The sequence below is a fragment of the Phacochoerus africanus genome, chromosome 4 (assembly GCF_016906955.1).
Source record: "Phacochoerus africanus isolate WHEZ1 chromosome 4, ROS_Pafr_v1, whole genome shotgun sequence".
Lineage (NCBI taxonomy): Eukaryota > Metazoa > Chordata > Mammalia > Artiodactyla > Suidae > Phacochoerus > Phacochoerus africanus.
The window spans coordinates 119,524,688-119,596,776 of record NC_062547.1 but is presented as its reverse complement, the minus strand read 5'-3'; the positions used below and the strand labels follow the sequence as shown (position 1 = coordinate 119,596,776).

The window sequence follows — 72,089 nt, the reverse complement described above, 5'->3', positions numbered from 1 at the left end:
CCAAAAGTTTAGAAAAAAAGTTAACTTTTCCAGTAAGCCTGCTGAAACAGGACTGTATGATTTCATCTTTGACACCAACCTAATCTTACATGTTATGCACATTATGCATAATACATTATATAGTAAATTCTGATTATTCAACATCCTGAAAATCTCTGCTAGCCAAATAAATATCAGATCCCCACATCAGGCTGGAATTTTGTTATTATATTAGGTTATGGGGAGGGACGTTGCTGTCATGCACACATTTATGTTTCACTGCCTCACCAGACAAATAATTCCTTCAAGACAGAAGGATAGGGAGTTCCCATTGTGGCGCAGTGGTTAATGAATCCAATGAGGAACCATGAGGTTGCGGGTTCGATCCCTGCTCCTTGCTCAGTGGGTTAAGGATCTGGTGTTGCCATGAGCTGTGGTGTAGGTTGCAGACATGGCTGAGATCCCATGTTGCTGTGGCTCTGGCGTAGACCGGCGGCTACAACTCCAATTCGACGACTAGCCTGGGAAACTCCATGTGCTGCAGGAGCAGCCCTAGAAAAGACAAAAAGACAAAAAAAAAAAAAAGACAGAAGGATATAGCAGGTATGATGATATGATGATAATGTGGCTAATTAAGGAGAAATTATTTGAACTTATGTCCTTGGTGCTGATGATTGTGTGTATATTGATGGAATGGGTGTATGGAGTCTATTGGAAATGACAATTTTGTTTTTTTTTTTTTTAAAAAAAACAATCATTATAGGTGATTTACAATGTTCTGTTAATTTCTGCTGTACAGAAAAGTGACCCAGTTATACATGTACACATTCTTTTTCTCACATTATCCTCCATCATGTTCCATCACAAGTTATTGGATATAGTACCTTGTGCTCTAGCAGGATCTCATTGCTTATCCATTCTAAATGCAATAGTTTGCATCAACTAACACTCAAATGCCAGTGCTTCCCACTCCCTCCCCCGCCGCCATATCCATGAGTTTGTTTCTTTTTTTGTAGATAGGTTCATATGTGCCATATATTAGATTCCAGATACAAAAGATATCATATGTTATTTGTCTTTCTCTTTCTTTTTTTTTTTTTGTCTTTTTGCCTTTTCTAGGGCTGCTCCTGCAGCATATGGAGGTTCCCAGGCTAGGGGTCAAATTGGAGCTGAAGCCACCAGCCTATGCCAGAGCCACAGCAACATGGGATCTGAGCCGAGTCTGCAACCTACACCACAGCTTAGGGCAACACCAGATCCTTAACCCACTGAGCAGGCCAGGGATTGAACCCACAACCTCGTGGTTCTTAGTCGGATTTGTTAACCACTGATCCACAATGGGAACTCCTGTTTTTCTCTTTCTGACTTACTTCACTTAGCATAGGAATCTCTAATTCCATCCATGTTGCTGCAAATGGTATTATTTTGTTCTTTTTTAGGGCTGAGTAGTATTCCATTATGTATATGTACCATATCTCATAATCCATTTATCTTTTGATGGACGTGTAGGTGTTTCCGTGTCTCGGCTACTGTGGATAGTGCTGCAGTGAACATGGGAGTGAATATATCTTTTTCAATGAAAGTGTTGTGCAGATATGTGTCCAGGAGTGGGATTTCTGGGTCATATGGTAGTTCTATATTTAGTTTTCTGAGGCACCTTTATACTCTTTTCCAGAGTGATTGTACAAATTTACATCCCCACCAACAGTGTAGGAGTGTTCCCTTCTCTCCACACAGCATTTGTTATTTGTAGACTTAGTAGTGATGGTAATTCTGACTGGTGAGAGGTGGTACTTCATTGTAGTTTTAATTTGCATTTCTCTAGTAATTAGTGATGTTGAGCATTTTTTCATGTGCCTGTTGGCCATCTGTATGTCTTCTTTGGAGAAATGTCTTTTCAGCTCTTCTGCACATTTTTTAATTGGATTGATTGGTTTTGCTGTTGAGTTGTATGAGTTGTTTGTGCATTTTGCAGATTAAGCCTTTGACAGTTGCATCATTTGAAACTATTTTCTTCCATTCCATAGTTTGTCTTTTTGTTTTATTTATGGTTTCCTTTGCTGTGCGAAAGCTTATAAGTTTGACTAGGTTCCATTGGTTTACTTTTGCTTTTCTATTGCCTTGGGAGACTGACCTAAGAAAACATGTGTACAGTTGCTGTCAGAGAATGTTTTGCCTATGTTCTCTTCTAGGAGTTTGATGGTGTCTTATCTTACATTTAAGTCTTTAAGCTGTCTTGTGTTTTTTTTGTACATGGTGTGAGGGTGTGTTTTAGTTTCATTGATTTATATTGATTTGTCCAGTTTTGCTAGGACCACTTGATGAAGAGACTATCTCTTTCCTATTTCATATTCTTGCCTCTTTTGTCAAAGAGTAATTGATCATAAGTGTCTGGGTTTATTTCTGGGTTCTCTATTCTGTTCCATTGGTCTGTATGTCTGTTTTTGTACCAGTACCACACTGTCTTGATTACTGTGGCTTTGTCATATTGTCTGAGGTCTGGGAGAGTTATGCCTCCTGCTTGATTTTTTGTTTTTCCCCTTGGGATTGCTTGGCAATTCTGGGTCTTTTGTGGTTCCATGTAAATTTTTGGATTTTTTGTTCTAGTTCTGTGTAAAATGTCGATGGTAATTTGATAGGGATTGCATTGAATCTGTAGATTGCTTTCAGTAGTATGGCCATTTTAGCAATATTAATTCTTCCAATCCAGGAGCATGGAATATCTTTCCATTTCTTTGAATCCTTTTTAATTTCCTTGATTAATGTTTTATAGTTCTCAGCATGTAAATCTTTCACCTCCTTGGTCAGGTTTATTCCTAGGTATTTAATTTTTTGGGGTATGATTTTAAAAGGTATTGTATTTTTGTATTCCTTTTCTAATATTTCATTTTCAGTATACAGAAATGTAACCCAATTTTGAGTGTTAATCGTACATCCTTCTACTTTGTTGAATTCGTTGGTCAGTTCGTGTGGTTTCTGTGTGGAGTCCTTAGGGTTTTATATATGTGGTACCATGTTATCTTCATAAAGTGACAGTTTTACTCTTCTCTTCCAATTTGGATACATTTTATTCCTTTTGTTAGTCTGATTTCTTTGGCTAGGACTTCCAAAACTATGCTGAATAAAAGTGATGAGAGTGGGCATCTTTGTCTTGTTCCAGATTTTAGTGGGGAAGCTTTCAGCTTTTCTCCATTGAATATTATATTTGCTGTGGATTTGTCATAAATGTCTTTTATTACGTTAAGGAATGTTCCCTCTATAGCCACTTTGGTAAGAGTTTTTTTTAATCATGATTGGATATAGGATTTTGTCAAATGCTTTTTCTGCATCTATTGAGATGATCATGTGTTTTTGACTTTTCTTTTGTTAACATGTTGTAGGATGATGATTGATTTGCATATGTTGAACCATCTTTGTGAACTTGAGATGAATCACACTTGGTTGTGGAGTACAATATATTTATATGTTGTTGGATTCAGTTGGCTCATGTTTTGTTGAGAATTGTATCAGTATTCATTGAAGCTATTGGTCTATGATTTTCTTTTTCTTTTTTTAGTATCTTCATATGGTTTTGGTATTAGGGTGATGGTGGCTTCATAGAATATCTTTGGGAGTATTATTTCTTCTTCAACTTTTTGGAAAAATTTAAGAAAGATGGATATAAGTTCTTTTTTGTATGTTTGGTATAATTTGCCTGTGATGCCCTCTGGTCATGGACTTTTGTTTGTAAAGAGTGTTTTTGTTACATATTCAATTTCATTTCTAGTGATTGATCTGTTCAGTTCATCTATTTCTTCTTGATTCAGTTTTGGTGGGTATATGCCTCTAGAAAGTTGTCCATTTCTTCTACGTTGTCAAATTTTTTGGCATGTAATTGTTCATAGTAGTCTCTTAGGTTTTTTTGTATTTATGCAGTATCTGTTGTGATTTCTCCTTTTTAATTTCTTGTTTTGTTTGAGATCTTTCTCTGCTCTTCTTGATGAGTATTGTCAGAGGTATGTTAATTTTGTTTACCCTTCCGAAGAACCAGCTATTAGCTTTATTGATTTTTCTATTGTTTTTTGAATTTCTATTTTAATGATTTCTTCTCTGATTTTTATGATTTCCTTCCTTCTGATGGCTTTAGGTTTTGTTTGTTCTTGTTTTTCTAATTCTTTTAGGTGGTAGGTTAAGTTGTAGATTTGAGATATTTCTTTTTTGAGGAAGACCTGTATCACTATGTTCTTCTCTCTAAGAACTGCTTTTGTGGCTTCCCATAGATTTTGAATAGTTTTGTTTTCATTATCATTTGTCTGGAGGTATTTTTTAATTTTTCTTTTGATTTCCTTGTTGACTCACTGTTTTTTTTTAGTAGCATGCTGTTTAGTCTCCATATTGTCAGTTTTTTCTCATTTCTTTTCCTGTGGTTGATTTCTAGTTTCATGCCCCTGAGGTCAGAGAAGATACTTGAAATAATTTCTATACTCTTAAATTTGTTGAGGTTAGTTTTCTGCCCCAGTATGTGGTCAGTACTTGAGAATGTTCCATATGCACTTGAAAAGAATGTATATTCTGATTTTTTTGGATGCAATATCCTGAAATTGTCCATTAGGTCTAAGTTTTCTATTGTGTCATTTAGAATCTCTGTTGCCTTTATTGATTTTTTTATCTAGAGGATCTGTGCACTGATGTAAGTGAGGTGTTAAAGCCTCCTATTTTTATTGTATTCCCATCAGTTTCTCCTTTCATGTCTGTTAGTATTTCTTGTATGTATTTGTGTGCTCCTATATTAGGGCCATATATATTGACCAGCATAATACATTCTTCTTGAATTGATCCTTTTATCATTAAATAGTGTCCTTCTTTGTCTTTCTTTATGGCTTTGTTTTAAAGTCTATTTTGCCTGATATGACTATTGCAACTCCTGCTTTCTTGTCTTTTCCATTCTCATGAAATATCTTTTTCTTCACCTCACTTTCAATTTATATGTGTTGTTTGCCCTAAGGTGAGTCTCTTGTAGGCAGCAGATTGTAGGCTCTTATTTTTTTTTTATCCAGTCTGCCACTCAATTATGTCTTTTGATTGAACATTCAGTCCATTGACATTTGAGGTAATTATCGTTAAATATGTATTTATAGCCATTTAAAAACTTGTTTTCTAATTGAGTCTATGTTTCTCCTTTGTTCATTTTTTTTTTGTCTTTTCTTAGGGCCACACCTGTGGCATATGGCAGTTGCCAGGCTAGCGGTTGAATCAGAGCTGTAGCCATTGGCCTACACCACAACCACAGTAACATCAGATCCAAGCTGTGTCTGCGACCTACACTACAGCCCATGGCAACGCCAGGTCCTTAACCTACTGAGCAAGGCCAGGAATTAAACCTGTGTTCTCATGGATGCTAGTCAGATTCATTCTGCCAGGACAGGAACTCCCTTTGTTCCTTTCTTTTTGTGGTTGGAAGCTTCCCCTTTATTTTATGCTTGTGTCCTCTTCTTTTTAGTTTTTGTGGATATAATGTTTGATTTTGATTTGTGGTTGCCCTCTTTTTCAAGTATATTAAGCTTCCTGTATTTGCTTGCTTTAGCCTGATAATCTTATAGGCTCAAACACATTCTTTATAAAAGAGTCTAGATTTTCTTACTTTCCTTCCCCACATTTTAAGATTTTCAGGTCCTTTTTTAAACATCTTCATGTTTATCTTTTTCTGTTCCTTGTGTTTGTTATTGCTTTTACAATAGGTTTCTTTTTTTTTTTTCTTTTAAATCTGTATACTGGCGTATTTAAGTTATTACTTTTCAGTTGTGGTTTCCTCCATCCTATTTCTTCTTACCTCTTTTTTATTTAGAGGCGACCTTTCAGTATTTCTTTTAGAATGGGTTTAGTATTACTGTACTCTTTTAGTTTTTATTTGTTGGAGACATTTTATTGCTGCTTCTCTTTTAAATGATATTCTTGCTGGGTAGAGTACTCTAGGCTGCAAGTTTTTCCCTTTTAGAACTTTGAATATGTCTTGCCACTCTCTTCTGGCCTGTGCTGTTTCTGTAGAGAAATAAGCTGATAGCCTTATAGGGGTTTCCTTATAATTAACTTTTTGTTTTTCTCTTGTTGCCTTTAGAATCCTTTCTTTATCTTAAACTCTTGCCATTTTTATTATAATATTTCTTGGTGTGGACCTGTTTGGGTTCAACCTGTCTGGGGCCTTCTGTGCTTCCTGTATCTTGATATTTGTTTCCTTTAGATTTGGAAATTTTTCAGCCATAATTTCTACAAATATATTTTGAATGCCCTTTTCTTTTTCTTTTCCTTCTGGAATCCCTACTATGCCTAGATTGGCCCATTTTATATTACCCCATGTATCTCTTATATTGCTTTCATGTTTTTTCATTTGGATTTCTATCTGCTGTCCTGACTGGGTGATTTCCATTATTCTCCCTTCTAAGTCACTAATTCCTTCCTCTGCATTATCCATTCTGCTGTTCAGTGCCTTGAACTTAGCTTGCATCTCTGAAAATGAATTTTCTATTTTTTCTTGGCTCCTCCTTATATTTTCTAGTTCGTTTCTAAAGCAATCTGCATTGCTGTTCATATCCACTCTTAATCCCTTCATATTCACTCTTAATTCCTTCAGTATTTTCACTACCTCCTTTTTGAATCTGATGTCTGTTAGACTGCAGAGGTCTATTTCATTTTTTGCTCCTTCAGGAGAATTCTCCTGTTCTTTTAACTTGGAATGGTTTTTGAACTTCTTCATTTTGCTTATATTTTTCTTATTCTGTGAGTTTAGGAAAAACAATTACTGTAGCCTTGGAGGGCTATTTATTTGTGTGAGTACTCCTGGGTATTTAGTGAGGACTTATTATTATTGTTTGTTATGAGGATTGCTTTTGGTTTGGATGCTTGCTGTATCCTTTCTCACTGTGTGCAGGCTGTTATCCCTGTGCTGGTGTATGGCCTGTGGTTGCTTCCAGAGAGATAAAGGCAGTGGGCAGAGCTAGTAGCCAGTGCCTGGTTGCTGGGCACTTGACAGTGGCAAGGACATGTGGGGAGATGGTGCAGGCTGCTCCTGTTTTCCGGACCTGGAAAGTGGCAGTGACCTTCAGTCAGGTGTAGGTGGTGGCCAGAGCATTTGGCAGTGGTAGCAGCAAGCATGTGTGTTCCCAGGGAAATGAGAGCAACAACAGGTGGTACTCAGTTACAGTGCCCTCATCTGTGCCATCCTCTGAGGTGACGGGGGCTGTAGGTGGTGCCTGTTTGGGGACCCCTAGTGTTGATGGGCCACACCTACCTCTGGAGTCTGAGATGGCTGTAGTGGTTTGCCCCCACTGAACTTAGCCTGTGTAGAAGGTACCTAGCTGCCTATAGCCTGCCCAAGAGGAGCCCAGCCACCCATAGCCTGCGTAAGAGGTGCCCGGCTGCCTGAGAGCCTGCACATGCACAGAGAAAGATATTCCTATGGCTGTCTGCCCCTCCTCCCCTGGCCCTCCCAGCAATGGTGCCTTGCTTCTCCTGCAGGCCGTAGCCTCCTCCCACACTCCCTTGGCTGTGGTACTCCACTCCCTAGCCTGTGGCATACTATTCCCTAGCCCCTCAGGCTGTCTCCACACAGCCAACCCTAGTCCTTTCTCTGGAACTGACTTCCAGAGCCCAAGTCTCAGTGCCCAGCCACCTTCTAAACATGTCAGGCTGTGGTGTCCAGGGATGGTGGTACCGATGGTTTGTGTGGCTCTCTGCTTTGCCCTCACCAGTCCAGTTTCTGTGCTTTTCTCCAAGGCTTTGAGGTCACACCATCTGGGCTGATCTCCCCATAAGTTAGGTGGCTTCCCATGGTATGGAGTCCTTTCCTCTTTCACTGCTTCCTCTCAGGATTGCTGGTCCCATCCTGATTCCTTTTTTTTTTTTTTCTTCTTCTATCTCTTTTTCCCCCCTTTTTGTTCTACCCAATTATGTAGAGGGTTTCTTGCCCTTTTTGGAGGTTTAAAGTCTTCTACCAGCATTCAGTAGATGTTTGTTCTACATGTAGATGGGTTTTTTTTTAATGTGTTCATGGGAGAAGGTTAGTGCCTTATCTTACTCCTCTGCCATCTTGATCCTGCCTCTCAAGTTATCAGAAATGTCAATTTTGAAACAGGGTAGTTTCCAAGCTGGGAAGGAGAGAGCCAAGCTGGGAATCTAGGAATGGAGGTAAAACTAGTTGAAGGTTTTCCATAAGGCAGGTTGAAAGCAGGGACACTGAGGTATATAGGCAGGGAAATATCCAGAAGGCAGAAACCAAATCAGGAAAGGGCAGTCCTATAGCAGGAAAGGATGGAGAATGTGAAGCAGGAAACTGGGCTTCAGTAAGACCCAGAACATTCCTGAAGTCCCAAGGCAGGAAAGAGAGTACATGTACCAGGGCCCAGACCCATTCCATCTGAGATCTAGGTAGGGGATTCTGTCACCCAAGTATTTCAATGCACCACTTAATATCTGATATTATATGTATTCAGGTAAGCACCCAACATTTTTGGAGGACACATTCTGGAAATTGCTTTCAGATAGAAGTTTTTGAACAATGCAAGAAAATAAATCTGAAGTTCCCACTGTGGTGCAATGGGACTGGTGGCATCTTGGGAGCCCTGGGATACAGGTTTGATCCCTAGTTCAGCACAGTGGGTTAAGGATCTGGTGTTGCCACAGGAGCAGCTTAGGTCACAACTGCAGCTCAGATTTGATCCCTGGCCTGGGAACTCCATGTGTCATGGGGTAGCCAAAATAAATGAATAAGTAAAAGAAAATAAATCTCATAAGTTCCTTGTCAATGATTTTATTATTGAACTCTTTAAGCAAAGGGGTGCTACAAAGCAAAATTTGTGCTGGGGGAAGATGGATGGGTGCCTGAGAATGCTCTTGGGAAGCCATTGCAGTGGTCCATGAAGAAGTGATGGTGGCCCAGACCAGGGTGGGTGGCTGGGGTGGGATATGGTGGTTGCAGGTGCAGAAAAGGGGACAGATTTGAATACTCCTTAGACCACGGGCTGCTAATTGAAATGCATACAGGCTTTTATATTTAAAATTTCCATAATAAAGTTATTTTAATTGTAAGAAAACAAGAGATGGAAAACTCCAGTAATTATGCTGGAAACCTCCAAGTTAAAAGAGATTTAAACATAACTACTGATTGCAGTGCAGGGACCTTATTTGGATTCTTTGTTCAAGCCAATCGTTAAGAAGTTTATGGGACTTGGAAAGTTGAACACTGACTTTATGTATTTAGGAGTTGTTATTTTTACATGTGATAATGGCATTGTGGTATTTTTTTTTATAAAGAGTCTATCTTTTCGAGATATATACTAAGATATTTGTAGATGAAATCATATGACTGGAGTTTTCTCCAAAAAATATGGAGGAGTGGGCAGGAGTTAGATGAAACAAGATTGTCTCTGAGTTTGTTAGAGCTATATGCTGGATGCATGGGTGCTCATTCTACAAGGAGCCAAGGCATCCCTTGTTATGACAGCTGCTAAAGTCACGTGCCAGAAACTTTTCAGAGCTCCATATCTGCTCTCATCTATGCACGTTCCTATTGCTCCAGGATGAAGACATCCAAATGCCCACTTTAATAGAGATGCAACAGAGCCACAAGGAGGTGGGAGTTGTAGTGGAGCTTTTCTGTTTGTTTTAAATGTATGCATCTAGCTCTTCATGCTAAAAATTGAAGAGAAGAAGCATTTTGGAATTCATCAAGATGAGTAATGCTGTGTGGGATGAGCTAGTTGCCCCTCTTCTCTTTTCCTTCCTTAGAAGTGGAACTCTAATTGTTTGGCAGGCTTCAGTACTGCCCGAACATTTCTCAACCTCCTTATTATGAGGTGTGGCTATGTGATTTAGTTCTGGCCAACAAGATGTAAGCTAAAATGTTATATGGGACTTTTTGGAAGGATCCTTAAAGGAAGATGACTCATCTAGGAGGTGCGTCCCTCTTTTCTTCCCTCTCTGATTCCTGTACCTGGAATGCAGGTGTGAACTCTAGAGCTCAGTCACCAGGCTGGACCACTGAGGATGGAAGTCACATGCCTTGTGAGCTAGAGCAGAGAGAAAAAAAGAGTCTAGGTCTCTGATGACTCTGAACTGCCTGTCTCTGGACTTATTTCAAAAGTGAAAATAAACCTTTATGTGGTTAAGCCAGAATTACTCTAGGTTTTTAATTAGATGCAAAGAGCCTAAATGCTAATTAATACAGGTATCTGATTGTTTATTGTTAATAAATAAAGCACTAATAAAAAATAAAAGTGTATAGAGTCATAGACTCAGCAGTTCCAGTCAGGATTTCACCCTGTAGATATTCACCAAGAAATAGTATTATTTGCAAGACCTAACACTACAAGAAGCCTAGGCATTCATGCATGGGGACTTGCGGCATATATAAGCCCTCATCGAAATATCAGACAGCCTGTTGAACAATGAGACCTCTTTGTGTTGTTAGGAAAGAGCCTCATGTGAAGGCTTATCATTCAGTGGAGATGAGTAAGTTATGAAAAAAGCACATCTGGGAGTTCCCATCATGGCGCAGCAGAAATGAATCCAACTAGTGAACCATGAGGTTGCGGGTTCAATCCCTGGCCTCGCTCAGTGGGTTAAGGATCTGGCATTGCCATGAGCTGTGGTGTAGGTCACAGACGTGGCTTGGATCTGGCGTTGCTGTGGCTGTGGTATAGGCCAGCAGCTGTAGCTCTGATTAGACCCCTAGCCTGGGAACCTCCATATGCCGCGGGTGCAACCCTAGAAAGACTCCCCCAAAAAAAACACGTCTAGTTTGATCTTTTTTGTAGAAATTATGCCATGTAAGTATAAATTGTATATAATATACTGTATATTATGTTTATATTTTTATACCATGTATGTACCATTTATTATATATAATTATATATACACGTTATTATGTATGTTTATTCTATTCTATTCTACAATCTATATGGATTATATATGCAAATTTAATTGAAAAAATGAATTATATACTATTTATAATTTTTACATATGATATATACATAAAAAATACACAGACACATACATATATATGTTCCCCCACCCCAGGGGGGAATAGAAGTGTGCTAACTGAAGAGAAAGCCAGGGAGTTGGTGTGAAGACCGGTTCTGATTTTTCACTTTATAGTTTTGTACAGATTGGATTTTCTCTCTGCAATTTTTTTTGTGTGTGTGTATCTATTTAGGGCCACACCCATGGCATATGTAAGTTCCCTGGCTAGGGGTCAAATTGGAGTTGTAGCTGCCAGCCTACACCACAGCCACAGCAATGCAGGATCTGAGCTGCACCTGTGACCTACATCGCAGCTCATGGCAACGCTTGATCCTTAACCCACTGAGGCAGGCCAGGGGTTGACCCCACATCCTCACGGATGCTGATCAGGTTTGTTACCACTGGGCCACAATGGGAACTCCTCTCCACAATTTTATATTAAGAAAAGAATTACTCCCAATAGCACAATTCTCTCCAAGCCTGATTTTATAAATTAATAGCACAAAGAGTTTACACTCGTTAAATTTTCTTCAGTATCATTATCTTAATATTTAAGGTACATACTGATTTCGGCCTAATTTAAGTGGTTACAGTAAAGGTATTGTTGTCCCCCTCCCATCTTCCTGTCACTGTCCTCCTCTCCCTCTTCCTCCCCCTCTCTTTCACTCTCCCTCCTTGTCCTTTTCTCCTTCCCCTACCCTCTTCCTTCCATAAATACGTAATGTTACTGACTCTCTAAGGACCTAGTCTTCCCGGGGCCCCTGTAGGGGGTCAGGGGAGACCAGCATAAAAGAAAGCATCTCCCCAGGAATGGACCAGCTGACTAGGGATGCGATCTCCCAGTGCTGGGGTAGAAACTGATCCTCTGTGCCAACACAGAGTCCTGGGAGCACTCAGTGGCCTCCAGGTGGTTTTCACCGGATTGTTTTTTTGCAGGTCAATGAGGACACATGTACACCAACAGGAGTTGGCATATGTCCAGGAGTGTATTTCCTTAGGCTTCAGATGAACACAAAGGTTTATTTTGACTCTTTCCCACACATTAGATCTCCACTTATGAGAGCGTGATGGAAACACAGCAGGAAGACAGATAGCAGCCAGATAGCTGTGGGCCATGAGGCAGATGGCAGGAGAGGTGACATTGGTCTCCAGAGGATCTCAAGGCCCTGTGAAGCCCACAAGAGCAGCTCAATTGGTGTTTCAATTTTAGGACAGTTATTTATATGGGAAATAACCTTAGTTCCTGACCATATCCTTTAGTGATAACATCTGAACCTTGGCAACCCTGTGAACCAGAAAGGCTTACTGTAGGATGATCTAGAAAACTCATGACTGGCAGGTTGCAGCGTTGCTTCCGGGATGGATTCTCACATAGATTAATACCAGTTGATAAAAATCTGAGGGACGAAGGGAGGAACATGTAGGAAATAAGGAATATAGGAATCTGTCTCTGGACTGATGTGTGGGTCCCCACAATTTTGGGTTTGAAATATATGCCCAACTTAAACTGACTTAAGGAAAAATCGAGGTTCACTGGTCCATGTAACTGGAAAGTTTGGTGAGTGATTTCAGGCACAGTCAGACCCAGGGCTTTAGACGGTGTATGAAGGACCTTGTCACTGCCTCTCTCCTTTCAGCCCTGCATTCCTCTGTGTTAGTTTCATTCATAGTCAGGCATTCCCTACAAGGTGGTACAAAAGGTGACCAAGGGGTCCAGCTACAAATTTAGCAATCCCACGTTAGACACTTTTTTTCTCTCTAGTTCCAATGATGTCAGGGCTGATTTTCATTGGCCTAGTGTGGGGCACATGTCCATCTTTGAACCAGTGTCGTCCCTTGTGATCTTCCAGACCCAGACCTGGTACCCAGGCCTGGAGCCAGAGTCACATCCGACTGGGGAGTGGAAGGGGTGAGGTACAAGGGGAATTTCAAAGGAAAATTAGTGTGTTGATATCACAGGCAGGGAGACACAGTCAGAGGACAATGAAATATCTGCTACGCCTTTGTAGCCTTCCGTGCTTGAAGTTTTTTTGTTTATTTTTCGAATTTTAGATTATTTATTAATCAGTGTAACCCCCAACACAATATACCAACATGATTTTGTGCATTTAGAGGGGAAATATTTCCTGGTTAAGTGGAAAATTGTGCAGATGGCTTCTGGAAGACCTTCATTCCAAGCAGCTCTATAGGGAAACATTTCATTTAGAAGTCCAGATCTTCTTTCTTCAGTTTGCTGTAATCTCCATGCACTGCTAAGAACTTGTATTGATCACTGGGAGCCAGTTTATTCTAGGGTTCTGGGTTATTCTTCCTGTCCCAACTGATATCTGGATTGAACAGTGCTAGGCCCATGACATACAGTGCTGCTGCAGTACCTCCTGCACCAATAAATATGAAGAGGGGGATCAAGCTAGGATGCTTCTTAGCCTGACTGATGATCTGGTGGAGTATGGTAGCAACAGAGGCCTTGAGCTCAGACTGAAAAGAAGATTAATGTACAAGGCCTTGGACTAAGCAGTGTCTGTCTGAACTGTTTTTAGTGGTAAATGAAAGGGGGAAGGGGGACTACCAATATACCCCAATGTATGATCCTTCTTTGAAATATTAGCCACTAGAGGCTCCAAACTACAGCTCTGGACTTGAGACTTACTCTAAAGTTTTTGGGTTTCTTGTGGTTATCCCAAGTATTGGGGTTGAAAACAGATTGGGACTAGAAAATATATACATGCTCTTAGAAGTATTCTCCAGGCCTAGATGGATTCCTGGTTTAGGATTTCCCTCAGACAGGTAAAATAATTCATGACTTTTCCTAGGGGTTTTATAATTCCTCCTCCAAACCTAAGGACCCAGCTTATTTTATTTTTTTGTTCATTATTACCTTTATTTTCAGAGCAATGAGTACATGGAGGGCTAGACTCAAAACACTTGGGAGTTTTGCCCCCAAATCAGGGGGCCCTTCTGCACTCTGCTGTGGGTGCATAGAAATAGCAGTAAAGACCAATGGGGCCACCTTCCAGAAATGGGATGTTTGAAAATAATTTTTTTAATTTTAATTTTTAAGTTTTTGAAGTTTTATTGACGTATAGTTGATTTACAAAGTTGTGACAAATTCAAAGTGATTTAGTTATACATGTATACACGTCCATTCTCATTTAGATTTTTTTCCCATGTAGATTATTGGAGATGAAAATAAATCTTTGTTAAGACTGAGAAATACATAGATAATACTTCATAATACATAGATTGAATGGATTCTGTGGAAAGTTGGAAGACGCTGGATCAGAATGCAAATGATGTGGTCAGACAAAAGAAGCAGAGGAAAATCAGCACTGCCAGCCCTTAACACCATTTCCAAACATGAAAACTCCGTGAAGACCATAAACTCATCTCTGAAACCGACAACTTCTAATTTTTTTTCTTACTGAGAAGAGAATATTCTGGAATTCTTCCTACAGGCGGGCCGTCAAGCATAGACCTATTTCCAAACAAACATCATTAGTAAAGAGAAGTGGTATAATTTGGTGAAGTAAAAAAAAAAAAAAAGTCAATCTTGGCCACAGAAAAAGCTCAGGTGATGGCTCATATTCATCTCTCTTCTCAAAAATGGACTGAAAATTAACCTCTGGAGAAGCACCAGCCGCTGTCCTGTCAGAGTTAGAATCCACCCCTAAGTGTGCTGAAGGTTTTCACTCTTCACCACTCATTCCTTTTACTGAGGAAAATTCAGAAAGTTCAGTTTAGACGAATCCTCTGCTTCCCTCTCAGTTCAATAGCATCATCCAAAGAGGAAACAAAATCTGGAAGTGTCAACAAAGGTTACTCAGTTTACCTACTTCCTTACCTACAACTTCTGGAAAGGGCCATCCTACCTACCATGTGACTAGATCAGGAATGGCCCCTTACCAAGCCGGGAACCAACTAAATTACTCTTTCTGAACTTGAAGACATAGACTTGCCAACATGATTGAGGGCAGGAGGAAATAGATATGTGGAAAGTAAGCTCAGGTGCCAGGACAACCATCTGCTACACTCTGGACCCTGAGCCTGAGTGACAACCACCTTTTTGTTTTTGACCCACTGTTTCAGGTTTGTAAACCCCCATAGGCCTTGAAGTCTGTGACCTCTGCACTGATGGAGCTCAGCTCTGAAGGGCTTCTGAGGGATCCCAGTTCTTGCCCCTACTGAAGTCTAATTTGCTAGTCATTCTGAATTCCCAAGACTTTTTCTTTTCTTTTCTTTTTCTTTCTAGGGCTGCCCCTACAGCACATGGAGGTTCCCAGGCTAGTGGTTGAATCAGAGCTGCAGCCGCAAGCCTACACCACAGCCGCAGCAACTTGGGATCTGAGCCTCGCTTACAACCTATGCCACAGCTCACAGCAGCGCTGGATCCTTAACTCACTGAGAGAGGCCACTTTAGACATTGTGAGTTCTTAACCCGCTTAGCCACAATGGGTACCCCACCAAGATCTTTTCATACCTAGAATCAATGCTCTTCCTTCTCTGTGCCACCTTCTGCCTCCCTTCCCCTCTCCCCCGCCACCACAACACACAACTCTTGAGCACATCTGAGTGGTTTAAGACCTGGATGCCAAAACAAGCTTTCAGTAAAACAACTTCTGAGGGTTAACCTAGCAAAGGAACAATGCCACAGAAAAGAGAACTTGACTGCATACTATTTCATTCCCATGCCATTACCTGGAGCCATTGGCTCCTCTACAAAGGACTTCCATGCACCTCCTTGGAAGCCTCAGAACCCCGTTAACTTGGATTCTTTCAAGCTTCATCCCACCCACAGCATCTGGGCATAACTAACTATATCATAGAAGACGTCAAGCTGTAGACGACTTTTTTTTTTTTTTTTTGCCCCCACATTCTTGCTCCAGTTGTCAACATGCATGTTTGGGAGGTAGTTTTAAATGTTTGCTTGCATTTTGCTGAATTTTGGTGACCTCACTCATTGGGTCTGTTCACAGATGCCAGGAGAGGAGAGGGTCCTCACTTTTGGCACCCAGAGACCTGGGTGTTTTCGGGCCCTTGTCCAAGGGAGTGGGTGTGTAACAAGTTTGAGAGCCTTCATGCAGTGCTTTGCTCTTTTCCCATGAGTCAGAGTCATGTGCTATCTAAAATAGGTGGCGAGTGTGGGCAGGGCAGTCCAAACACAACTCACTGAGTTTATCCCCAGGGAGCATGTGACCCCTCATGCAAAGCCTCAGTGAGGCTCCTTTTGCCTGTTATAAGGGTCAGATTGAGCATGCAAACCTGCTGAGTTGACTGGTTTGGGTTGGCCCTGGTGATCCGTACATACGGCTGCGTGCTCTATCTTTAGGGAGGTGGGTACAAGTGGGTATTACTAGATGCCTGGCCATGAGGCAGACACATACAGGTGGCTGGGCTTTTCTTCTTCCTTTTTTCTTTCTTTCTTTCTTTCTTTCTTTCTTTCTTTCTTTCTTTCTTTCTTTCTTTCTTTCTTTCTTTCTTTCTTTCTTTCTTTCTTTCTTTCTGCCTTGCCTTGCCTTGCCTTGCCTTGCCTTGCCTTGCCTTGCCTTGCCTTGCCTTGCCTTGCCTTCCTTACCTTCCTTCCTCCCTTCCTCCCTTCTTCCCTCCCTTCCTCCCTCCCTCCCTTCCTTCCTTCCTTTGTGTTTTTTGTTTGTTTTTAGGGCTGCAACCGAGGCATATGGAAATTCCCAGGCTAGGCGTCGAATCAGAGCTGCAGCTGCCAGCCTATGCCACAGCCACAGCAATACAAGATCGAAGCCGTGTCTGTGACCTACACCACAGCTCATGGCAACGCCAGATCCTTTAACCCAATGAGCAAGACCAGGGATCGAACCTGCATCCTCATGGATACTAGGGGATTTGTTGCCGCTGAGCCACAATGGGAACTCCCTGGCTGGTCTTTTCTCGTGAACTGTACCGAGCATGTGCTTCTCTGAGAAGGCACGAGCTCACTGAGGTAGCTCAAGGCTGAGGCACTTGAGGGATTTTCACCCTTCTAGAAAATGTGTTTGGAGGTGAGTGACCTCCTGCTGCCCCCCCACACTTGTATGAACCTGTTCTTGTGATGGTCACATGGACGTTTACCTAGCAGCTCATGCTGATCTAGGACAAATGGCTAAGTACTGACTCTACCCTTGATGCTCCGCTGGTTGTTCAGTTTTAGGTCATTGGAATGATCAGCATGTGACAATCAGCCTTTGAAACCTGAGGGAGGGCTCCTTCTGACTTGAAAATGTCCTGTGGTGATGAGCAGACTGCAGGCAATCAGCAGGTATAATGCATCAGAGCACAGAATGGACCGCTTTACTGCAGCACAAGGAGGCAAAGTAGTTATTTAGAAAAGTTGCAACATACTGGTACAAGAAAAGCTAGGCCTTTTCCAGGGATTACCTAGGGGAAGTGCCTGCTGTATCAGAGAAAACTTTTAGAGATCTCTGTAGGGGGCAGGGAGGAAGGTTTGCTGACTAACAAATACTTAACACCCAGCCTTGCCTTAGGCAGATATGCAGCAGGTTATCCCTCTGTACCTTCCCTTCCTGACCATTTTCTTGACTTCCTTTCTGGCTTTCATATCCCACCTTACCACCATCCATGCTACAGGTAACCATCACTCTCTCTGGCCTCTCATATCCCTGACTTTTATTCTAGGAGTGTTGGTTGCTGTGTTGTCTGCTGAAGCCATTCTAAGCATTACTGTTAACTGTGAAATATAAAAATGTGTCCCCTTTTTTAGTGACCATCATCAGAAGAGGAAGGGCCTGTGGGAAAAGGGAGAGTTTTTGGACTTTCTTAAAACCACAACTCATGGTGTAAAGCAAGCTCTGCTTAAGGCAAAGGAAATAGCGTATCCAACAGCAGACCATGAAGCCTAAAGTCATCCGGAGGGAAGGACAGTGTCTCTAAAGGAGACTCAAATTGTTCTTTTGTGTTGCTCCTATTTTGGTTGTTAGTTTGGGGTTTGTTTTGTTTTGGTGGTTGTTTTATTTTTATTATCATTATTTTTAAGAACTTGACATCTCCCCTCTTCCGGTGTCTACAACAGAAGCAGCATTGGGTGGCACATGGGATCTCTTTGAGACTCAGGAGTCACTTTGGCTCCCAGGTAAGATTTCAGCCCCTGACAGTCCCTGCCTACTGCATTTTGGGAAGAGATTTTAAGTGACAAGAGAGTTACTAAGAAACTACAATTTAGTTGAAAACTTCGCTGTCAGACTGTAGTTGTTATAGCCTGAATCCTACCTTGTCATCACTTGTAGAGCCCAAGCTCCAAATACATAGAGAAATGTCATCTGGTTGCCTTATTGCTTCAATTTATTAACTTTTGAGAGCAATGCGGGAACCAAGAAAAGGAAGATTCTATGATTGTTAAACTTGCTAAAGATCACATTCACACTGTTTCTACCTCTTAGAGCCCCTTGAAATGGTCATTCTCCATGATGATGACCCCAGGAAGTGAGGCATATTCTTCCTAGATGAAAATCCCATTAAGACTTCATTTGCTTCAAAGTTAATTATCTAGACCTTGCCTGTACCTTTTGACTTACTTGAATTAATCATTTGCATCAATGTCCAGTGCTCAGGGTCTATAGTAGGCATTCTTTTTTCTTTTTTTAATATGGAGAAATAAAAATATTGAAAAGGCAGAATTAGAGCTCATTTCCTGTGAGTGTGGGTCTGTTCCTTTCTGTCTTATCACAGTTCTATCAATCTCTTGCCAATATTTTCTAATTTCTTGCTTAGTTCTAAAGATTTTCTTCTAATGTATTCCACCCCAAATCCAATGTCCTGCCAAGTAGCCAATTCCCCGTTCTCCTCCCACAATCTTTCCAGTCAGCATCTAACCCTTACTTCCTCCTCGTTTCTTTAGTCTCATGACTTCTTCCTTTACCCATAATCATAACTGAGTGGGTGATGACCATCCATGCAACAGTGAATCAGTGGGCTATCTGATAATTTCCCAGAGACTTGCGGTTTGACTGTAGCCAAATTCCGTATGGATGTGGCTGGACCTCCACTTCACTAAACACACATTCTGACTCCCTAGAAATAATCCTATCACTTTGGAGTCCTCCTCCACCGTCCACCAGTTTTGAGTATTTCTTCCAATCTCCTGACATTATGCAAAATTTCTCAGCTTCCTGAGAGTAGTGCTCCTGTGTCATGATATTCAAAGCTCTCTTACACGCATCCCCAATCTTTTTTCCTTCTTCCCAACACCTCCTCCCTGAGACAGAATATTAACTCAGGTGGTCAGTGTAGGAACATGGGCTCCTTACACATTCTTTTGGTATGGATATTGATTAACAATTGTGGCTTAAGGGCTCCAGGGAGTAGCACCTTCACAGGCCTTCTTTTATTATAGGAAATGCTCATTCCCCACAGACTTTGTTTGCTATAGGAAATGCAAATCTCTAGCCCACTCCTCAACTGATAGAAAAGGAATGTGAGGAGTGGTAACTTAATCTAAGGAAAAAAAAAAGGGCAAAGAAACCATAAAACCCCTATTGGACAAGGACTGATAAAGGTAATTGAGCAAGGCCAATGGGAGAAAACCACATCTTTCTGGACCCCACACTGGTACCCTCCCCACCTTTAAGGGATAAAAAAAATCCCTATAGGACAATAAAGAAGGGGGCTCTTCTCCCCTCTCCCAGCAGCCCTGGGAGCTATCTGCTTTCCTTTAATAAAGACTTTGCTTGCTTGCTGCCTGTGTGTTCACGGAGTTCATTCTTTGACTGCTGTGAACAAGAACCTGGATTCTGGCATCATCTTTCTGGTATCATCCCCACCTACAGTCTCTTCAAACTCATTTTCTTTCCACAGACTTGGTGTTTTCCTACCCCTTGCTGGAGAAGGCACCATGGTAAAGCTGTCGTGATGGTCACCCACCAAAAGTCTGTAAGGACCTCGCAAAACCATTATCACGTGCCTAATTGGAGAATAAGGATATCCCACAATTGCATGCAGACATGTTCCCATTTCAGTTTGTATAAGTTTATGTCAGTGACTAATAGAAAATTCAGCTGCTTTTCTGGAGAAATGCATTGTGTTTTGGGTTACTTTATCTTCAGAATCCATTTATTTGGCTCCCCACTCCCCCCAGATTTTTAGTTAGAACTAAAGCTATTGTGGACTGGAAAACATCAAACAAATATATCATGGTTTCTTTGCAAGTTCATTTTACAACCTGCATACTTGAAAATGTGCATCGTTAGCTGAATTTAAATACAATAGCGACAACAGAGAGCTTGACCAACTGGCCACACAGGAAAAGGTATTTATTTAAGCAAGCTTTCAAAAATCAGTAACTAGGGTAACAGTTGATGTGACATTCGATAAGCAACACACATAAAATGAAAAGTGTTAATTATCCATAGCAATGACTAATGATAAAATAATGATAAATTATCCATTGCTTAAATATCTCTATGTGTGGGAGAAAATAGTATGACTCCAAGGGCAGAACCTTTCGTGATGAACGTTCTGGCTTATAAGTCTGCCAGGGGGTTCTGAGACTCTGATGAAAACTGTTTGCAAAGCTGGCCCTCTCAGAGGAAGGAAGTCAGCTCTGCTGCTTTAAGGTAGTGGTTTACAAAAGCAAGGAGGTTTTAAAATACAACAGATATAGCAGTGACCATGGCCCCCACCTGTGATAACTAAAACAAAATACCCAGGGGGGTCAGGGTTCTCTCCTCAAGCTTCCAGCTGATTCTAACATGTGGCCAGAGTTGAAAGCCGTAGCTCTAGACTTGATGACTTATGTTTTTTAAGAGTGGACAAGGAAATCAGGTTCCATTTTGGGGTGGCGGCTTAAATATATCCTCTAGCTTCTTCATGCCTGGAGCAAGGGCCTTCACTGATGATCCTAAATAAGAAGTGAAACTTGCAGTGAACCAGAAACCGGGATAAATCCTCAAGTCTGGGTTGTAGACCGGATTGATACAAAAACAGAAAGCCCAGCCTAAAATTGCACAGATGACTTGTGCTAAAGAGACAGAGGAGCACCAGACAGACTGCTCTGTCTCCAAAGATGGCAGACCCCAGAAGCAGGAAGCTATCAAGGACCATCCACCTGTCAGTCCTTGGGGCCCCGCTGCTGTAGGAGGCAACAGTGATTCATCCTGCACTGATGCCCTTCCATCTGTGCTTGAGCCAAACAGCAGTAACACAGTGTCAGCCTCCACATAGGAATCAAGGCCAGAGAGCCCAAGTTAGACAGGTATGTCATGAGGAGGGGAACAGGTGCTAGACATGAACACCCCAGAGAAATCTCCCCTAGTGGCTTTTCCTTCTTCACTCTCCCTGAGAATAGATCAGAGGAAAATGAAGACCAGCAATCTCCCCCTGAAGATGACACTCATTGACAGAGACTACAATCTAATGGAGAATGTCAACCCTATAGAAGATTCCAGAGTCAAGATTAGTACACAGATGAGGAAGACCAACACTCCAAAAGATAGCAAACTCAATCAAGTGGATGAACTATCACCCAAGCAAGATAAATAGAGCAAGCAAAGCAGGAATTAAGAATATGCATAAGTAGATTTTTCCAATAGATGGGTGGGGATAGAACAGTCACAAACCAACCAACTAGACGTCATGGAGATTTAAACTTGGTCCTTGTAATAAAAAACTGAATAAGCAGATGAAACAGATTTTTTTCTGAAATTTAATTTTACTGTAAAAAGACTAATGTATGCCTTATAACCTAGGGACTAGTGATTGTTCATAAGTTTAGTAGTTCACTTTTTTTGGAAAGCACATAACAATATTCACATAAGACATTATAGAAAGTATTTTGAAGAATGAAAAGTTTTCTATAATCCTTTTCAAAAGGCTTGGTCTATTTTGAAAAGTTGATAATGGAAAGCAAAATTGAAAGAAAGAAAAATGTTTTTACCCCTGAATACATAAGAAACACTTGCCGCTATTTGTATTTTAAGTATCTGGAGCAAAATGGGCCGAATTGTTTAAAGGCAGCCAGTAATAGTTTGTATAAGGACTTGCTTTATTTAATTTAGCACCATCTCAAATTAGAGTAATAAGATTTAGTCTGGTTTCTACCAGCCTCTCATATTGCCCCACTCCTACAGCATGTAAGCACACATCTTCCTAATCCTACCTAAGGAATCTAAAATGATTATTTAAAAATGGCTGCTCGCATTATTCACACTGGCAAGATTTTTTTCCCCTTAAGCTAGAATGTGGATGATCGCCGATAGGTAGGAGCTTCTTTGATCAGGAATAAAGAACATCATCTTTAGCAAACTCAATTTCCTGGTCCTTGCTAACCTGTTATACAGGTTTATTGCTACATCCATTTACTAATTATGACTGCTATTTTTGTCAAGGAGATTTCCCACTAGGCCTGACTGATCTATTTCTAAATCCTAATGGCAAAGAATATGTATTTTATGTAGTGTCATAAGTTTTCTGTTTTACTTATTCTTCTTATTGTGATACTTTGTTACTCATCAAAACATAGTGATCAACAAGAGAACTGGTAGGTAGATCCTAAAGCATACATTTCTTAACCTGAATAATATCTGCAAACATAAGACATCAACTATGTTTTCCATGAAAGAAAATGCATTCAGGTTTGGTGCTTATACAAGAATTTATATTCCAATGTGATTTCTAACAAATCATAACTCTTGTGAACATGTCTTTTCAGAAGAAAATACGTCCTATGAAAGTAATATTTTCCTAAACGTTGATACATTTTTTTATAGTGAATGGAAAATTTTGAGTAAACTGAAGTTATGTTTAACAACAAAATTAACATAGCCTGACTGGTTTCTTCATTTAAAGGCAGAGGTACATTTGCATTCTTCAGTGGATCTGTAAATCCAGTTATTTTTTTCTGGAATTTTATACAGATAGATAGCATCTCACACAACCATGTCCCCTGTGTTAAAAATGTCTTTTTTGTCATTGGGTTATGCAGAAGTTTCTGATGTGATACTTTCTCCAAATTGTTATAATGTAATTTTTTACTTTTCCAGAAAACTGCGAAACCTTAGCAGTCACTTATTCTTACTGAACAAAAGTTAGATTACTACTAATTGCTCTTTTTACTTTTGGTCTCAAAGAATTTTTTAAAGTTTAGACATCTCTGATGTTTTTGAATTGTACACCCATAGAAGACAGCTAGAGAAAACACACTAGACAATTTCAAAAGAGAATTCTTAGTATCAGACATCCTTAATGTCCAGAATAAAATCCATAAAAATGCAACTAATATAATTTTCAAAAAATTGATGATACATGGTGGATTCTTAGAACAAGGACTTCCTAAATGAACGAAGGAAGAGTTTTGCTCATCTTGCTCATCACACGCATTTTTCCTAATGGTGTGCTTGACTTTTGTGGTGTATCTGTGGGAATTTTGTTTCCAGGAGAGCACATATATAGAGCCAGATCTTGTTGGTGTCTGTCCCAGAAAATGTTTCTAATGCTCCCTTTTTCTGGTAATAATCCAGGACCGGTTTTGTTTGGTCTTCGTAGGCCTTCAATCTTTTGATAAGTGTCTCTGGTTTATCATCCTGTCACATTGCTCACACCAGTCGTTTTGGGAGGGTTAAATTCCAGGTTGTAGAAGCGGCCACTGGCTTGATGAATCCAGCGAGCAGTGAGGCATTGCTGGAAGACCTCAGAGGGCACGTTCGGGTTCATCACCAGGTGTATCTGATAAACGCTATCCAGAGCTTCAGCCTGTGGAAGCGTCCTGGGGAAACCACACAACAGCCAGCTATACTAGGTGAAAATTTTCAGCTCTTGGAGGAGCAACTGAATTATGAGGTCAGCGGGGATGATCTTCCCCTGGTCCATGAAAACATTGGTCAGCACACCAATTTCTGTATCCCTCAGCATGTTGTCTCCGAGCAGTTCCCTGCTGGAGACTTCTTCAGCTGGAAGTTTTTGATGATGCGCAATGCCAGGGTGCACTTGCCTGAACCAGGGGCGCCTAAGATCACAGAGCGCAGGAGCCCTCACGCCGGCAGCCCTGACGCCGCCCTGACTGCTTAGCCGGGCAAAGGCTGCGGGTCCGGTGGGCTCGGTTGGCCCCCCCCTCTGCGCTTGCGCTCTTGCTCTTGGTGCGCACAGGGAGCACGCGCCAAGGGGGCGCAACGAGGGAAGAAAAGGATGGACGCTGTGGAGGCGCACACGAGTGAGCTGAAATAATGAGCCAAGGAATATGCGGTATAAAGGGTGGAAGAGATGGTAAGTGTGACGGGGAACTTAAGAAATAAGGTGTAGATTTACAAGTTACACCATCACAGGAGGAAAAAGAGAATGTAGGAATGCAATATTCAGAGAAACGTTTTCCAGTGTTAAAGAGTGATACCAGTCCCAGGAATCAACGTGGAACTGTCTAGAACACCTAGAAGCAAATACTGGCAAAAGTGTAAGTAAGGTCTCTCACAATCTGCTGGTGGGGTGGCCCCTAGTTTGGAAGTCAACTTGGCAGTGGTTGTTGTTGCCAAAATTTGGCCTCTTTCTACCTGTGCTGAATTGAAACGCAGAAACAGAGTTTGGGGTAAAAGAGAAACAGGTAGCTTTTGTTGCTTTGCCAGGCAAGGGGGGTTAGGCTAAAGCCTTAAATACTGTGCCCTCCATTGGAAAGAATTTCGAGAAATTTTATAGTTAAAAGGAGAAAGACAGATTTTCAGATAGGAATCAGGATTGGGACAAACATGCATTCTTCTTTCTTTGGGGGAATCTTAGTCATCAAAGCTGGAGTCAGGAGATCTCCACATCATGATGATGGTCTTCTGGGTTATTTCCTAGAATAACAATACTTGGGAAAGGGCATATTGATCAGAGATTAGAACAAACTAGGAAATTTTCTGAAAAACATCGTTGTGCTCAGGGTGCCTGGCTTTAGCTTACAGGTGATTGTATTTAGGGTACGATTAAGCCAGGGAGGAGGACAAGGAAGAACTCTGAGCTGTTTAGTTTTAAAGTATTCATTTCTAAAAGAAGCTTAGGGAATATAACTTTTCTCTTAGGTGCATAAGATGCCTGTGTTGTTATGTGTATCCCTTGAGAAGGAACCAGGATCCTGTGAAGACTGTAGTATTGTTTCATGACTGTTCCTCCCTTATCTTTGCATCCCCTTCCTTCCCTGATGAGCCACTGTTTGAACCTAGTTCCTGTAGGTAGGAACTCAGGGAAGGTCATGGAGGTTGAATGATGCCCATTTCCTCAAAGCAAGAAATGGACACACAAAGGCTTTTGTGCCCAGGAGCCCTACAGGGCCCTGCTCGGTTTCACTATTATTATTATTATTATTTTATGTCTTTTGTCTTTTTAGGGCTGCACCCAAGGCATATAGAGGTTCCCAGGCTCGGGGTCAAATCAGAGCCACAGCTGCCAGCTATGCCACAGCCACAGCAATGCAGATCCGAGCGGTGTCTGCGACCTACGCCATAGCTCATGGCAATGCCGGATCCTTAACCTACTGAGCAAGGCCGGAGATCAAACCCAAGTCCTCATGGATACTGGTCGGGTTCGTTAACCACTGAGTCACAGTGGGAACTCCTTATTTTTTTTAAAATAACTTCTCAATATTTTCCTTAGACAAACACTCTCACATGACAAGAAGTCACGTATAGGATGTTCATTTCAGCCTTATTTATAAGAGCAAAACATTATTAATCTAACTGTTCATTAATGAGAGAATAGCTAAGTGAACCTTAGAGATATTATGTAGAAACTAAAAGGACAGATCTCTATGGCTAGCATGAAAAGATTTCTAAGACAGTGTAAATGCAAAAGGTTGCTGCGTGATATAATTAAGGTTAAAGTATGATATAGTTTACATTTACACATATGTAATATTGGTTATGTGAACTGAGAATCTGGGTTTCAAGCAGTGGATGAATATGGCTTTATTTTGTTTTTAGATGATGGCTCTGTCTGCAAGAATGGAAGCAAGGAGAGCCGTTAGAAGACTGTTTCAATAAATAAAGAGGTGAGAAAGTAGTAGTTTAATTTTTTCAATATAATTGATATTGAGCATCTTTTTCCCCCCACTATATGTTATTATAAGATATTGAATACTGTTCCCTGTACCACTACAGTAGTAGGTCCTTGTTGATTATCTATTTTATATATAGTAGTATGTATGTGTTAATCCCATACTCCTAATTTATTCCCTCCCCACTCTTTCCCCTTTGGTAACCATAGTTTGTTATGGTTACCAGAGAAACCAAAGTCTTTCTCTGACATTACTTAGTGTAACGTTATTTAGGTCCATCCATGTCACTGCAAATGGAATTATTTCATTCTTTTTTATGGCTGAGTAATAAACCATTTTTTTGTGTGTGTGTCTAATATTCTTTATCCATTCATCTGTCGATGGACATTTATGTTGCTTCCATGTCTCTTGGCTATTGTAGATAGTGCTACTGTGAACAAAGAGGTGCATGTATCTTTTCAAATTAGAGTTTTTGTCTTTTCTAGATATATGCCCAGGAGTGGGGTTGCTGGATCATATAATAACTCTATTTAAAAAAAATTTTTTGTTTGCTTTTTTTAGGGCTGCACCCACAGCATATGGAAGTTCCCAGGCTAGGTGTTGAATCAGAGTTACAGCTTCTGGCCTATGCCACTGCCACAGCAATGCGGGATCCAAGCCACATCTATGACCTACAGCACAGCTCGTGGCAGTGCCAGATCCCTGACCCACTGAGTGAGGCCCGGGATTGAACTTGTATCCTCATAGATGCTAGTCAGATTCATTTCTGCTGCACCACAATGGGAACTCCCTATTTTAAAAATTTTAAGGAATCTTCATAGTGTTCTCCATAGCAGCCATCTCAGTTTACATTCCCACCAATAGTTTAGGAGGGTTCTCTTCACACTCTTTCCAGCATTTATTATTTGTAGACTTTTTGATGATGGCCATTCTGACTGGTTTGAGATGATACATCATTGTAGTTTTTTAAAATTAAAAAAAATAAATAAATATAGATGATTTACAGTGTTACACCTACCTGATTGTAGTTCTGATTTGCATTTCTCTAACAATTACTAATATTGAGCATATTTTAATGTTCCTGTTGAGCATTCTGTATGTCTTATTTGGAGACATATCTATTTAGTTCTTCTGCCCATTTTTTGATTGGATTGGGGTTTTTTTTATTGTTGTTGTTATTGAGCTATATGAGCTGTTTGTATGTTTTGAAAATTAATCTCTTATCAGTAACATTGTCTGCAAATATTTTCTCCTATTCTTTATGTTGTATTTTTGTTTTGTTTATGGTTTCCTTTGCTGTGCAAAAGCTTATAAGTTTAATTAGGTCCCATTTGTTTACTTTTGCTTTTATTTGTTTTGCCTTGGGAGACTGATCCATGAAAACATTGCTGTAATTTATGGCAGAGAATGTTTTTGCCTACATTCTCTTCTAAGAGTGTTATGGTGTCATGTCTTATGTTTAAGTCTTTAAGCCATTTAAAGTTTATTTTTGTATATGGTGTGAAGGAATGTTCTAACTTCATTGATTTACATGCAGCTGTCCAACTTTCCAAACACCACTTGTTGAAGAGACTCTCTTTTCTCCATTGTATGTTCTTGTCTCCTTTGTGGAAAATTAACTGACTATAGGTGTGTGGGTTTATTTCTGGACTGTCTATTCTTTTGCACTGGTCTATATGTCTTTTGTGTGTGTGTGTGTGTGTGTGTGCCAATTCCATGCTGTTTTGATTAGTGTAGCTATGTGGGGTTGTCTGAAGTCTAGGAGGGTTATGCCTCCAGCTTCATTCTTTTTCCTTAGGATAGCTTTGGCAATTCTGGGTCTTTTGTCATTCCATATAAATTTTTGGATTCTTTGTTCTAGTTCTGTGCAAATTATCATGGGTAATTTTGCATTTACCTGTGGGATTGCATTAACTCTGTAGATTACTTTGGGTAGTGTGGCCATTTTAACAATATTGATTCTTTCAATCCAAGAGCATGGGATAAGATTGAGATCTTTTCATTTGTTTATGGTCTCCTTGCACTTTACTTCCATGTAGAATTTTTAAACTGACAATTACCTACTGATCACTTCCTTGGAAAAATACTTTAGGTTTAGTTTACACTATGAGCCATGAAACAGATCCTCAGCTTTGTCTCAGATGGTCCAAATGCACTGGCTTCATTGTATCAGCCTGTGCATTGGATGGCACCACTGTTGATTGGAAGCTGCTGAGTCACCCGCCCTGCATCCGCTTCAATTTTTAACCATTCTTGAGCCACTTCATTTCTGAAAAAGATCCATAAAAATGATGTGATGACTTGTTCTATAAGCAAGAGAGAAAGCTATTTCCAGAAAAAAAGATTTTCAGAGTAGAAACCTGATTTCTGTATCTTTTATCACAGCAGAGTAGAACTGCTGCTCTAATTTCTCAGACTTTTAAAAAATTGTTTCTGCTATTTTGAGTCCCTAAGTTAGTCATATAAGCTCTTTCATTGTTGCTATATTCAAAAGAATTATCCATAAGATGATTCAAAAGGTATATGAATGTTTAATAGAAATTTAGTCCATATTCCTTAGCAAAGGAAAAAAAATCATAAGTTGAAACAGTATTTTGCATAATACTAATTGCTTTGCATAATAAAGCAGCATACTGTGACTGTCTTTTAGGGTAACTAATTATATACACAAAAAGGGATCCTGCCAAGGTCTTTCTATCCTACTGGATAGATTTAGACTTATAGTATATTCACCCTTTAATTGAGATAGCTAATTTGGTCTCTGATTCTGATCCCAGAATATCCCAGAGAGAGTATCTGCCAAGAGTGGGTAGGGCTCACCTGGTTGTAGGCATGAGTGGGAGGATCTAATTGAAGCTACAGCTGCCAGCCTATGCCAGAGCCACAGCAATGCAGGATCCAAGCTGCATCTGCTACCTGCATCACAGCTCGCAGCAATGCCAGATCCTTAACCCACTGAATGAGGCCAGGGATTGAACCTGCAACCTCATATTTCCTAGTTGGATTCGTTTCCACTGCACCATGACAAGAATTCATAATAATGCCTTTTAATTTTAATGAAGAGTATGTTTGCTTTACCGTATATAAGAAAAAAATATAGCTAACACATCAAACCTAATACCTCACAGTATTCTTGTTTAGGATAAAACTAAACTATAAATTTATTTGAAAACTGCTCCACAGATATGGAAAAGTTCAGTAAGGGAGAACACATGAGTGACTCAAAGTTTATGAACTGTTGTTAGAGGCAACAAGAGATCAAGAAGAGATAGTTGGCACGGCTCTTCATCTACCCACCGTCTGGGAGGGTAGGATGTTTAGAAGTGATACCTTCTTCTATAGGAAATGCTTAGCACCATGCATGGCATTTAATAAACACCCACAAAATAGAAGCTGATAATGTGTTTGGGAAGCATCTTTGAGTCCAGGGAACTAATACTAACATTGATTAATTACTTCCTCTGTACAGATACTATGGTGGGGGATTTACCTCTGTTGTTTCAGTTCCTCTTCACAGCCATCATGAGTAGATGTTATGACCCCCAGTTTTGGAATTAAAAATTGAGACTCAAGAAAATGAAGGAACTTAAGGTCACAAAGGTATCAAGTGGAGGAGCTAGGACTTGAATCGAAAAACCTGTCTTCCTCCAAAGTCCATCATGGTTTTCCACCCAGCTCCCAGGACAGCCAGGGCCCATGTCCCTGACCACTGGGAAGCAGCTCGGGAAAGAACTAGACGTGTGGAATTTGGAGGCCTAATGTAAACCTGACTCTTCCATTTGCTAACATTGTGACCTTGAACATTTCACTTGACTTTTTTCTGACCCTCTGTTTCTTATGTGTATGATGGGGACAGTAAAAATTAACACAGCAGGCACTAAATACTGGTTTCACAGGCCATTAACAGGTTGTGTGATCTTGAGCAAACCCCTTCCCTCTCTGGGTCTTGACATCCTCAGCTGTAAAGATGATGGGGTGGGCCCTTCAAGTCCTGCTAGGAATAATTGTTCCACGATTGTATTCTGATTGGACTACAAGAAACATTACTGACTAAAGTCGGTGGAAGTAACTAGGTCACCTTCCATTTGGTGTGATTTTATTTATAAGTATTTATAATTTATAAGTCTGGATTTCTTAGAAAGCAGAGCCAGACAATGATATGTTGCTGCTGATTTGTGAGGGAGTGTAATACCAAGGAGCAGAAGAGAAGGGCACAAGAGTCTTGCATGTGAAGCAGGAGAGGAGGGAGAGAAATTGGAGCAGACATAACTGAGCTGATGCCACCAAGTGCTCCTGGTTGCTCTGTCTTATAGAACCAGCCTCTGAAAAGCTGTATCTTAGGACGGTCGGTCTGGAGTTTAAAAAAGAGAGAGAGAGGATGAATTTACCTACCAGTTTCTATCTTCCATTTAGCAATGAGATATTAATTCCTCTGCAGCTATAGCTTGTGCAGTTCTGGGCTCTGGAGCCAGATCTCTTGTGTCCCACATCTTGGTGTGAACAGGGAGGCCCAGAATGGGAGATTGTGAGTATGTAGCCTGGAGGTGAGGCTGGGCTCTGGCAGGTGCACCTGCAAGTAGTCCGAGCTGGTTGCCATGGCAGCAGTTGGAACAAGAGCCAGGGGAGGCTGAGAGCATTTGACAGTGGTGTAGGTATGTGATACAATACCTTATGCCCCATTGACTCTTAAATAGAATCTCAGGGACTTACTCATAAAGGATGATCATGAAGAGAAAATAATTCATAGAAATAAAAAAAGAAAGAAGTGACCTCAGTTAGTTTCCTGAAAAGGGAGGATAATAATAGTACTTATCTATAGGGTTGTTGCAGCAATAGAATGAATTCAAGAATCCAATATTTGTAAAGCATTTCAAATATGTGCATCATAGAAAAGCCACTACATAGACGTTTGTTTAAAGAAAGAAGACATTACCCACCCGGGGTTGTGATGGTTTCTGCAACTGAGCATTGCATTTACCCTTAAGCTTTCTAGCAGTTAAGAAAAAAGGCAAATATGGTAGGTTTCATAATTGATATTATCTGGTCAAAAGGAGCTTGCTAATTCTGAAAGAGAGCCAAGAATCTACCTGACATGAAAACCTAAAGGTAATTGATCTCAAGGGACATTAAAAAGCAGAATAAATAATGTTTTCATAATAGTTTAAGAAAGATGTGCTGAAGAGTTTCTCATATGGCTAATTCTTTCACTGGTATTTTACCCGATACAGCTATTTCTTCTGAAAGCTAAGGAAACGAGGTTCAGGTTTGTAGCCTTCTGATGTGTTACCCTGAATCTGTGGTTCTCGAGCAGGGCATTCCTGTCCCCCCAGGGGCATTTGACGATGTCTGCTCTGGGGTGGGGGTAGAGGGTGATAATGCTACTGTAACTGGTGGATAGAGGCCAGGGATGCTTTTAATATTGCATGGGATGTATGTATACTAAAAAAATTGGCTATTCCTCTGAAACTCAAATTTAACTGGGAACACTGTATTTAAATTTGCTAACGCCAGCAGCTGCATTTCCTACAATGCATAGGACCGCCGTCTACAGCAAAGGATTCTCAGGCCCCAATGTGAATAGTACTGAAGTGGAGGAACTTTGCCTTAGATGAGTATAAATCTTTGCATACCTTCCTAGAAGAGACAGAGTTTGGATGTTAAAATACCTTTTCCTTAGTCATACTTTTGTTTAAAGTTAGTTAGCTCACAGCTTCAAGTCAGCCCTGGCCTCAGCCTAGCTTATTGAGACCCATGATGCTCACAGAAGCTCAAGGCCTGTCTCCAGCAAACAAGTCTCAAAGTGGACATTGCATAGGAATCTTCTTGAACACACCACTGCTCTTTAAATATCTCCCCTTCCTACCAATAATTTAGCACTTACCTCCTACTGCTTCATCTGGTTATTTGGAGAGAGTTTATTGCATAAGCACTCAGCTAATCCACAAATGTTTTTCCAGACTGATGGTGAGCACAGTGATTTGGACAATGAAAACGAGGCAGGACCTGGAGTCTGCAGTATTCTAGGGGCTTACATTCTAGCTACAGAGATCACTTAAGGGAAAGATACTCTAGGAAGGCAATGGCAATCCTGTGTTCCTATATGAATGAGTAAAGGTCCGGGGGATGACTGAATGATGAGTGGGAACAGAGGGCTGGGGCCCATCTCGTGACTGGGCTGTGACAGTGAGTCACAGGTGGGCTCTAGGGAGACATTGTCTCTCCATAGAGAAAGCGCAGGCAGGCATAGGGCCCTGGAAACAGATAGTAGAAAAGACTTGGTGGGAAGACAGAATGTTAAGCCCCCTCCTCTACTTCTCTGGAGACCTCTCACCAAGGCTCACATCATACTGCTTTCTTTGGTTTTATTAGAAACTTCTTTATGTAATAGAAGCCCGATAATGTCCCCATGGTATACATCGCAAAGAAAACATTCACTAAGTAGAGCTATAAAAGGTCACAACTGAAATTTCCTCATGAAAATATCACTGGGTTTACCCCTCACCTCCGCCTGCTTCCCCAACCTGGAATGAGATAGGTAGGGATTATTGGTGTCTTCCCTTGTCCAGAGGATACACTTTGCATTCAAGCAAACTATAGAGGTTACTTTACCAAGCGTGAAATGGGACAGAAAAATGGGGAAAAAATCAGCTGCCAGATGCTCTCCAGCTAAACTGCTTAAGAGGTGGATGATGCCCTCTGCTCAGTGCCAGCTCACCTATAGCTACACACACACCTGTCGTGTTCTTCATCCACGCCCATCATTTTTGACCTCTCCTTAGTCATTTCTTAGCTGTAGACAGATGGCTTCTGCATTTCCAACTCCATGACTCAGCAAAGAAAACACAAGGCAGGACCGTGCTTGGTATGATGTAATGTAATAACATATTCACACTGGTAACCCTGTTTAACCCAGAAAGGATTCAGTTACACCAAGTGTTCTCTGCTCAGAAGGCAGGGAACTTTATTGTTTACTTTCGAAGGCTTGCCATCAAAAAATGGCTGATCATAACCCTTTGTGACTGAAGGGTTAGTTTCAGTTTTTGGAAAAATTGACTTCCATGATATACTTACTTCTCCACTTGGGCTGGGAAATAAGGTCCTGCTGTACTTTCATAATGTACCGTGATTCCCAAAGGCACAGGTGATTTCTCACGGGCTTCATTTTGAGTTGGAGGGTTCTCAATGACATACAGTCTTTTTAAAAGAATCTTTTTCAGATGGAAAAATGTTATATTTACAGAAAAGCTGCCTAAGTAGTACAGAGTTTTCACATGCCTCATCATCCAGTTTCCCCTGTTGTTAACAACTTGCTTAAGCAGGATATGTTTGTCACAACTAAGAAACTAATATTGGTACATTGTATAAACTCCAAGACTTTTGAGTTTCACCCCATTTTGCATCAGTGTCCTCTTTCTGTTCCAGATGCCAATCCAGGCAACCACATTACATTTGGTTGTCATATCGCCTCAGTCTTTTCTGGTTTATGACAGTTACACAGTCTTTTTTTTTTTTTTTTGGTGACTTTGACAGTCATGAGGAGTACTGGCCAGATATCCTGTAGAAGGGGTCTGTCTGTTGTTTTTCACATGATGAACTGGGGTTTTATGTTTTTGGCAAGGATGCCCAAGAGGTAAAATGCCCTTCTTGTCACATCGCATCAAGGGTACATGATACCACTGACATCTTTGGTGACTTTAACCCTTATCACTTGATGAAGATGGTGTTGGCCAGGTTTCTCTAGAGTACAGTTACCATTTATTTCTTTCCTTCCTCCTTCTAATCTTTGGAATTGGGTCACTAGATCTGGCCCACCCCAGTGAAGGATGTGGCTCAGCGCCACCTCCTGAAGGAGGAGTGTCTGCTTATATTACTTGGAATTCCTATGTAAGAAAAAATTCATACAGCCATTTTAATGAGAGATTTTAATAAATATATATGCCAAACTCCCAGACTTAGCAAATGTTAATATTTTGCCAAACATGCTGCTGATTTTTATTTTATTATTTATTTATTTATTTATTTATTTATTTATTTATTTATTGTATTTTTGCCATTTCTAGGGCTGCTTCCCACGGCATATGGAGGTTCCCAGGCTAGGGGTCTAATTGGAGCTGTAGCCATTGGCCTATGCCAGAGCCATAGCAACACGGGATCTGAGCTGCGTCTGCAACCTACACCACAGCTCACAGCAACACCAGATCCCTAACCCACTGAGCAAGGCCAGGGATCAAACCCACAACCTCATCGTTCCTAGTTGGATTCGTTAACCACTACACCACAATGGGAACTCCCTGCTGATTTTTATTTTAAATAGATTTTTAAAAATCGTTATAGGTCTGGTTGAAGTCTCCTTTATACTTCTTTGTTATCCCATGCTTCTCCCTCTTACCTTTTAGGTAGCATTAACCATGTTTTTACATGTATTTGTATATTCATAAAAGAATTTTCCATATTTATATTTCATTGTGCAACTTACTTTTTGCATTCACCTTTGTTTCTGAAGTCATCCAGGTTGAAACATGTATATGGAAAGGCATCTTAATCTTAGCCAGTAAATTGCCTCCAAATCACTTTGTAATTGGGTTATTAGTGGGAAAGTTTCCTGTAGACTATTAATCCTCCCCATGGTGTGTGAATTTGTGGAAAGTGAAAGATGCCCCCTGACCTTGTTCTTAGAAGTTGGACTGGGGGCATTCCAGAAAGACCAGAGAGAAAAGAGGAGCTAAATGTCCTTTCTGATGCTTCCTACTAGCCATCCCTCTCATTATTCTTTCTGTCCTGGCTGCCCCTTCTCCACCACCTGTCTTCTGACTGCCCACCTTCCCTGGTGTCGGTGAGTCTTCAGAGCAAGTATCTGACATCAGCAAGGGTGGCTGGAGACTGCCACTCAAGCCCTCAAGAGACAGTGCAAGGCGCTATAGTGATGCCAGAAAGATGTTACTGGAACCCGGGTTCTTATTCATGGAGCGAGAATGAACTTCAAGAACACACAGGCAACAAGTAAGCGAAGTCTTTATTACAGGAAAGTAAACAGCTCCTAGGACAGCTGGGAGGGAGAAGAAGAGCCCCCCCCCCATTGTCCTACCTGGGTTTTTACCCCTTAAAGATGGAGGGTACCAATGTGGGGTCCCGAAAGATGTGGTTTTCTCCCATTGGCTTTGTCCGATTACCTATATCAGTCCTTGTCCAATAGGGGTTTCAGAGGTGGAAATGTTCCATAAGTCTCATGGTTTCTTTGCCTTCCTCTTCCTGTACTGAGTCACAGTGGGTTTGAGATTAATGTCCATCTGGGCATAGGTACACTCCCTCTAGTAAACCAGGCCTGTGGGAATGTTACTCCCTGGAGCCCTTAAGTTGCAAATGTTATTCAATAGCCATATCAAAGAATGCATCGAAGCCCATGCTCCTACACTGACTACCCGAGTTATTATTCTCCCTCAATCGAACTGAGGATAATAAGGTTTCAACTCCTGAGCTCCAAACTCAGGTCTCTTACAACTCAAACTCAATATGTTTCAAAACTACCCTTCCCCCACAAGCTGTTCCTAACTTCAATATCCATCCACTTGCCAAAGTCCAAAACCTGAGAGTTGTTCTTGACTCCTGCTTTTCTCTCTCCTGACACTGAATCATGCCCCAGAGTCCTACTAGTCCTGTTTCCTCTGTATCTTAATTCTTCTTTTCTTTCTTGCTGCATGCCATCACCCTCATCCAAGTTACATGAACTTACATCCAAATTACTGCAGCACATGCCCAGCTGGACCCCCTGCCTCCAATCTGCCCCCCCCCATTGTATCTTCCTTCCACTCTGCAGCCTGGAGAAATCAAATCTTATGACTCTTCCAGCTAAACCTTCTCCATTGGCCTTAGAACAAAATCCCAGCTAAACCTTCCCCACTGGCCTACCCAGATTTACAAAACCCCCAGATCTCACTTCCTGCCCTCTCTGCATCAGACTTTATGGACCAGTCATAGCCAGTTTCTTTCACTTTCCCAAATACACGGTACTGCTCCCCCACCTCTGAGGTCTTCACACATGTTCTTCTCTCTCCTTAGAATACACCCTAATTCAACTTGGGTCAGCTTTCAATTTGCAGCTGAAATATTCCTGTCTGTATAAGAACTCTGGCAAAGACTCTTTTCTCAACCAAACTTTAGGCAGTCTCCTCGGGGCCTTCTTTTTGGTTAGGCCTTGTCCTTGGGCCTGTTTTAGCAAGAATCCTGCTAAATGGGTCTAGCGAGAATGCCGCCCACCCGGCCCCCCGATGTCTGACCGCTTTGACTTCCCGTCAGGTTCCTCATCCCCTGCCTCTTGATGTCTCAGTCCCTTGCCTACCTGTAGCAACCATTTTATTAGGCCATATTAGCAAGAATCCCTAACCCTTGATGTGTCCTCTTAGTAACTTTCCATCCACTGATACCCCCACCCCTTGCTTGTTGGCTGTGAATCCCTAGCCCTCTCTGCTGTATTTGGAGTTGAGCTCAGTTGTATATTGAAGTCTCTTTTCCCTACTGCAGTATTCACAGAATAAAATCTGCCTTTGCTACCTTTAACTGGTATCTGACTTTGTTTCTCTTTAGCCAGCCCCTGACCCCTAGACTAGGTTAGAATCCTACCATATGCCTCTTCTACTTCCCCTGTCCTCATTATCAACTCTTTCTATAATTGTGTGTTTTTCTTAGTAAGCTCTAAGAGTCTTGAGAGCAAGGATCAGGTCTTGTTTGCCATCGTATCCCCAGCACAGCCCAAAGCTGCCATGTGTAGGACACAGTCATTGTGTGTGTGGAATAATGGAATAGATTTTCAGGGTTTCTCACTTGCTTATATGGAACGTTCCACCACCACAGGCAGTTTTAAGTAACATAGATATGTTCCAGGGCTAGCGTGGTGGGCTTTCCCCAGGTATAGAAGGAATCTGTATCTCCTTTTATACAATTCAGAAGCTCTTAAAGTCCTCCCTAGAGCAGAAACATGGAACTCTCTTTGTTTTTTCTTTCTTTCTTTCTTTTTTTTTTTTTTTTGTGTGTGTGTGTGTCTGTCTTTTTTGTGTGTGTCTTTTTAGAGCCACATCCGTGGCATATGGAGATTCCCAGGCTAGGGGTTGAATCGGAGCTACAGCTGCCAGCTTACAGCATAGCCATAGCAATACAGGATCTGAACTGCATCTGCAACCTACACCACAGCTGACTACCACACCGGATCTTTAAACCACTGAACAAGGCCAGGGATCGAACCCAAACCCTCATGGATACGAGTCAGGTTCATTACCACTGAGCCATGATGGGAACTCCCGGATCTGACTTTCTCTAGCAGTGGCTCCAGATGGAACTGGCAGCTGCCTAACTCCTTTGTTCACTCAGGCAGACTCTCAGCTCAAGCGCCCAAAACCCATGATTGCACTTGCTATGTTTACTTACCTTGCTTTGTATTTTCTGCCAACCACAAAAGATAGACAAGACCTAAATTAATCATGTTTAATGCTCAGGTGCAAAAGATGATTAAGTTCTTCATTTAATGTAACCATTCCTCATTTTACCCCTGTCTCTCTGCTTATTTATTTCAGATATGCTTATAAGTCATTGGCTGGTTTTGATACGTTTTGGAACACTGATAAAGAGTATCAGATGTATTTTATGTTTGACTGGGGGCTTTCTGCTATCTTGAACAGAGATTTGGTTGATAATTTTCAAATGGAAATATCTTCATTTTGTAACATATGTAAAGTTTGGAGTGTGAGCTAGAGCAAACAAGACAGTGATGACATTAAGTAAAAAATGATCTCTTATTAAGCAAATAGGGTAAAAGCAAAAGACTGTCATCAATATTGTTATGAAAAGGAGTTCCTTTCATGTCTCAGCATTTAATGAACCTGACTAGGATCCTTGAGGAATCACATTTGATCCCTGGCCTTGCTCAGTAGGATAAGGATCCTGCATTGCCATGAGCTGTGGTGGAGATCACAGATGTGGCTTGGATCCCCCATTGTGTGTAGGCTGGCGGCTGTAGCACCGATTCGACCTCTAGCCTGGGAACTTCCATGTGCTGCAGGGGCAGCCCTAAAAAGCAAAAAAAAAAAAAAAAAAGAAAAAAAGATTGTTATTAAGAAACCAAAGGGACCACCTGTGAGTTCTTACAAACCAATGGTATTACCCTCTGAAGGAGGATATGGCTTCATTGAAACTCCTCCTACTCATGAGCCTGTGTCATGGTTTCGAAGGTTCGTGGAGGAGAGAATTTTGTAACCTCTCTGGCAAACCCTTCTGGTGTAGAAATGATGACTCTTGCAAACCTGAGCCTGAGCCAAAATTTCCCTTAAATTCTTCTCACTGCAAGTAAAACGTAATTCCATTTATCTTTTTGCAATGTAGGAGGTGATAGAAGCAGAAAGAGGTTAAATGATTTGCTCATCATCTCATCTAATTAGTGGTAGACTTAGATTTGAACCTAGGCCTTTCGGGCTCTAAAGTACCCCCTCTTTTGTTCTTAGCCAGTGGACCGCCTTGCCTAGTTATTGTATGGCTCAATAAATAAGACCATTCTTTTTTTTTTATGCTTTTTGTTTTGTTTTGTTTTAGGGCCATACCTGTGGTATATGGAGGTTTCCAGGCTAGGGGTTGAATCAGAGCTGCAGCTGCTGGCCTACAACACAGCCACAGCAACGTAGGATCTGAGCCACATCATTGACCTACACAACAGCTCACAGCAACACTGATCCTTAGCGCACTGAGCGAGGCCAGGGATTGAACCCGCAACCTCATGGTTACTAGTCGGATTTGTCTCCGCTGTGCCACGATGGGAACTCCAAGATCATTCAGTTCTTTAGCAAGCTTGGATTAAAGATAATGCCCACTATTGGCCATAAACCCGTATGACTCTAGCTCTGTGTCCAGGGCTCCAGGTCACTATGAGGCAGCTCACAGTCTGCTTTTGGAAATAGTGGAGATGGAAATAGAAGACTGTCATGCCTCATGGCCCAGTGGGTTTGGGGAATAAGCCAGAAAGCTCTGACATTGAGGATCCCAGGCCTTTGGTGCAGTTTTACACTTTATATTATCCCATGAAGCTCTGACTTTGAAAAGTGGTTAAAGCTAATCTAAGTTTGAGACTGATAACTGTTTGGATCCTTTGTCTGTAAAATCAGGATAATAATAATTCTAGTAGGATCAATGACATAATTACATGTAAAGAGGTTGGAATAGGGCCTAGCCAATAGTAAGCTTTCAGTTAAGCTTAGGTATGAAAAATTTAAGTTGTTACTATTGTTTTTGTTATTATTGTAATAACATGAGAACAAAATATTTAAACACAACCACAGTGAATTAAACAGTGACTAGGCCCTCTGCACTGGGCTTCCTGAGTGGCCAGTGACTAAGCCAGTTGAAGGTGGTAACTCCAGCAGCTCCTACAATGCATATGCTTAAACAGGGGCCTAGACAGCTAACATTCAGTTTAGCTTTCCTCAGAATTACATCCACTGTTTTAGAAAATATTAGTGTTTACTAATAAAATATTTTTGTATTTAACTCTTGTCTCCAAAGCCTTAACTTGCAGTATTTCTATTTATACCATATAGTTCTTGGGTTTTTTCTTTTTCATTTCATCGAGGTATTTTTTTATTAGTCTTGTATATATTTATTTATTTATCTTTTTTTTTTGTCTTTTTAGGGCCACACATGTGGCATGTTGAGGTTCCCAGGCTAGGGGTCTAATCGGAGCTACAGCTGCTGGCCTATGCCACAGCCACAGCAACATCAGATCCAAGCCACATCTGTGACCTACACCACAGCTCATGGCATGCCAAATCCTTAACCCATTGAGGAAGGCCAAGGATTGAACCCGCAACCTCATGGTTCACTAGTTGGATTCATTTCCACTGCGCCACGATGGGAACTCCCTTACATTTATTCTTCGCAATTTTTAACCATTCTTCTTTTTTACTGAATTGTTACTTCTACATTCTCCTTGCTGAATTCTTCTTACCTTCCTCTTTTGATTTGTATAGTTTTGCTTCATACTCTCTTTGACCTTTTCTCTAATTTTGCAGTAGTAGTTTTTGCATATAGCTCAGCTGTTTTTCATACTTCTTAAAACTTAGAACCTTTGTTTAATACCTAAATGCTCAATCTGCACAGGATTTTTTTTTTTTTTTTACTATAAAACACTCCAAAATGCAGAGAGTTTTTATAAGCAAGGTCCATACTTTGGTGGCTTCAAAATAGTGAACAGCTCTTCGAAAGTTATAATTGTAGAAGCTCTGTCCTAAAATATGTAACAAACAAAGCTCAGAAATGCATATTATTATTATGAAGTATCCCCTGACATTGTCAGCAGTCATTAATTAACAGGCATGGTCTTATGAACTTACTAGATGTTTGCACATTCATGAACAGGAGGGGCCTCAGGAAGAACTCTATCAGATGAGTCAGGAAGATGCATGTCTGCGTTTTCTGTTTGTTGTTGATGTTGTTAATGGCTGCATTTGCAGCAGATGGAAGTTCCCAGGCCAGGGATTGAATCTGAGCCATAGCTGCATCTTAGGCTGCAGCTGTGGCAATGCCAGATCCTTAACCCACTGCGCCAGGCCAGGGATTGAACTCATGCCTCCATAGTGACCTGAACCACTGCAGTCAGATTCTTAACCCATTGTGCCACAGCGGGAACTCCCTGCATTCTCTGTTGTCACCTTAGCCCACAGGTAAAGCCTATGAGGTTCCCCTTCTGTCTTGTACACAAACATACCCACATACCTTGGACTACACCGAAGCTTCTCCTTGAGGACTACCCTTGATGTTCATCTTGATCAGATTTTATCTCTGCATAGAGAAGGAAGAATGTGTCACGGGAGTTCATAAATGCACCCACGCGTGTCCCCAGGCCACCCTCACTCACCCCAATCTTGGCATCCCTGTATTTGTGAGTGAGTGTGCTTGCTTGGACTGAGTGGGGTAGGAAATACCTTTATGGAGTTTAAGAAGAAAAATGATGTTTCAGTTCTTCTTCGCCTTCTACATGCTGGCAAATGTACAACTACTGTCATCCATGTCTTTATCTTTCTCTAAGCAAAATCCCTGTTGTAAAAATGACATTGTGACTGTACAGATGGACTTACGCAAACATAAAGAGGTTATGGAGAGGTCAGGGCCCTAATTTAGGAAGAGTTAATGGGACCTGCTCACAGGTCCTTCTGGGTACCTTGCTAGTGCCTACATGGTAATTATGTACAGCTGCCCAGGGCCAGCTGCCCAGGGCCAGCTGCCCACGTGAAAGGTTCTGAGTGTCCCCATGATGAGTCAACAGGTGGCTGCCACCTCCCAGGCATTTAAATACTCTACCCCTTTCAGCTTCTTCCGGCTGCTGGTAGCAGGAAGTAGCCACATTAAGGCAGATGCATCCTAAGTGTCTGGGTGGGAAAAATAAGAAGTATCAGAAAGAAAGTCAAAGTTTAAAGTTCCTATATGAACTGATGTGGAATTTGTAGGAGAGTTTGCTTTGGGGATTGAGGTGAAGAGAGTCTGATTTCTGAAGTCTAACTGTGATTCAGCAAAGCACTGCAGGCACTAGAAAGCAGAGCAGTGCACCCTTCACTCTGTGTCACAGCAACCACTGGAAACAGCTGCTCTGTGCAAATTTATCTGGATGATCATAGCAGCAGAAGGGGTACCAGATTTATGTGAGGACCTGGGCCAGAGACCAGTGAGATCTTTTTTCTAGGCATTGGCTGCAGTGCCAGCCAACTTTGTGTACTAGATAGAGAAACAATATAATATCAAGCTCTGAAGTATTTTTTTAAAGCTATAAAACTGTTATTCTGTTATGGAAAAATATAGCTATTCTTTCTTTCTTTCTTTACTTGCTGTAATCCATAGCAGGCAAAGGAGGCTGCTGGGTTCCTAGAGTTTCCCTATGGGAGTCTAATTCCCCAAGTTTGTGTCTGTAAGACAGAGAAACATTACATAGCAGGCCGCACAAGAGCTTTCAGAATCACGGTTCTGAAACTTCCAACCTAACTACAAACCTCTTTCTCTACAGTTGTTTGGACATTCATTTCTTAGACTCTGCAGTCTTTTCTTGAGCCATTTTTAAAGTGAAGCTTTAACTGCACATTGAGTTTTTCTGTATTTCTTTCCATCTGCTCAATATAATAGACTCAGATCCTTGCCTTGGAAGAAGGATAAAGGGAGATGGGAGTGGAAAACAGTGATATCGATTGTTAGGTTTTTTTAGAAATGGACCAATATGCCTAAAAGTTCCCTTTTCCAGAAATAATCTTGGAGATAACCACTAGTTAGTCTATCAGATAGCTTTTGCTGCAAAATAAACTGACCCCCCCACCCCCACCCCCAGAGTTGTGGGTTAAAACAGTAGCTGTTTATATGCCTAACAATTTTGTGAATCAGCAATTTGGGCTGAGCGTTGCTGGGCAGTTCTTGTGGTCTTGGGACGTGCATTCGTGAGCCTGCTGGGTTGGCTGGGAACTGTAGGGTAGTCTTAGCTTGGTCAGCGTGATGCTGTTTTCCAAAGTCACCTCCTTCTAGCAGGCTAACCCAGGCTTTTTCACACAGTATCTGGGGAAGGATCTGAGAGAGCAGAATTCTCAAGGCCACTTCAAGGCCTCCCTTGGAACTGCACAACATCACCTCCACCCATTCTTTTAGCCAAATTGCGTCACAAGGGCACCAGGGATGCAAGGGCTAGTCTGCCTTTTGATGGGGGAAGGGTTGCGAAATCGCATTCTTTTTTTTTTTTTTTTGGTCATTTTTGTCTTTTTAGGGCCATACTTGCAGCATATGGAGGTACCTAGGCTAGGGGTCTAATCGGAGCTACAGCTGCTGGCCTACACTACAGCCACAGCAAGGCCAGATCCAAGCCACGTCTGTGATCTACACCATAGCTCACGGCAATGCTTGATCCTTAACCCACTGAGCGAGGCCAGGGATTGAACCCACAACCTCATGGTTCCTAGTCAGATTCTTTTCCACTGTACCATAACAGGAACTCCTGAAATCTCATTCTTAAAGACACATGTGCAGGGAGGGGAAGAATTGTCAGTTTTGGAATCTATTACATCTACTAAGTAAAAGGAAAGTGGATCCAAATAATTTTATCATAGATAAGTTTCACATAGAAGAAAAATGGGCTGATAAATAAATTGTTTTGGTTTGTACCTTATTCGAAATAGTGAGTGATCATTCTTGCTAATACTGACACCATCAAAAATGGAAACACAAATTCTTAGTTAACTTTAGTCCGGCTTCCTCGATTTTATACCCAGTAAATGTGAGGCCCTTCCACTTAGTACAGTAACTTTTGTTTCACAAGTTTGCATAGATGTTGTGTTGCAAGCTGGGTTCTTTGGGAGGTAGACTCGGAGTGTAGTGTGAAGGATGTTTATGAGCCATCCCCAGGATCAGCACCTGTGGGAGAGGGTAGGTGGCACAAAGGGAGAGGTTGAGTGGCCGTGCAGGTGCACAGCCTCAGTCAGCCCCTGGAGTGAGCTGTGGATCTGAAGCATCCTGTCAGAGTTGTGCCGGATTGGGCTGGTGTGGCTGGGCCTTTGTGCTCAACCCGTCTCTATTAGGGACTGGATGTTGGTCTCCTCTGGGAAGGTCGTGACCTTGGGCAAAGTGGCTTTCTGCAGCGGAGGCATCTCTGATGGTGCCAGTGGGTGAAGAGGATCTGCTGACAGTGGTTCTGGGGCTAAAGGCCCTTCCTTCCAGATCCAGCACGATACTGATGGGATCATGGTGAGATTCGAGCGCCACACCACTGCTTTAATCTGCAGGAGAAGCAGCATGGACACATAACATGATAGTATTTATTGACTTCTTGTTTTCTCCAGAGGATTTCAGATAGCTTCCTGAGGGGTGTCTGACTCACAGCACTGCTGAATTCATTTTGCTGCTGGAGCTCCGCAATAAGTAGTGGGCTAACAGGAATTAATCAGCCATTGTGTAAGTCTGCTTTCATGCATGTTTCAGGCTTCCTCCTTCTCGTCCACCCCTTCCTCCCCACAAAGGAGCACTGACCTCTGCCACACTACCTTCGGCCCACTGATGTGGTTTTCTCCCTCTTCTTTCTGGATCATGAGTTACCCGCATTGTCAGCAGGAAGTGAACTGGGTTACAGGGAAGCCAGGGGCCAGCAGTTGAACCCAACTCCAACGTAGTCATATATATATAAATGAAAGCTTACCAAACAGATCTGTTGGAACTGACTATGTTATAATCATATTTTTATTCTCTTTGTGAAGGAATGAAGCAAGCTTCCCTGGTGAATTTAGAATTGATTTTCAAAAATTTGATTTGTATATAACCTTTCAATCATCTGTTACACTTATGGCTGGATCAGGAAAGCCTACGTTGTGCTTCCTGTCTGAAGGTGGGTTTACTGTTTTAAGGGGCTTACAGTAGTCTTTGTAAGAGTTTTACCAGCTGCATCGGAGGCAGGATTGCCTGGTGGTGAAGAGTCCAGGTTCTGGAGCCCACCGGTTCTAACTCTGACACTTTCTAGATGTGTGTTCTTGGACAGGTCAGTTTCGCAAAGCCTCAGTTTCCTCTTCTCCACAATGCAGAATCTAACAGCTGTTCCCTCCAGGAACAACTATAAGGATTCAGTGACGTGATGGCCCCAAAGAGCCTGGCATTGGCCCTGGCACCAGAAGTGTTGGTATCTCAAGCAAAGTCAGTCAGACAGTGAGACACCAACATCATATGCTGTCACTTACATGTGGAATCTTAAAAAAAAGGACGCAATAAACTTCTTTGCAGAACAGATACTAACTCACAGACTGAATAACTTATGGTTTCCAAATGAGACAGGTTTGAGGATGGGGAAATGGGTTGGGGGTTTGGGATGGAAATGCTATAAAATTGGGTTGTGATGACTGTTGTACAACCATAAATGTAATAAAGTTCATTGAGCAATAAAAAAAGAAATGAAGTGTTAGCATCTCTGCTTCAGGAGGAGGATGATGGTAGTGGTGGTGATGACAATGGTAAGGCATTTGGTCTTTGTCCTCGGTCACATCCCCCAAAATACTCCTCTTCATGACCTACTTAGTCTGCCAATTCTTAATTTTTCTGCTGCAGGGCATCTAAAGCAATAGGTAGTGGGTAGATGGAAAAGAACACAGAGGAAAGAAAGGTATTTTTTAAAATCGTCTAAAGTACAGATGCACATTCAAAATAATAAAGTAGCATAACATGAATTAAATCTAGAATTACACAAAAATGAAAAGCTATGGCCCCTCCAATGACCCCCGAGAGCAGATACCCAGGAGAATAGAGGGAGACATGTATTCATAGGGTGGTCACCTCTGGGGGCTTGGGTTTCAGCAACAGTGGGGATCAGAAAGCAGAGCCCAGGGCCCATGGTTAGCAGGCATGTGGGGAGGACATGAAGCCACAGGCTTCTCACTGTTGGGCCCACCAGTGTCTAGCCAGTGATGGATGAGGGAGTGACCAGGTACCAGGCAAACTGAGAAAGGTTTCTAAATATAAAGACTTTAGTCTTTGAAACCTCAGCTGTTCTATAATAAGCTTCAACCTTTGTCCACTGGAGCAAGAGTTCACAAGAGGGTGGTTTCCTCTTGCTTGGCCTCGGTTCACAACACTTTGTTACAGAGAGGGGGCACTGCTGAAGTTATACACCAGAAATGTAAAGATTATTATTTTTAAAGTGTGGGTTAGCTATGAGCTTAATATCCTGCAGGGGAAAAGAAGATCTCTGTCCTTGGCGGTGGTGATTTATTAGTGTATATCTAGATTTGGTAAACTCTTACGTAGTTGGCCTGGTAGGGACCTGGTGTGTTCCGGCAAATCACACTGCCTGAGTTGTCATAGTTGTACTCAAGTTACGAACTTTCAAAGAACTGGAATTCAACAAAATGCATTTACACTGAAGCAGTTAAAATTGGTGTACCCTTTGGTTGGCAGTTTAGAAAGCTGTAGGAACCTTGAGGACCTCATTGCTCTTGTTGTCGCTCTATGGTCCTACAGATTAGGAGATGGGCCCAGCCTGTGCCCTGAAATTGTCTTGTGACTCTGTCCCTAGTATCTGATTCTGGACCACAGCTACTTTTTTGTCAAAGGGCATGTTTAAGGACCTACTTCCGGTTACTCGAGTCCTCTACTCTTCTGGGTTCTGAGTCAATGGGATTATTCTGTTGCAGTAGCCCTCAAATGTATGCCATACCTGGGACACGCTAAAACAGAGCCACAGGTAGAACACTTCTGGAGGAAAAAGGTTGGTGGGAAATACTTTGCCTGGGAATCCCAGACCCTCTGCTCTTTCCAGGCTTGGTGACAGGTTTGAATATGGCCTGCCTGATGGCTCAATCTCATGCTGATAGCCCAGTAATGAAAGTAGCCTGAAGGACTTCTTAAGTCATCACAGACAATGTAAATCACTGTTCAGCTAGCTAGTTCAGGGCCACAATCAGACATGACCTATAACTTCTGAGGGCCTTGTATCAAAGTGCTTTTGTCGTTTCTGTTCCAGTTGTTTTAATCGTCTTTAAAAGGAGGGAAAAGCTCTGACCGAAGTCTTGATCCTACAGTGTGTATAGTTCAATTCTACACAAGGAGACCAGTTTTCTTGGATGATTGTTAAATAGACCAGTTTCAAGTGGAAGTCCTAGGAGGGCTTTGAACAACACACCGAGTGTTCAGCTCTTCTTTTCACTTATTGTTTTTATTACTCACTAATTTTATTACATTTATAGTTGTACAGCCATCATCACAACCAAATTTTATGGCATTTCCATCCCAAACCCTCAGTGCATTGCCCCACCCTCCAACCTGTCTCATTTGGAAACCATAAGTTTTTCAAAGTCTGTGAATCAGTATCTGTTCTGCAAAGAAATTCATTGTGTCCTTTTTCTTAGATTCCACATGTCAGTGATAGCATTTGATGTTGGTATCTCACCATCTGACTGATTTCACTTAGCATGATAATTTCTAGGTCCATACATGTTGCTGCAGATAGCGTTTTTTTCTTTCCTTTTAATGGCTGAGTAATATTCCATTGTGTGTATGTACCACATATTCTTTATTCTCTCCTCTGTCAATGGACATTTAGGTTGTTGCCATGTCTTGATTATTGTAAGTAGTGCTGCAATTAACATTGGAGTACATGTATCTTTTCAAGTTATGGCTTTCTCTGAATAGATGCCCAGGAGTGGGATTACTGGATCAGATGGTAATGCTATTTTTGGTTTTCTGAGGAATCTCCACACTGTTTTCCACAGTGGTTACACCAATTTACATCCCCACCAAAAGTGTAATAGGGTTCCCTTTTCTCCATACCCTCTCCAGAACTTATGGTTTGTAGGCTTTTTGATTATGGCCACTCTGGCCAGTGTAAGGTAGTACCTCATAGTGGTTTGGATTTGTATTTCTCTAATAATGAGTGATGTTGAACATCTTTTCATGTGTTTTTTGCCATCTGTATGTCTTCTTTGGAGAATTGTTTAGATTTTCTGCCCATTTTTTGATGGAGTTGGTTTTTTTTGGTATTGAGATACAGAAGATGTTTATAAATGTTGGAGATTAATCCCTTGTCAGTCACTTCATTTGCAGACATTTTATCCAATTCTGTGGGTTGTCTTTTCGTTTTGTTTAGGGTTTCCTTTGCTGTGCAGAAACTTTTAAGTTTAATTAAGTCCCATTTGTTTATTTTTATATTTATTGTCATTACTCTAGGTGGTGGATCTGAGAAGAGTTGCCATGGTTTACGTTGGAGAGTGTTTGGCCTGTGTTTTCCTCTAAGAGTTTTATAGTATCTGGTCTTATATTTAGGTCTTTGATCCATTTTGAGTTTATTTTGTGTATGGTGTTATGAAGTGTTCTAAATTCATTCTTTGATATGTGGCTGTCCAGTTTTCCCAGCACCACTTATTGAACAGGCTGTCTTTTCTCCATTGTATATTCTTTCCTCCTTTGTCATAGATTAGTTGACTGTAGGTGCTTGGGTTTAATTCTGGGCTTTCTATCCTATTCCACTGATCTATATTTCTGTCTCAGGGCAAGTACCATATGGTTTTGATGACTATAGCTTTGTAGTATAGTCTGAAGTCAGGGAGTCTGAGTCCTCCAGCTCCATCTTTCTTTCTCAGGGTGCCTTTGGCTATTCTGGGTCTTTTGTGCTTCCAAACTTTAAAATATTTTGTTTGAGTTCTGTGAAAAATGTCCTTTATAGCAATACAAGCCTACCTCAGGAAACACACACTAATGAATATTCCTGAGAGCTTTGCCTCCAGTGTCCCTCACCCATGACGAGCCACAGTTACCCCCTGTTTTCCCAAGAGATCCTCCAAGAACTGCAGTCAGATCTGACCCAAATTCCTGTGGAGTCTTTGTTTTGCCTTGGGACCCAGTGTACCTGAAATCCTGTGTGAGCCTTTCAAGAATGGGGTCTCTGTTTCCCCCAGTCCTGTGGAGCTCCTACACAGAGGCCCCACTGGCCTTCAATGCCAGATCCCCAGTTGTGGGGACCCAACATGGGCCTTAGAATTCTCACTCCTGTAGGTGAGTCTCTGATACAGTTACTTTCCAGTCTGTGGGCTTCCCACCTGGGAGGTATGGGGTTACTTATATTGCATAATCACCCCTCCTACCATCTTGATGTGGTCTCCTCTGTCTTCTGGAGTAGGTTATCTTTTTGAAAGTTTTCAATCCATTTGATCGAAGGTTGTTCAGCATTTGGTTATAATTTTGTTTTTATGAGAGAAGGTGAGCTCCAGTCCTATTCTGCCATCTTAATCCCATCTCCTCAGCTCTTTCTTTTAAAATGTGGGGTTTGCTGGGACACTGGCGTTACAGTGCTTCACCACCAAACGCTTGGCCTGGCACTCTTGGGTGAGCTGGCCAAACTCTTCCCTAGTCAGACAGCCACAAGAATGCAGTCCTCAGTGCCCTTGCTGATTCTCATCCTGTCTCCTGAGCACTTATCTTACCTCATCTGACCTTCTTGGCATCTCAGCTTTTGCCTTGCCTGCAGTCTTTGGCCACACACTTGCTCTTCAGTCCCAGTGCCTGGTGACCAGCCCTCACTGTCTCCCCTGTGCTCTAGTTTGCACTCACACCTCGAATTCCCTCTGTTCCCTGCTGCTCTTGGCAGTGGGTCCCCCAAGTCCTTCCAGACCCTGAGCCCTTACCCCAGGCTAGTGCACATGTGTCTCTGGGCCTACTCTTGCCTCAAGAAAAAGTACTAACAAACTTGTTTTAAAACAGACAGCTTTTAATTGGTTCCAAACAGCTTTTACCCATTCTATGGCATGTTGATTCTGTAATTCTCTAGGTTCAATGTTTTTAGTTATTGATCAGTTGGTAAACATACCTTGAGACTAGACTCAATATTCCGTGCTAGGTTTGGCGTGGAGAAGTAACCTGGCTACCTTCACCTGAAGAGAGCACGAGGGTGATCTGGCTGTGAGGTCTGTCTTCCCATACTTAGAGGAGTTGACTATGCTTATCTCCAGTTGGAAGAGACCACTTTCCCTCCCAGTCCGTCCACATGGGCATCTCCATGCTTAGAGGAGTTGACTGTGCTTATCTTCGGGTTCAGACCACTTTCCCTCCTAGTCCTTCCACATGGGCATCTCCTGAAACTGTCAGAAGAGAGACATCATTCCCAGATGGACCATTCCTTCACAAAGTGCATGCCCATTGTCAAGTGCAGAAACAAGAAGTAGAATTTGTTGTCCAGGGTACTTATGTCAGTTGAAGTAGCTAGGGAGAAACTCAATATATACTAGCTCTGGAATAACATGCCAGACAATGCTAACATAGGATGCCTCTGAGATGGGGACCGGGCAGCTGGGCAGTCAGGGAAAGAAAGGACAGTTTTTACTGTATATGCTTTTATAACTTTTGAATTTTAAACCATTTGAATATTACAGCTACTAAAAACAAAACAAACAAACAAACAACAAAAAAAACAAGTAAAATCTTTTAAAATGTTAAGTCCTCCAAAAGGAAGTGGGGGAGTTTTAGAATGAGAGGAGCCTGCAGCCCTTGCTACAACCTGGAATCTTGAGTGAACTGATGAGAAAGGTACATGAGTGTAGGTACAGAAAGGAAATCATGGAAGAAGGAAGCTTTACAGGATTAAGTGTGGTTGTTATTTTTTCCTGAAAAATATATTGATACTTCTCGTGGATGTGCATGTGCTGGCCTCCTTTGGCCCATGGCTGGGAAGGAGACAGGCAGCCAGGTTGTCAGGCTAGAGGGAAGCAGTAAATCTGAGTGGATTATCCAGCAGAGATTGCCAGCTGCGTTAATTCTGCCGATATGCAAGTGCGGATTTCCAGTTATGACTTTGAAAACTCACAAAGTCTTTAATTTTATGAGGCTCATTTGAGTTTTAGGCGGCAAGGCATTGGGTTTTGATGATGCCTTGCCACGGGATCTTCCTTAATGAATGTCTCTTCTCTTCAGAACAGAATAAATTTGTGTTCCCTGGCGTAAACAATAAATAATATACGCAGAAAGTGCTTTGCAATATTGGTTAAGGCTGTGTCTACAATCTGCTGTTTACGTCCCCATCACTTTTTCTTGGTGACAGATGAGCTTAATACAGTAAAGAGGCTGCAACAGAACCTTTTGCAGCCCACAGAGGGGCAGTCACAATTCACCAGGCACCAAGCTGAGTTATCAAATTTGCAAATCAACCACACCAGGCCACCAGCACTAAAACTCTTCAAAGCGATCCACAAGTATTAAAAATCAGAATTTACTTATTAAGCATACTGAATGAGGTATTGTTATAGCTTATTCACACAATCTTTAAATCATGGGGTCTTGGTGAGTTTTTTGTTTTTTGGTTTTTTTGTTTTTTTAGAAAAGCAAAACATGCACAAGATTTATTCTTTGAGTCAGAGTTGATAGACATTTAAAAGTTCATACCCAAATAGTCTTATCGCAACTCTAAACCATGGGTTGAGGATCCGGCGTTGCCGTGAGCTGTGGTGTAGGTCGCAGACGCGGCTCGGATCCTGCGTTGCTGTGGCTCTAGTGTAGGCCGGTGGCTGCAGCTCCGATTAGACCCCTAGCCTGGGAACCTCCATATGCCTTGGGAACGGCCCTAGAAAAGGCAAAAAGACAAAAAAAAAAAGAAAAGAAAAAATAAATAAACAAAAGTTCATACCCAAATAGTCTTATCGCAACTCTAAACCATGGGAATTTGGAACAAGGCAAACCCCTGAGGTGGGCAGAACTCTCTGCTAAACTAGAATCAAATGAGCCACCCCCTCTGAGATCACAAAGCAGGACCAGAGTCCTTAATTTTGTTTCCATCCTTATAGTCAGGTTGAAAATGTTCGGCTGCCAACTCCTCTTCTTAGTTTCACAGATTAAGCAACAAATGTGGGTTACTTCATGAAATCTTCACAAGTACCAGTTGGGCTATAATTACTCTCTTTTATGGATGAAGAAGCTGGGACACAGAAATGCCAAGTCATTTGCCTAAAATCACATATCGAGTCAGTGGTCAAACCTCTGTAGCGTGACTCCAAAACCTGCATTCTAAGCACCAGATTGAAGAAAAATACTTTTAGTCAGTGGGGTCATTTTACATATACTAAGTCTAATGGAAAAGTATTAACCTTAACTATACTTGAATATTAGAAGAAAACTGGTAAACTTGGGTGTCCATGGGAGTTCCCGTCATGGCACAGTGGTTAACGAATGCGACTAGGAACCATGAGGTTGTGGGTTCAATCCCTGGCCTTGCTCAGTGGGTTAAGCATCCAGCCTTGCTGTGGCTCTGGTGTAGGCTGGTGGCTATAGCTCCGATTCGACCCCTAGCCTGGGAACCTCCATGTGCCATGAGAGCTGCCCAAAAAATGGCAAAAAGACAAAAAAATAAAAAATAAAAAATAAACTTGGGTGTCCATGTACAGTTGCGCAGGTGAGGACTGTACAACTGTAGGGGGCCATCTATGTTACAGCCCCTGTAAAGGGCACCTCTTAGCATTGTGCAGTGCACAGCATATACAGGCATGTGCCATGACCCCGACGACCTGAAGGATTGATGAACTTTGGGTAACTTTCTTTCCCAGGAGCAATACTGGTTCCTAAATGATCCCTGTAAAGTGAGGAAAGTTGATTATAGAAAAAGAAAAGCAGGGGAGGGGAAGAATTATGTAAACCATTAAGAGACTGGCAAATTTATTTTTTAACTACATGCTTCAAATCTGACAGACTGAATGAGCTCACTTTGCTGTGAGAAACTTGGTTATTCAAATTATCATTATCCTCCCACATCTCTTCCCACTATCTTGTGAATTTTGTTTTTTGCATCATTACTTACAACATGTCAAGAGTTACAGTATTTACAATATGCTAGGGATCATAATTCCCACAGTTGCTTAATCTCACATCTAAATGGACCACCAGACCTTATTTCATGGCCTTGCCCTTATTCATATTGATTAATTTCTTAATTGGCCCCCAAATTATCACTGGGTACCCATAATTTTGTGGTTTTGTTGAAGTATTCCTGTGGAATGGATTCTAAGAAGTTGGAATTCTTGGGTAACAGGACAAGCATATAAAATTTTCATTGGCATTGTCAAATTGGTCTCTCAAAAGGCTGGATCATGTTACACAATCACCAGCAGTCTCTGAGAAGATTTTTTTTTTTTTTTTTCTGCACTCTCTAGGGCCGCACCTGTGGTATATGGAAGTTCCCAGGCTAGGGGTTGAATGGAAGCTGCAACTGCCAGCCTGTGCGACAGCCACAGCAACGAGGGATCCGAGCCACATCTGCAGCCTACACCACAGCTCATGGCCACACTGGTCCTTAACCCACTGAGTGAGGCCAGGGGTCAAACCTGCATCCTCATGGTTCCTAGTCGGGTTCGTTAACCACTGAGCTATGAAGGGAAATCCTCTGGAAGATCTTTATACTTGTGTCCTCACTAACCCTGAATATTAACACTTAAAAATTCTTTTGATTATTTGAAGGATTGAGAAGAGTATCCTACCTGAGAACCTAAGTTAGAGATGATGACTATTAATAGTTTCTTGTGTATTTCCCACAACATTTTGCTGATATACAACTATAAAATGTACACAGTGTCCTTTTTAACATAAAAGGGCACATACTATACAAACTGTTCTCTATCTTGCTTTTTTTCTCCTTTAATGATCTTATAGAAAATTTCACATCAGCACAAATCTAGCTGATTGATTTTTTTTTTTGTCTTTTTGCTATTTCTTGGGCTGCTCCCGCGGCATATGGAGATTCCCAGGCTAGGGGTCAGATCGGAGCTGTAGCCTCCAGCCTACGCCAGAGCCACAGCAACGTGAGATCTGAGCCGCGTCTGCAAACTACACCACAGTCCACGGCAACACCGGATCATTAACCCACTGAGCAAGGGCAGGGACCGAACCCACAATCTCATGGTTCCTAGTCGGATTTGTCAACCACTGCGCCACGACAGGAACTCCTGATTTTTTTTCATGTGTGTCTTCTTAGGGCCACACTCATGGCATATGTTAGTTTCCAGACTATGGATCTAATATGGAGCTGTACCTGCCAGCCTACATCACAGTCAGAGCAGCACCAGATCCGAGCCACATCTGTGACCTACACCATAGCTAGATCCTCAACCCAATAAGTAAGGCCAGGGATTGAACCTGCATCCTCATGGATCCTAGTTAGGTTCATTATAGCTGAGCCACAATGGGAACTCCAAATATAGCTGATTTTTAGGAGCTGTTGCAATATGTAGGTATCCCAATACATAGATTACCATTATGTAGATTTTCCAGTATTAATTTAATGTTCTATTAATGATCTCTTAGATTGTTCCAGACTTTGACTTAAAAAAAAAAGCTACAGTTAATACCTTTTATCTACATCTTTGAGCACATGTATGAATATGTCTGTTGACTAGATTCCAAGAAGTGAAATTTCTGTGTGGAAAAGTCTCTGCATTTAATATTTTGATCAATATTGCTGAAATGGCGTCTAAAGGGAGTGCACCATTTGCAACCCCACCAGCAGTGCCTGTTGAGCAGTGAAATTGCCTGTTACAACCACAGACTTTGCAGAACAGTGTTAGCCTTTTGGAACATTGCCAGTGTAGGAAGTGAAAAATTATATCTGTTTAATTTAAATGTCTCCTTAACTCATGAGTGACAGTTGAAAAACTTTTCAGTATGTCTGACAGGCATTTATCTGTCTTTTGGTGTGTCTTTTTCTATGACCTCCCTTTTTTTGTCCTTTGCCCATTTTTCTATTGGTTTATGCTAACTGCTATTGCTTTTTCATAAGTTTTTGATCAACTTATTTATATATTGAGTGAACTAGCCTTAGCCCTATTTTGTTAGTATTAGTTCCCATTTATAATTTGTCTTTTGTCTTTCCTTGAAGTATTCTTAACCATGAAGAATTTTTTTTTTACTTTTATGTCAACAAATTTATAAACAATTTATGTTTTTAGGTTTTGAGTCTTCCTTAGAAAGACCTCATTTATTCCAATATTGAATTTAATTATTTAAATAGGTATTAAATATTCCAATTTTCAATTTGTCATATTTCTTCCAGTGTTTTCATGGTTTCACTTTTTAAAATTGTTTTTACATGTAGGTTTCACTTTTTAATATTTAAATATTTGACTTATCTGCTCCTTATTTTGGAGTAAGGTAAACATTCATCTTCCTTTTTCTCTCATTCTTGGCCTATTGAATATTGAATCATCCTTCTTCCCACCACTTAAGAACTGCTGTTCTCAAGAAAATTATTGCGTTTCCAGTGGAAAGGTTCCTGAAGAGACATCTAGCTTTGTGGTTCAGTCATTTTGGTTGGCAGATAGGCGCTCTCTGGACACTTCAGGATCTCATGAGGGGCTCACCAAAAATCCATTTCCCTGTCCCAGGGGGTGCATGTTCTAAAGGTCTCAGGTGGGGTTCACATTACTGTATTTCTTTCTCTGTTTATTTATTTTAAAAAATTATTATCATTGATTTACAGTGTTCTGTCAAGTTCTACTGTACAGCAAAGTGACCCAGTTACCCAGTTATACATATATATATACATATATATACATATATATGTATATATATTCTTTCCTCATATTGTGTTCTATCATGTTCTATCACAGGTGATTGGATATAGTTCCCTGTGCTGTACACAGAACCTGATTGCTTATCCATTCAAAATTTAATAGTTTGCATCTACTAACCCCCAATTCCCCATCCATCTCACTTTCCCCCCCTGCCCTTGGCAACCACGAATCTGTTCTTCATGTCTGTGCATCTGTTTCTTTTCTGTAGATAGGTTCATCTGTGCCATACTGTTTGTTTTAAAATTTTTCACCTGATATTAAACTCTTCATGAACAGGTCAGTAAACAGCTATATACGCTTTATCCACAGTCACCGTTCCCACATTTATATCTCTTCCTTTCTATATATATTTATATACCCACGCACAGTTTATTATTTGAACACGTTGAGAATAGGTTTCAAATGAAATTCTTCTTCACCTTTATATGTTTACACATTTTTTTAAGAATAAAGACACTCACCGGCATAGCTACAATATAATGATCATACTCTAGAGATTTAACATTGTTACAGTAGTATTATGTAAGAGTCCACAAACTTTCCCAATTGTTCTAATATTGTCCTTTATAGTTATTTTTTATTAAAGTATAGTTGATTTATAGTGTTGTGCCAGTTTCTGCTGTACACCATAGTGATCCAGTCATACGTATTAAATGTATTCTTTTTCTCATGTTATCTTCTGTCAGTTTCTATACCAAGAGATTAGATATAGTTCCCTGTTGTACAGTAGGACCTCATTGCTTATCCATTCTAAATGTAATAGTTTACATCTACCAACCCCAAACTATGGTTATTTTTTAAACACAAGATCCATTCAAGAATTCTCAATATATTTGGTTTTCATGTGCCTTCATTCTTCTCTAACTTAGGACAGTGTCTGTTTCTTCTCTTTCTTTTTCTTTAGTGACCTCTTCATTTTTGTTTTGCAGAGTGTCTCAGAATTCTTCATGATTAGATTCAGTTTGAGCATTTTTGGCAGAAATGCTACATGGACGATATGCATCTGTCTCATCATTCATTATGTTAGGTTTAATCACTGGGTTAGTATGGTATCTACCAGATTTCTGAGCATCTTTAATTTTTAGATGCTATCCATGCGATTCTGATGTAGAGTCAGGTTTGGGAATCACTAATTAGTCAAATATACTACTCAGAGATGGGAATCTCTTTTAGGGGTCCTTGGAGATTGGGTATTTACAAGAGTTTTATTAGATCCAGTAAAGGGGGGACTTACAGTCTTCAAGAGCAGGCAGGTCCTTTACCTAGTTTAGTTCATTTAAAAAATATATATTTTTTTTAATACCTAAAAGAACAGAATTAAAAGGGTCTCTAAGCAGATACTTGAACATTCAGGTTCACAGGAGTGTATCCACATTTGCCAGAAGGTGGAAACCATCTGTATGTCCCTGGACAAAGGAATGGATAAACAAGATATGATGTGTACATAGGATGGAATATTATTCAGCCTTTAAAAAGAAGGAAATGCTGACACATGCTACAACATTATTGAACCTTGAAAACGTCATGCTATTTAATGTTCCCAGGTGAAAAAAGCCAGGCACAAAAAGGTATATACCATAAGATTCCACTCATATAAGGTACCTAGAAAAGTCAAATTCAGAGAGACAAAAAGTAGAATGGTGGTTGCCAGGGGCTGAAAGGAAGGGGAATGGGGAGTTAGTGTTTAGTGAGTATTGAGTTTCGGTTTGTAAAGATGAAAGATTTCTGAAGTTAGGTAGTGGTGATGGCAGTACAACAATGTGAATATACTTAATGCCACTGAATTGTGCACTTGAAAATGGGTAAAATGGCAAGTTTTATGTTATGTATATTTTACCACATTAAAAAAACCTTTAAAAAATTTTGTTTATACTGGAGTTCCCTTCGTGGCGCTGCGGAAACAAATCCGACTAGGCACCATGAGGTTGCGGGTTCAATTCCTAGCTTCACTTGGTGGGTTAAGGATCTGGTGTTGCCGTGAGCTGTAGTGTAGGTTACAGATGCAGCTCGGATCCCGCGTTGCTGTGACTCTGGCGTAGGCTGGCGGCTACAGCTCCGATTAGACCTCTAGCGTGGGAACCTCCGTATGCCGCAGGTGCAGCCCTGAAAAGACAAAAAGACAAAAAAAAAATTTTTTTTTGTTTATGTAAGATAAAATGTTCCCCTCTGTAACTTTCTCTCCTTGGTTTTGGCTTTTGGAATGACACTAAAGGCACCTTTCTCTGTGCATATAATACCCTTTTAGCTGGTTTCCTGCCATACGTACACTGCCCTTCCCTGTCTTCCATCTTCCCAGCCGTGGTGGGAGCTGTGTGGAGTCAAGTTGATGTTTTTACTCCTTATTAATTGGGTATTTTTAACAGTCTAGGACAGGCTTTTTTTTTTTTTTTTTGAGAAAATTAAAGTTGAACATCCCTCCAATAGAAGAGTCCACCCATTTCAGACCTGGGGCAACATCTGTGGCTCTTGCTCAGAGCTCTCCTACTCCTCTTGTTTTTTTTTTTTTTTTTTTGTCTTTTTTTTGCTATTTCTTTGGGCCGCTCCCACGGCATATGGAGGTTCCCAGGCCGGGGGTCGAATCGGAGCTGTAGCCACCGGCCTACGCCAGAGCCACAGCAACGCAGGATCCGAGCCGCGTCTGCAACCCACACCACAGCTCACGGCAACGCCGGATCATTAACCCACTGAGCAAGGGTAGGGACCGAACCCGCAACCTCATGGTTCCTAGTCGGATTCGTTAACCACTGCGCCACGACGGGAACTCCTGTTTTTTTGTTTGTTTGTTTTTAAGGGCCGCACCCACAGCTATGGAGGTTCCCAGGCTAGGGGTCTAATCAGAGCTGTGGCTGCCGGCCTACACCAGAGCCATAGCAACACCAGATCCGAGCTGCATCTGCGACGTACACCACAGCTCACGGCAACGCCGGATCCTGAACCCACTGATCGAGGCCAGGGATCAAACCCACAAACTCATGGTTCCTAGTCAGATTCATTTCTGCTGCGCCACGATGGGAACTCCTCTCCTCCTCTTCTTCTTCTTCTTCTTCTTTTTTTTTTTTTAGGGCCACACACATGGCATGTGGAAGTTCCCAGGCTAGGGGTTGAATCAGAGATTCAGCTGCAATCCTACACCACAGTCATAGCCACAGCCACAGCAACATTGGGTCCAAGGTGAGTCTGCAATCTACACCATGGCTCACAGCACCACCAGATCCCCCACCCACTGACCCCGTCCCACAGGAATTAAACCTGTATCCTCTCTCCTCCTCTTCTTTTTGGAGCCTGCATTCCAGTCCTGTGCCTCCAGAGCCTCTCACAGCTGCAGCAGTTGCTTGAAAGCAGATTGTGTGTGATGTTTTATATTACGCAAGCTGCAGAGAACACTGGGGTCTTTTTATTTTATCTTCTGGAGATTTGGGGACAATGGATAACTTGATCAACTGGAAATAGCTTGATGTTTCTTGATAGACTCACATAACAATCCATAGGTAAATAAAAAAAACTGTTCATCTTTGCCATAGCAACAAATCCATCTCCTCCAGTGAGGTGGGCCCTGGCAAGGTTATTAGCTTGCTCTCACAGCTCAGCATGTACTTGGCCTCCAAGTTGCAGGACTCTGTGTGAGCTACCCATGCAACTCCCAAATTCAGGCACAATGAGCTCCTCAGTGTCAGTTGGATTCCAGGCCGGTCAGATGGTCCCAGGACCCAGTCCTATCCTAAGGAAGTCACTGAGTAGGCAGTTCTCCCCCCTGCTCCTCAAGGGGGGATGTAGGAGAAGGCTGCAACAGTCTTGATGCATCAGCGCTCCTTGGAGATTTGTGTCTTTCCATGGAGCAGACAAGGACAGAAATAATCAAAAGCAGGAAAGAGAGGCATCCAGAGCAAGTAGAAGAGAAGGAGAAAGATTTTTTTTCTTTCTTTCCTTTTTCTTTTTTTTTAGGGACTTGCATCTAGGGCCTCCATGGGACCCAGTCTCTCTGCTTCTCTAGAACATGACCCCCTCTCTGCCCAGTACCCTGCAGAATGAGTTGAGGCCAGGAAAATAAGCCTCACCATCTGCAGCCTGACCCCAGACTCCCAGTCCCTTCTCTGGGGCCTTGAGCTCATGTTCTCCAGCCTCCCCCAGCAGTAATGCAGCCCCTTGGGTCTTGAATAAAAAGATGGCTGCTGTTGCTGAGGAGAAAGAGCAACCAGAAAGGTCCAAGGATGCAGGAAAGAAGAAGGGGTAGGCCTACCGTGTTCTTTGGGCCCAGCCTGATCCTGCCAAGGCCTGGGGTGACAGTCCAGTTCCAGTTGGAGGTCAGACTGTCAAGAAGAGCCTGGGGCGGGAGGTTACAGAGAAGAGGGCAAGATCCTGAAAAGAAGGCCTCCTCTTCCACTGTACCCCACCATCTTCTCCCACCATCATCCTCAGCTGAGACTATGCCTGACTGAGTCAGAAAGTTAAGATTCTTAGCAGAGCTCCTGCTGTGGCACAACAGGATTGGCAGCATCGTGGGAGCCTTGGGATGTGGGTTCGATCCCAGGCCTGGCACAGTGGCTTAAGGATCCGGCGTTGCCGCAGCTGTGGCTTAGTTTGAGGCTGTGGCTCGGATCTGATCTGAGGCCTGGGAGCTCTATATGCCATGGAGTGGCCAAAAAAAAAAAAAAAAAAGGATTCTTTGCAAGGCAGGGTGGGGGTGGGGAGAAACACTGAGCCGAGAAGGAATTGAGATAACCACCACCCTGGGCCCTGGAAACATTCTCCTTCAGTCCATCTACAGTGACAGAAGCTTTCCTTCTTCATTCTCTGCTCATGGATTGACTTCTGCCCCAGCAGATAGTATTTTCCTTCTTGTGACAAGCCTCCTACGTATCACTCACTCCCTTCCAGGCAACCAACCCACTCATTTGGGGGAGGCTATTTTTGTGCCTCGTTTGCTTGTTGGAAACTACTGTGCTTCAGGGTATGCAGTGCAGATGGAAAGAAAAACAAGAAAAAACATCTAGTTCTCCACGTTGGTGAGGCCATTGGAGACTTAAAGAAGCAGTGCATGCAGCTAACTAGCATTTGGAAGTGAGTGGGGAGGTGGAGGAGGAAGGGTAGAGGGCCAAAGGTCATGGCCAAGATATGTTTCTTCTATTCAGTACATAGTCTAGGCCTGGCCGTCTTTCTATATACCCATTCTGTCCTCCAGGAACAGGCATCCTACATCATGGAGAGAACTCAAGAAAGGACAGTTTATAGGCAATAACCAGGTAGAGGAACAAAGTTAAATGATCCTATCAGGAACCAAACAGTCAAAGGCAGATCATAGAATGTTCTATAAGACAGTTGGCCTTGTTTTTTTTCTACACATCATTGGGATTAAAAAGTAAGAAAGAGACGGAAATGGAGAAAAAGTTGGAAAAGAACGATCTACTCTATCGTAAATGATACTTAGGGAACCTAATATCCGAATGTAACGTCTGTATCTTATTTGGATCCTGTTTGTAACACACCGCGGGGAGAAAATGTGAGGAAATCAGGGAAACACGAATTGGACTGCCATTGAATAGCAAGGAATTATCATTATTTCTGTTGTTTATATTATTGGTATTGCAGTACCAATATAAGAAATACATATTGGGGGAGTTCCCACCGTGGCGCAGTGATTAACGAATCCGACTAGGAACCATGAGGTTGCGGGTTCGGTCCCTGCCCTTGCTCAGTGGGTTAATGATCCGGCGTTGCCGTGAGCTGTGGTGTGGGTTGCAGACGCGGCTCGGATCCTGCGTTGCTGTGGCTGTGGCGTAGGCCAGGGGCTACAGCTCTGATTAGACCCCTAGCTTGATAACCTCCATATGCCACAGAAGCAGCCCAAAGAAATAGCAAAAAGACAAATAAATAAATAAATAAATAAATAAATATTGGTATTGCAGTACCAATATAAGAAATATATATTGGTATTTCCGTACCAATATAAGAAATATATTATTGGTATTGCAGTACCAATATAAGAAAATATCCATAGTTTTAAAAGCTATTTGCTCCCAAGTTTGTAAGGATGAAATGGTAAGGTGGATGATACCTGCTTTAAAATACTTTAGGAAAAAAAGGGTAGATAAGATAAGAGTATGGTTTAGAATTCTTACAGTATGCTTTTATTAATGATTATATGTGTGTGAATATAGAATTGCACTAGTAAAGTAAAATTGCTGTTAGAAACACACACACACACACGCAATGGAAAACAGTAGCTAGCACTCAGTCAAGCAGGAAAAGTGTTTTTCTGAGTCAGGGGAAATAGATCTGTTTTTTTCTCTGTGCTTCAAAATAATCGAAACCATTCACTTCTTCAGGACAGAATGGAAAGAAATATGGATGACTTCTTAAAAATATGATTTCTTTGGAAATCTACTGATTTCTAAGAAACTTAAGGAATGTTAACCTCAGGTTTGTCCCTTGGAACCCAAATGGGGCTGGACTGTCTGGTGCCAGGCTGGACTGTCTGGTGCCAAGCTTTCTCTAGGACAGAAGTCTTCAAAGTATCACCCTGGATTTACCCAGACCAACAGAATCTGAAGCTTTTGGAGATGAAGCGGAAATCTTGTTTGAAAAGCCCCACAGGTGATTCTCTGCACCCTGATGATAAGAACCAGTGTTCAAAGGACACTGAGTTAAGTGTTAAGAAGGTCCATCAATTCTGGGAATCTGTGAGAGGATGTTTACTACAATGCAGAAGCGATGCCCTAAATGATTCATGGCTCTTATTTGCTAGGTGGTGGGGTTTATCTAGTCATAGGAGCCCACATCCCCTCTCATGAATGTAACTCATCGCTATAGCTGTTGTCCAGAAGTGTGGGTTAACAGTTCAAAGTCCAGACCTGACCAGGAGGTTAACGTTCTCAAGGGATTTTGAATCTGGCTGCCAGCTTCTGTTCATTGAATATCTCAGTCTTCATGCACAACTCAGCCCCTGATTTGATGTATCTCATCCTTGAAGTGGTATATGCTTCAGAATATTCGGGAGAGTCCTTCAACCTCTCTCATTTCTTGGCAGGTCCCCCCTCAGGCATTTTCATATTTATTCAGCTAGAAACGGAGATAGATACATGTGCTTACACTGCAAACATGTTCTCTGCCTTCTCTGTGAGAAGTGAGAAATCTTTCTACAAGAAAAATATCTTATTGTTCAAAGAAATGAGAAACTCTCCTTGGAAAATTTAGTTGTACTTCTGAAATGATTGTCTGAATGCTAACTCTCAGGTGAAAGCAGGAAAATGGGAAGTCACTGGAACAGGCTGAGGCCCTGTTGCTGGAGGGCCCAAAGAACTCAATCTCCACCTTGGAGAAAAATCACCTGGAACCAATCTTAGTTGGAAAGTCAGTGCTGACTATGCCAGTCCAATCTCACCAAGGTCATGATTGCTTACCATCTTAGAGATGAGGTCTAAATTTCTCAAAGTAGAAGCTGATTTCCTAGTAAACGAAAAGACAGAGTGAAAAATGAGAGTTGATCTTAAAATCTGAAAGTGCAAGCTTCAAATCTCGGCTTAACACCGTTTGCGCTAAGTCAGATTTTTAATTCTGAGCCTCCACTTTCTCATTTATGACTTGAGAATAATACCTAGCTTGCAAAGGTTATGTGAACACACTCTCTCTCTCACACACACACACACGTGCACGCATGTGCGCACACACGCGTGTGCACGCGCACACACACACACACCCCCATTCTGTTCTGCTACCACCAGGCTCTTGAATGCATAAATGAATTCATGCATTGGTACATAGTGGAGTGATGGTGATCTAACATGGAAGTACTGATGAACTTTACCAGCGTGCTAATATTTTCCTCCATGGATACCAGCAGCTGATCACATCGTAGAGCTCTACAGCTGAACATGGCAAATGTGAGGAGTACAGTATTGTTCATGATGTCTAGTTACTACTCACTTTTTTGGCTCAGTTCAATCTACCTGTTTGTCCAGAAAGTGTTTATTGCATGTTTTTCCATAGTCTTTGGGCACGTTGCTCTTGCTGCTCTTAACTCAGCAGCCTCATACTCCCTTATACCCCTTCCATCAAGGTGCATTCCCATTTTGATTTTTTTAAGTGAAAATTAGATCTTTTCATAGTGTTTCCTTAACAGGAATTTAACTTTGGTGTACTAATATTTTTATTGGGATTGTTATTATTTATATTTTTGTCGATACCCTGGTTACAAGTTTATATAGATTTAAAGATACATGCTCCTAATATTACCTCTTAGTTTTGGTATGAATGCTAATTTTCGTATTAATTTTGTAGAATGGCAGGTTTATCAGGAAGACAAATATTGTGATAAATCAGAAATTGCATTATGCAAACATACACAGATAAATATATACACACCTGTTTTGATCCCTGGTAGCAGTGATGAACTGTTGTCACTCATTTTTTTTTTTAAAGTATAGTTCATTTACAATGTTCCATTAGTTTTAGATGTATAGAACAGTGATTCGTATATATATGTGTGTGTGTGTGTGTGTTTGTATATGTCTACACACATACATACACACATATATGTATGTATATATATATTCTTTTCAGATTCTTTTTGCTTATGTTATTAAAAATACCGAGTATATTTCCCTGTGCTATATGGTAGGTCCTTGTTGTTTGTTTGTTTTATGTAATGTGTATATGTTAGTCCCAGACTCTTAATTTATTCCTCCCTTCTTCCTCCTTTGGCAAACATAAGTTTGTTTTCTGTGTCTGTGAGTGTATTTCTCTTTTGTAAATAAGCTCATTTGTATGATTTTTTGGATTCCACATACACATGATATCATATGATATTTGTCTTTCTCTGTCTGACCTACTTCACTTAGTATGATAATCTCTAGGTCCATCCATGTTGCTGCAAATGGCATTATTTTATTCTTTTTTATGGCTGAGTAGTATTCCATTGTGTATATGTACCACATGGTTTTTATCCATTCATCTTTCGATGGACATTTAGGTTGCTCCCATGTCTTAGTTATTGTAAATAGTGCTGCTATGAACATAGAGGTGCATGTATCTTTTTTGAGTTGGAGTTTTCTCCAGATATATGCCCAGCAATGGGATTGAAGGATTGTGTGATAGCTGTATTTTTAGTTTTTTAAGGAACCTCCATACTCTTCTCCATAGTGGCTGCACCAATTTACATTACCACCAACAGTGTAGGAAGGTTCCCTTTTCTCCACACTATCTTCACCATTTATTATTTGTAGACTTTTTAGTGATGGCCATTCTGACCAGTGTGAGGTGATATCTCATTATAGTTTTGATTTGTGTTTCTCTAATGATTATTGATGCAAAACATCTTTTCATGTGCTTGTTGGCCATTTGTATGTCTTCCTTGGGGATATATCTCTTTAGGTCTCTGCCCATTTTTTGATTGAGTAGGTTTTTTTTTTCTTGTTTTTTTTTTAGGGCCACACCAGAGGCATATGGAAGTTCCCAGGCTAGGGGTCGAATCAGAGCTACATCTGCCAGGCTATGCCACAGCCACAGCATTGTGGGATCCAAGCCACATCTGTGATCTACACTACAGCTCACTGCAACACTGGATCCTTAGCCCACTGAGCAAGGCCAGGGATCAAACATGCACCCTCATGGATCCTAGTCAGGTTCGTTAACCACTGAGCCACAGAGGGAACTCTGGGTAGTATGTTTTTTTATATTGAGCTTTATGAGCTGTTTGTTATTGACACAGTGGCTTTTAAAAAACAAAGTGACCATTCTTAAAGGATTAAGATTGACTGTCCATGGAACAATACACAAAATATACAATAGTGGGATTTTTAGAGAAAAATATTAACTTCTCAGTGGAGAGACCCCCCACCACCACCACCAACCCACTTCACACAAGGTCCTAATTTCTATTTTGTGGCAAATAATGCAGTGCAATTTGGAGAACTTTTAGAGTTTTAGAATTTAGGAGAAAAATCCTCCTTCAGTTATTGATTTTTTTTCATTACTTGGGAAACTATACCAAGTGAAGAAATTGAAAAACAGTCTCTTAGCTAGCAAAGCTTTGGAATTGAGTGTTTAAAGACAATGAGTGAGTAAAAAAAATAATAAATCAACTGCTGAGCTCCTGGCCTTTCCCTGAGGTACATGATACACGAGTGTGCTGTTACGGAAGAGAGCCAGCACTTCTGAATTGCATTTTAGTGTCTAGAAACTGAGGATGTGTCTGAACACAACTTGATTTAACATAGTGGCTGCCCAAATGATAGTCTATTTACCTTCACCCTGTGCAATCTTTCCTTGTGGCTCTACTTCAGGGATGCAAGAAAGTGTGCTTTGTCTCAGACCTCTAATACCTCTGACTCTTAAAGATCTTCTTATTTATCATTTTGACATTATTGCTTAGGGCAATATGCACTTAGTAGCAAGAACCTGACAGAAATACCTCTGTTGGTTGCTTAAAGCTTCTGAATCTAGCTTTCAAAAGAAAAGTCTCTTCATCTGGGGCTCCTCCAAGCTTGATGGGGAAAGTGGCCAGCTCTTCTGGAATGTGAGGGGTTTGGTGTCTGGCATATGGTTTTTGTTTCATGTACCTCATTGGGGCCAGGGTTCATTTTATTTGATTAACAGAATGAGCCAAAAGTTCTAGATAATATTTCCCTGGATCTTTGTTCACTAGTTGCTGCTTTGTTTGTGTCAAGACAAGGTTCCTATAAAATCTACAGAGTCTTAGTATCTAGTATTCTTTTCACCTTCACATAAATTTTCATGGGCTTCTCCCTGCTCTCTTTGCATTATCATTATTATCAATATTATCATTTGTATGAGTTAGTTCTTTCTTGGTTTCAAGTAACATAAAACCAAACTCAAGCTGGCTTATAAAAAAAAGTACATTTATTGGGATAGGAAGCTGAAAGGCCCAGGGCAGGGCTGGCTTCAGACAAGGTTGGATTTAGCACTTAGACCATGTCATCAGGACTCAAGTTCCCTCTGTCTCTTTGCTTTGCTGCCTAGTGTTCTGACTTCATTCTGAGTCTCCACTCAGCTCCAGCTCGAGGCTGCCCCTTCATAGTGACAAGACTGCTGGGGCAGCTCTAGCCTTATATTTTCTCAGGTGAAAGTTCAGCTCGAAAGAGAAGGTCTTTTCCGGTAGCCACATAGCAAATCTTGTGATTTATTCTGATTGGACCAGTACAAGTCACATGCACATTTCTGAGCCAGTCATTGTGGACAGAAGAATATGCATTACATTCAGCAGCTTCCTGGTGAGTCATGTATTCTGTCCTTAGAACCAGGGGAAGGGATCTCACTGGACAAGGGGCCACTCGGCAGTGGGCGTCAGGAGCTATTGTCGGAGGAGGGAAAATGAATTCTTGGGAGGCAAACAACTACTATTAGCGTTCTGTTACTATCATAATTATTTTAAAGCTACCATTATTTATACAGTTCCACTTAGTCCGTAGTACCTGGCACAGTAGCTGCATAATACATGTTGAAGGAATAAGCTTTGTTCTAGTCATAAACATCATTGCAGTCCCCTAAACCACCAGTCAGCCAGGACTGCTGAGAGTCAGATACATAAAATGAAGAAAACATTATTCCCTTGAAGCATAAATAATGTATCACACTTTAAAGCAGTTCTTGAAATCTTTGTTATTAGCTTGTTTTGATTACATAGGCACATTTGCACATGTTATAAAGCAAAGTACATCTTATGTTGCTTTGTAAATGGGTGGTTTTGAATCTCCCCAAGTAAGTGAATCTGACACACTTCGCTTTCAACCGAATTGGGATCCTTCCAAAACGCACTTTCAGATGTTGCAGATGCACCTCCATTCTGGTACCTCAACTGTCGGAGCAAATGCCTTCCCACCCCCTGGGCGGGGGAGGGAGGGGAACTGCCAAGTCAGTTTCAGCAGTGCAGAGGGGTGTGTTTTTTCTTTTGCCTCTTTCCACTCCTACTGTGTACTTTTTCTACCCTCTAGGAAGGGAAAGACAGGATCAAAACTTCTGGTAGAGAATAAGACACAGAAAATTATGTAACTATTTCTAGAGTCTCCCAAGGATAGTACTAAGAATGAAATATAACTAGTATCATCCTGTATTCATAGAGATAGGCTAATTCATAATTAGCATTGTATATGTGGAACAGAGTTAGTTCCTTAGTATAATGCATGTCTTAGAGTCGTAGGGAATAATTCTGTCAAATAACTATGTGAGAAAGCTGAATTAATTCTTAGTGCATTATCATCTTGTTTTATTTGACTACCCTATTGTCTGTTGAAGAAAAGAAGAAGAATTATTTCTCTGACCATGAATAGGAATGCAAATCAAGGTTTGCCACGTACACACATATACACTCATGCATACACACATGTGTATATGTACATATATAACATGTTTGTGCAATACATATTTTGTTTGATATGTATTTAAAGTCCAATACATATTATATCTTTTAACATATTTGTACATATGTGTGTGTGTGTGTGTGTGTGAGTGCATACACATACAAACTCAATTCTTTTTAACTTTAGGTAGATGGGGGCCGTGTAGCCTCCTGAATGTGAAGGAGAGAAAATCCTTCCTCGATACCCATTGCCTCCCTAAGGAGATGGGAAATTGGTGCTGAGGAGCTTCCCTCCAGCCCAGTATGAGCAGAAAAGGGTAGTATCATCATTGTTAGCCCTGGCCCTGCCCCTATCATTGGACTCTGTAGGTCTTCTCTGAGAAGGGCAGGTATCTTCCTCCTTGACAGCATCGTGTGAGCGCCCTGTGCTTGGTGGCTCTGGTAGGTTCTCTGCACCTAGGGAGGAGAACCAGATGAATCCCTTACCTCCTGCCTCCTTCTTGTCCATGATGGCAGCCTTTCCAGCAGAAAGAGGCTCCCTCCATTCTGTATGAGGCTAAGCTGCATCACTATCTTGCCCTTTGGCCAACGGAAAAGATTCCTTCTCTTTATCTATCTTCAATTTCAATGCCTGGAACGAGAGCTCTGGAGAAGTGTATATGGAACCATGAGTCTTCTGACAAAGTTACAGGAGGTGTCAGAACTATGGGGCCGAGACAGATGGTGCCTTCTGTGCAATTGGCTCTGGCTCCAAGCAGCAGAGAGCCCAGAGACCGTGTAAAAGAGTGTCCATAACCCAAGTGGGATATGAAGAAGGATCTTTCTCTTTTTTTTCTATGAAGCTCAGTGAATAACCCTCCTTCATCCCTCTGCACAGAACAGAGATGAGTTAGACAACACCTTGAGTTTGCATAATGCGTTTCATCTACGTACTGCAAACAATTCCTTGGAGAGAATTTCTGAAGAGTCAGAGATGGGAAGAAAATCAAAGCTTGATCGTTACAGCCCTATTCTGATTTTATAACACACCAAGCAGAAGTCGTCTGTCATGTCAGTTAATATTTGTGTGCATTTTTTCCTCGTCTCTCCACTGACTGCTTCCCAAGGGTAACTTAGTGAAATCCAGCCAAGGACTTCATCAATCAGGGCTATATTATGAAATTTTGACTCACCGAAGGCAATTTGGTGAGCAATTTTTCAAAGCTGATTTTTCATTAGAAGGAAAATGGGAAGTTAGGAATTAAGTGGGAACAAAACAAACTGGCAAGGATATGTATTACAACTGCTAAATCAAACAAACAATGAGTCATCTGGTTGTAGCACAGCCCTTCTCTGCAGAAACTGCCCTGCCTGGGGACTTTGCTGCCTTTTTTTATCTGTCAACTGCAAATAGGTTTTAAAACATTATTTTGATAAAAGCTGCCTTCACTTTATTCTTGTTCCCTAAGGTCTGACCTAAGGATTGAACTTAGAAGTGGATTTTATTAATAAAAACTGTTCAAACATTTCATGATTTAAATATTTATTTAATCCTTCATTTTAAATTAAAACTAAACTGTCCTATTTCACATAGCACTAGCCCAGTAAAAGGTAAAGTTTACCTTTTATTCTGGTGGTATTAGCGTGAAATATTTTCTTCATCACCAAATAAACTGAGAGGGAAATTTGAAATCAGGTCAAATAGAATTAACCGTCAGATTTTTTGTCTGCCTTCTTGCCTTTTCTAGGGCCGCACCCACGGCATGTGGAGGTTCCCAGGCTAGGGTCCAGTTGGAGCAATAGCTGCCGGCCTGTGCCAAAGCCACAGCAATGCTGGATCCTCAACCCACCGAGTGAAGCCAGGAATCGAACCCGCAACCTCATGGTTCCTAGTCAGATTGGTTAACCACTGAGCCACGATGGGAACTCCAACAGTCAGTTTTGATAACAGTCTTTTCTTCTGCATTCTATTCCTGCGGCCTTCAATTTTCCATAAGGGAAAAAAGGGAACAACAGAGAAAAAGAACAAAAAAGGAAAATAGTAAGAAAACAAAATACCGTGAAAATATGGAAAACGTTACACAACTAAACTGCTGCTGGTGACAAGTGTATCTGTATGGAAAATACTGCATTTATGCCTTCTTTAATTTGTTAAATATTTATAAAGTACCCAGTATGTAACTGCCATAGAAAAAACTCAAATGGCTCTAGGTCCTAAGTAGGAAACACAAAATGAGTGAGTGTGACTGAAGCAGCGGGGGTGACCAAGGAAACAGGAGAGTGCCTGTTCTGTCTAAAACATTCACGCTGAATTTAAAGATTACTTGGGATCTGCTGTGGAGCTTCCAGTTTTCCATCCCTGGTACATGGAGGAGAAAGTCAACTCTTATAGAAAAGCTTTCATTTATATTGAACCTTGCAGAACAAATAAAATTACAAAAGAGAAAGGGAGAAAAAGCAGGAAAGGACATTCTACCCTGAAATTTTTCACGAACAAATCCTAGGTGGCAGTGGAAGAAGAGCCTGTGAGAGTAGGATGAATGAGGTCTTGAATGCCAGTGTGAGGAGGTTAAATTTTATGTAGTATGTCCGTCCAGAATAGAATTCTAGATCCCCTGCAAACTGTTCTTTTCCCAGACTCAGAAATGTTGCTGCCATTCTGTCACTCTGTCCAAAACAGAAGAACCGTCATTTTTTACTTTCTTTTTCTCTCAGACACCAAAGACAGAGTCAGGTTTTGTGGAAATGAATCTCATAAATTGGTGGGGAGGGAGAGTCTCTTTAAGAAAGAGGCTGTAAAGCTAGGTGCAAAAATGAGAATTTACTTTGGATGGGCTGTGCAAGTGGCAAGAAACCCACCTCTGCAGAACGTATATCGAAGCCATCATTGGAATCTGCTGCCTTTACCTTTTAAAACATGCTCCTAATCCACCTGCTTCTCCTGACATTCACCGCTTGGTCTCCAGGCCAAGTCACTGTTAGCAATGGTCTAGATCCCTACAGTCCTGCCCCCCTAACTGGTCTCCCTACTGACACACTTGCCCTGCTACAGTCTATTCCAGATGCATCAGACAGAAGTATCCTTTTAAAATCTAAATCAGATAATATCCACTTTTTCTTCAAACTCCTTTAGCAGCTATCATACACAGAATAAAATTCAAAAGTCCTTCCTCTGGGTTCCAGGATCTGAGTATATAGCATCTGCTTACTCTTCAGGCAACATTTTCTGACCTTCTCCCCACTGATCACTCCACTCTAGCCACACTGGCTTCCTTGTTATTCTTTTAATCAGTCAAGCACTCCACTGCTTTAGGCCCTTGTATTTGTTTTCCTCTCTGCCTGGAACACCCCTTTCCATAAATATTTTCTTGTCTCTCCCCATCTCTTTATTCAACCTTAACTAAAATATCATTTTCTGATCACCCTGTCTAAATGTCCCACCCTTTAACCTCTATCTCTTGATTTACTTTATATCCTTTATCACTGCTTACTCTGTTATTATTTTTTCATTTCTTATCTGTTGTCCCCAGTGCATCTAAGCTTAATGAAGGCAGAGATTTTATCTATTGCATTCAATTCTGTTTCCCCAAAGCCTAGCAAAGTACTGCCACAGAGATTAGTGCAAATCCTTCTTTTGAGGTATATAGCATTCTCCAAAGCTTTGCTAATTTTTCAGACCCAATCTCTAGCATTTAGTTAAAAAAATTCCAGGCATACCAAGGAGCAGGATCAAGAGAAAAGAAGTAGACAATAGAAAGAGACCCACAGATGACTTAATTATTGAGATTATTAGGCACAAACTGTATATTAATTACATTAAACCTGAGACATTATGATGATACAGATGCAATATGATAAGATCTAACCTGGGTGCAATTGAGCTCCTAAGGAAAAAGAGAGGAAATAGGCTAGATGCAGTATTTGGAGAGATAATGGCTAAGAATTTTTCAGAAGTGATTTAAAAAAAAAAAAAGATACAACCACACATTCAATCACCTCTCCAAACCCCAAAAGAGATAGATACAAAGAAAACCACAGATAGGCACATCACTGTAACACTGACGAAAGTGACAAAGAGAATACCCTGAAGAAGGACAAGGGGAAGAAGAGGAAAAAGAGGAGAAGGAGGTAAGGAGGGAGAAGAAAAGGGAGGTAGAAAAATAAGGCACTACCTTCACAAGAACAACAACAAGAGTAACAAATTAGTTCACATTGGAAGATGTGTTGGAAGAGATTTGTTGGAAGCCAAAAGGCAGTGTAATGGCATCTACAAAGTGCTGAAAAAAGAAACAATTGCCAATCTAGAAAGATAAACCAAGCAAACGTATTCTTCAAAGATGAAGGCAATAAACCAAGATGAAATAGAAAAGATGAATGGACCCATCACAAGAACTGAAATTGAAACTGTGATTATAAAACTTCCAACAAACAAAAGTCCAGGACCAGATGGCTTCACAGGCGAATTCTATCAGACATTTAGAGAAGAGCTAACACCTATCCTTCTGAAACTATTTTAAAAAATTGCAGAGGAAGGGATACTCCCAAACTCATTCTATGAGGCCACCATCACCCTGGTACCAAAACCAAAGATACCACAAAAAAAGAAAACTACAGGCCAGTTTCACTGATGAACCTCAATGCAAAAATCCTCAACAAAATACTAGCAAACTGCATCCAACAATACATTAAAAGGATTGCACATCATGATCAAGTGGGATTTATCCCAGGGATGCAAGGGTTCTTCAGTATCTGCAAATCCATCAGTGTGATACAG

The 72,089-nt window shown here is 41.3% G+C and overlaps 1 long non-coding RNA gene and 2 pseudogenes across 1 annotated transcript; 1 reads left to right on the top strand and 2 right to left on the bottom strand.

The window, feature by feature from the left end:
* Nucleotides 1–13,173: 13,173 nt before the first annotated feature.
* On the bottom strand, nt 13,174–13,951 carry LOC125124715 (cytochrome c oxidase subunit NDUFA4-like; annotated as a pseudogene).
* Nucleotides 13,952–14,159: 208 nt separating this feature from the next.
* On the top strand, nt 14,160–21,691 carry LOC125124351 (uncharacterized). Its single transcript, XR_007134282.1, has 3 exons — nt 14,160–15,057; nt 18,011–18,070; nt 19,792–21,691. It is a non-coding gene; the product is annotated as an uncharacterized LOC125124351 (long non-coding RNA).
* Nucleotides 21,692–23,315: 1,624 nt separating this feature from the next.
* On the bottom strand, nt 23,316–67,844 carry LOC125124714 (GTP:AMP phosphotransferase AK3, mitochondrial-like; annotated as a pseudogene).
* Between the last annotated feature and the right edge of the window lie 4,245 nt (nt 67,845–72,089).